Source organism: Heloderma suspectum, chromosome 3 (assembly GCF_057233095.1).
Source record: "Heloderma suspectum isolate Gila_16-S chromosome 3, 16-S_ref, whole genome shotgun sequence".
Taxonomy (NCBI): domain Eukaryota; kingdom Metazoa; phylum Chordata; class Lepidosauria; order Squamata; family Helodermatidae; genus Heloderma; species Heloderma suspectum.
Genome location: NC_139460.1, coordinates 291099965 through 291172053, shown reverse-complemented (window position 1 = coordinate 291172053; position 72089 = coordinate 291099965). Strand labels below are relative to the sequence as shown.

Sequence of the window (72089 nt, the reverse complement as noted above, 5' to 3'; positions counted from 1 at the left end):
CCGTCACGCAGCACTCGGGTCTCGAACTGCTGTCCTGCCGACCTTCCAGTCTGCAGTTCAGCGTCTTAACCACCAGAGTGCAGCCTAAAACCTAACAAAACTCTAGCACAATACAAGCTTAGTCCTTGTAAATAAAAGCCAGGTGTTCTTACCTGGAAAGTCTCAGAAGAGAATTCTCCAGTTGAGTAGCAGCCACCAAGAATATCTTCTTATGTTACTCTATGTTTTTAATTTGGTGCACAGAGGGCAAATCTAGGTGACGATGAAGGAACATTTGTTGTTGTTCAGTTGTTCAGTCGTGTCTGACTCTTCATGACCCCATGGACCATAGCACGCCAGGCCTTCCTGTCCTGCGCTCTCTCCCGGAGCGTGCTCAAGTTCATATTCATTGCATCGGTGATGCTATCTAGCCATCTCATCCTCTGCTGTCCCCTTCTCCTTTTGCCTTCAGTCTTTCCCAGCATCAGGGTCTTTTCCAGAGAGTTTTCTCTTCACATTAGGTGGCCGAAATATTTCAGCTTCAGCTTCAGTATCTGTCCTTTCCATGAGCACTCAGGGTTGATTTCCTTTAGGATTGACTGATTTGACCTCCTTGCAGTCCAGGGGACTCGTAAGAATCTTCTCCAGCACCACAGTTCGAAAGCATCAATTCTTCGGCGCTCAGCCTTCCTTATAGTCCAGCTCTCACAGCCATACATTACTACTGGGAAAACCATAGCTTTGATTAGACGGACCTTTGTCGGCAAGGTGATGTCTCTGCTTCTTACTATGCTGTCTAGGTTTGCCATAGCTTTCCTCCCAAGGAGCAGGTGGTTTCTGAGGTATGCTGGGTCTGAGTTGTTAAGGTACATGGCTAATGCAAGTTTCTTTCAAAGTAAGACAGAGCGCATGCAACTCTGTACTGGATTTTGTTGCATTCATCATATTTTTGGGGAAAATTTACTGTTTTGGCCCTGATGACTGGTTGATTGAAAGGGAAACCTAGTATGAACAGTAAATGTATAACTTTGTTCTTCACGTGCACCCAGGAAGCAGCAGGTCAAGGGGGGCAGTGGCAAAGAGGGCCGATGTCAGAACCTGGGCTGACATGAGTATGCTGGCGTTGCTCATTGCAGTATTAATTTTAAAAACATTTTATAATCAGGTGTTGGGCAGCTGGGCATGCACATAGTTGCTGATGTTCATTGTATTATTTTTACTTTAAAAACAGATTATCCTTTTCTACAAAAAATAGTGCTTATTTCCAAGTAAATGTGTTTCGTATCAGGGCAGCAGAAGCAAACTCCATTTTATTCCTTTAATCATGTCAGCTCAGAGCAGTCTTCCCCAACCTGGTGCCTGCTAAATGTTTTGGACTCCAACTCCCATCAGCCCCAGGTTAGGTGGGAGTTGTAGTCCAATATATCTGGAGGGCACCAAGTTCTAGAAGGATACCATGGTCGATGGTATCTTAGTGGTTTTTGATACTATCGACCGTGGTATCCTTCTAGATTGTTTATCTGGATTGGGCTTGGGAGGCACAGTTTTAAAGTGGTTCTGGTCCTTTCTGAGGAGTGGTCTCAGAAGGCGGTGTTGCGGGACTTCAGTTCCACCCCATGACCACTAGCCTGTGGGGTGCCGCGAAGTTCTATCTTGTCCCCCATGCTTTTTAACATCTACATGAAACTGCTGGGGGAAGTCATCAGGAGGTATGGACTGAAATGTCATCAGTATCTGGATGATAGTCAGCTCTACCTATCGTTTCCGTCTACACGTCCCAGGGAGGCTGTGGAACTCTTGAACCAATGTCTGGAGGCTGTTTTGGGATGGATGAGGGTAAACAAGCTGAAACTTAATCCAGACAAGATGGAGGTACTGTGGGTTGGGAAACTAACACTTCGGATGAAAGTTTACAACTGATCTTAGGTGGGGTTGCACTCCCCCTGAAAGACCAAGTGCACAGTCTGGGAGTCCTCCTGGACTCTGAGCTAACTGGGGAAGCCCAGGTGGCTGCAGTATCCAGGAGTGCTTTTTTCCAGCTTAGGCTGGTACGCCAACTGTGGCCCTATCTGGAGAGGACGGACCTTGCCTCAGTTATCCACACACTAGTCATGTCTAGGCTGGACTACTATAATGCACTATACATGGGGCTGCCTTTGAAGATGATTCAGAACCTCCAGCTTGTGCAGAATGCAGCTGCACCAGTATTGGTGGGGCGAGGAGTTTCGATCACATAATACCTACACTGCGCCAGCTGCACTGGTTACTGGTGTGTTTTTGAGCCCAATTCAGAGTGCTGGTTTCTACCTTTAAAGCCGTAAATGGTTTGGGACCAACTTACTTGAAGGACCGCCTTCACCCATATCAGCCTGCCCACACTTTAAGATCAGAAAGAGAGGTCCTTCTCATTTGCCCACTCATGAGAGCAGCCAGGTGGGTGAACACACATGGCAGGGCCTTCTCTGCAGATGCCCCACTCCTTTGGAACAAGCTGCCATCAGAAGTCCACCATGCTCCATCATTGCAGACTTTTAAGAAGGCCTTGAAAACATATTATTTTACCTTGACCTTTTCTTGATCTGACTGCTGTTGATGCTGTCGCTGCTGTTAACGTTGTTGCTGGTTTCATTATTTGCTTTTATTGTTTTTATGCTTTTATCACTTTTAATATTTTAACTGTTTGCATGTATTTTATTGCTGTAAGCCACCTTGGGAGGGCTTCTGCCCTGAGAGGTGGCCAAGAAATACTTTAAATAAATAAAAAGTTGAGAGAAGACTCCTCTAAGCCAAACACAGCCCATCAATCATGTATAGCAGCTCAGCAGGACTAAATCATTATCTTCCCCATTTTTGCTGCTTGCCTGGGAGTTGTCCAAAACATCTGGAGGGCACCAGCTTGAAGAGGAATGGCCCAGAGTTTATAAGAGTTGGCAAATGGGTTTTTTTAAAGGAGGGGATCTTTGTCTCTGTGTGTGTGTGTGTGTGTGTGTGTGTGAGTGAGAGAGAGAGAGAGAGAGAGAGAGAGAGAGAGAGAGAATGCACTTTTGTGCTAACATATCTAGAATACAGAAGCAGGATGTAAAGTGTTCTGCTCTAAAATGAGTCCTGGCTCTTTGCTAAGCAAATACAGGGACATAGAGTAGTCAATTTAGCAGGCAAATAGTCAAGCACAGTTTTACTAAGTACAGAGGGGTCTTTCCAGAGCAAGGTCTGAGGCTAGGAGATCAATCAAGTTAAAGCAGAGTCAGGCAGAAACCCAAAGGTCAGTAGCACAGAGGTCTACATGCACAGCAAGGTCAGGGAAAAAACAGGATATAGAGACTACAGCTAAAATTCAAACATTAATTCCAGCAGCTCTCAAGTTACAAGTGAGAGCTGATATAACTAGAGCTACTACAGCCCCACCCAGTGCTCAGCTGCATCATGTTAGAGGCTTGTCAGATGTCGTCCTCATGAGGAGAGCCCGACTCATGAGTGCCTCTTCTGTAAGGGAGCACTCCTTCACATGGCCACCATCCTATCACGGATCTTAAGGCACCAGTGTTCTCAGGGGCTAGGTTGTGGCCCAGCATCCCCCTCTGCCCCAGAAGCTGAGCTCTCTGCCTCTCCAGGAAGCAGATTCAAAAGCATCACCCCAAGAGTCCTGGACCATCTTGAGTAGTGCCAGAGTCTTCTGAGGGGCCAACTGGCTCTGAAGGGTCTGGCTGCTCCTCTGAAGATGACTCCGCTGGCAGCATGACACCTGGGACCATGACATAAAGCATGGAATGGCAGTGGGGAGCGGGAGGGGAAGAGAAATGTTGGTTGTGTGCTTCCAAGTAATGCATATGGTTGTCTAAAGAGGTAGGGGGTATAAGACCCTTAAGTCTGGGGTCTAAAATAACCTAGCTGTACCACTGGCTGAGTTTAAGAGCTGCTAGCAGTACTAACTAGCTAGCTAGTACTAACTAGTGCTAGCAGTAAGAACAGAAGAAGTGCTAGGCTCAAATTTGACTACACGTCCTGCCTCTTAACCCCAGCAACCAGTGACTGTGATGATTTGGGAGTGAAGAGAAGACACTGCACATGCTCAGAGACAATGATTCTAGGGTTGCAGGCTTTTTTCATAGTAGGGCAACTGTGCCTTGTCCAACTGCATGACAGATCAAAATTCAGCAAGTGAAGCCTTCCGCAGCACTTCGTCTGTTATTTTGGGGAAAGCATCACCTGCATGTCCTGTAGCAATTAAAAGCACATGGGGGTGGGGGCAGGAAGGCTGGCAACCATAATCAACACTTTCATCTAGCCGACCTGAACACACGCACACAAAATAATCACAGGAAAGGCAACTCAGATCCTCCAGTCCTAGCAATGGATTCCAAGGCCCAATATTCCCATCATCTAGGGTGGCCACTTAAGCACCTCCAAAAGAGAGGAAATGCATCACCCAAAAAGAGGACAGAAGAGGATGCTAATTTGCATGACATTTGCATGTGCAAAGTGATATGTATAGGCACGATTTAGAAATAATAGCTATAATTTAAATAGAAACACAAGATGTCTCACCATAGTGGAGAAAGCTGTCTAGGTGACCTGTGTACCTGCTCAGTCTGCTGTTTCCAGGTGCTAACTGTTGATGGGCTAGTCTTCAAGGCCCATGCTGCTCTTCCTCCTTAGAGTTTTTCAACTTTAAACCAGACTTGGACTGGACACTGCTTCAAATAGAGGACACCTTCAAACAGAGGTCTGCCAGCTCGCCAAAATAGAGGACTGTCCTCTGTAATGTTGTATACCTGGCCACCATATAACATCTTATGTGCTGAAATTATTTTTCCAATGATCTGCCTGAATAAAACTAGCAAAGGGATATGTTAGGTTCCCCTGACCACAGTGGGCTCTGGGAGTTGGAAAGAGCCATGGCTCAAATTTAAATCTTGGGTTATAAGATCCGGCACCCGCTAATGAAGTACAACCTTTCGATGTGTCATACTTGGCTGTTCCTATACCTTGAATTGTATTGTGCACACAACTGGTGTTTGGTAACCCCCAAATTAATGTCAATTAATTATTATGGAAGACACTTTCATCTATCTCCACAAAGTTGCTGAAATGTATGGCAACTCTATGCAGAGTTATTTTGCTTTTAAATATCTCTGTACGTTTAGGAATCTTGTCTCCTAGTAGCCACAATTCTGGAGTCATCTATAATTGTTGGAGGAAGCCGTTCAGTCATTCTGGAGACATACTGTACTGATCTGGCTATATGCTAAATGGCATACTTTCCATGTATCTAGTGATGGGAACTGGACTCAGCCCAGTTGTTTATACAAGGATGAAACTGTCTCCATATAGTTTGGAAGAAATACTTTGTTTGCAAGTCTGAAATGGACAGCTTTGTGTTACAATGCTTTGGAGAGGAATGGTCAGCCTCTGTGTTTTTGCGGGCTACTCCTTAAGTGCTATTCCAGGGCTGAAGAACCCCTTTCAGCCTAATGGCTGAATCCCATTTTGGAGAAGCTCTTGGGGTGGTGGTGGTACATTCCAGTGGTGGGTGAGTCTGAAGGCAAAAGAGGCAGTGCTAAAGCCAAAAGTGGTGGAGCCAGGAATACCAAAAATGCCAGCATATTTTAGCTTAAAGCTGTTACTGCCAGTAACAATGACGACGACGACTATTATGCCAGCATATCTTAGTTTAAAGTTCTTACTGCAAGTAACTATGGTGATGTTGATGCTACGGATTGAAGACCTAGCAACACTAGCAATGTTTGAAAGAGTGGGATATAGGTGCTACTTGCAAATGGACTTATATTTGCATATTTGGACTTATATTTGCATATTTGGTCTGCTTTTACTGAAATTGAAATATAATCCATTCCTTTTTTTTTTCTTTTCTATTTTTAGATTGTAATATTTGGAACTGGGGCCTTTAAAGCATGTAATTATACTTGTGAATTTCTTTTTTTGTTTTTGTTTTGTTTTGTTAAAACTCACAATAAAAAAAATTGTCATTATTATTTATTAAATTTCTATACCACTCCATAGCTGAAGCTCTCTGGGCAATTTACAGAAATTAAAACATTAAAATACAATATACAAAGTTTAAAATCCATTTACATAAAACACACAGACAATATACACAAAGACAACATATAACTAAAAACAACTCATCCTTAGGAGAGACACCTCAGCCTTTTTCAGTGGGGGGAAAACTGCACAAAAGCCGGGAAATGAAATGAGTGCCGGTCAGGGGAAAGGGTGTGGCCATTTGGGGAACTCCAGAGGGCCAGATTGGGACCACAGGGGGTCTGGACTTGGCTGTGGGCCTGAGGATCTTCACCCCTGCAATTAACACACGAATCATAGCTCCTGCCCCACCGCGTGTGCTCCATTCTCTGAGTAGAATAGGACTGCAACTATGCTCATTGGATGGTAGGCTCACAACTAGGGCCTCGCACTCGTGTGCATTTGACATTATTATTTATTCATTCATTCAGGGCATTTCATTATAAAAGACCCAAAGTGGGGTATAAGCAATAAAAACACAGTGAAATAATACACTGACAAAAAAACATCATCAAACACGGGGAAACAGTAACAGATAAATGATACTTTACAATGCAGCAAAAGAAAAGAGAGGAAAATTTAATCAAAAGTGTGAGTAAACAAATAGGTCTTTAGCTGGTGCTGAAAGCTTGTAAGACTTGGCACCATCCATATATGGGCGGGGGGTGGGGGAGTTCCACAGTTGCAGTACCAGTACTGAGAATGGCCTCTCTCGGGTTGCCAGATATCAAACTTCAGGGAAATGCGGCACCGTCAATAGGGCGTCCCCTTTTCATCTTAATATCCGGGCAGGTACATTAGCCAATAATGGCCCAACTCAACTTTATGGAGATCTTGCTGGACTATTTAGATTAACAGCGATGAGTCTGGTCCTCACATAATCCCCATATGAATTGTGGGTGCCAGGGTTGCTGATTCAGCATGTCCGTTACTAACTGACTTCATCTGAATGTGCTCATTCATAGCGATACAGCTGAATTTTGTAATTAGTTGGCTCATTGGTTGAAACCCGTCTCTTTGTAATGCTCACTTTTGTAGTGAGTCTGGCTAGATGTATTAGAAATTAGTTATTAAGTTTGGAATTGATTGGAAGCTTTGGAGCATGTGCAATAAAGTAGCACATAGATTCCCACCATAAATTTTCAGTTGTCCTACCACCTAGACCCCCCTGAAAAACTGATTTGAAGCAGTCTTATTAATTGCGTTCCTTGCCACACTCACCACAGCTCTTGCTCTGAGGAGGAGGAGGGTCCATCATACCAGCAATTGGTGATGGCGAGTAAACATCACATGATGTCATGCAGGCAGGCCATGTGAAAATAACCAATCAGAAAAGAGGCACATAATGTGGTGGCACATGATGTCATGCCACACTGTGGGATTCTAAACTACAGTTCCCAAGATACATCTTCATATTGGATATGCACAAAAACCCGTATACAGGGAACAAAATTTCATATTAAAGGTGAACTCTTGTCTAAGATCACATGGACAAATTTATTACTTTCCGAATAAATAACGAATTAACTCAGGAGTTTTGCCACTCACTTTTCATAGCCATAGGTAGTTTTGAGAGATTGAGGCTTTCCCACAAGATGTTTATTCATAGTCAGAGCATCAGTTTGAGGTGATAATGCCCTCTGCTGGTGTAATATCAAACATATGAAATAGTAGAATTTTGGTTGAGTGCATAAATAAGCCAAGGCTATGGTGTGGGCATCCTCAGGTTGGGGTACTAAGAGGGTGGAAAATCATCCAAAGGGTGGAATAGTCCTTTGAGGAAAGGGTTAGATGGGTTGCGGATGGGTTAAATTCCTTATAGACAGAATGTTTTGGAATACAAGTTCATTTATTGTACTCTGGGAACTTATGTTGAAGGGCGATTAACAAATGGACAAACTAAATAAATAAAAAAAAACTAATGTGCTGGTCCTGATCCATAAAGTCTTCTATGGTCTGGGATTGGGGCATCTAAAGGACGGCCTGCTCCCATATGGACCTGCCCAACTGTTCGGTTTTCACCACAGGCCCAGCTCTGGATGCCTCCACCTTTTGAGAAGTAATGTGTTACGAAGTAGCTCTCTTTTGAGTGAACAGTACTGACTCCATTTTGAGACATAGCCAAAAAGCCAGGTGGCTTCATCCCTAGCCTCAGCAAAGGTGGGAGAAAGGCACAGGAATGGGGTTGAGAGCAAGACTAGATCAGGCAATTCAGTTTCTGATAGACTGCTTAAAATGCATTCCCCAAAGGCAAAGGTGGGGGTAAAAATGCAGTAAAACATGAATGCGCTGGATAGCAAGAGTGATATTTCATAAGTTACCTAGTCAGCTACCTGCAATATGCTCCCATTGTTGAACTCCAGCCTTGACACCTGTCTTTAAGACAGTCATTATACATGTAAAGTCATCTTTTGTTAAAAGAGTAAGAGATAATAAGTAGGACTTTTGTTTCCTGCAAGTACAGCCATCATCCCCAAGCACCCCCTGTTGTTATACAGGATGGAAGGCCAACTCAGTCTTTGTCCCATTTCAAGTAGCACCATTTCCAGGGCCTATAAGCAATATCTGGCTCATCAGAGTTGTGATGTCACTGCCTTTCTCTGAACTGTATAAGAAGCCTCAGGTTGGGGCAGTCCCGAGTCCCCCTCTTCCCAGAGGTGTGGGGCCATGCTGCTGAAATTATTAGGTTCCTCACCCCTACGGGGGTATGATGCCACACTGCTGCAGAAATCACTCATGGTCTCTCCTCCCAGAGGAAAGCCACCATGCTGAAATCACTAAGCTCCTTGCTTGATAGAGAAAGGTGCCAACAGTGGGTGCTTTGCCTCCCTAGTCAAGGCTCTCTGCTTTCCTTCCTCTTCACCAGAAACCAGGAATTGCAACATGCACTAGTTCCTGTCTGCAGGAAAGGGCTTTAGCTCAAGGAAAGGCATATATTGCTTTTGGAAGTTCTTAGTACAAATCGTAGCCTCCACCCCTGCTTTCCCTTCTCTCTCTCTCTCTCTCTCTCCCCCCTCCTCTGTGTGTGTGTGTATGTGTGTGTGTGTAGGCTTCAGGCCTCAGGAAGAATCCTTCCCACAGTCTTGAAAGCCACTTTTTGGCCTGGAGTTCAGCTTCACTAAGAATGCAGCTAATTTTCCCACCAATGCATAACTTGGTGAAGGCTGGAGCATCCCCAATTGGTCTTAAGTGTTAAATCCATTTGCTCAGCTAATTCCCTCAAGACCAGCTTGCGTATTTGAATCTTTGTAAACCGCAATAAATGTGCCATTGTGGCATTATCCTCTCCAGCAGTGTCTGAGTGTAAATCTCTTTGGATGGGAATCACCTTCTTAGCCATAGACACTGTACTGCCAGGGTCTAAAGATTCCATATAAGTGGGTGTGTGAGTCTCATTAGAATGTGTGCCAGTTTGTACATGGGTCTAACAAAAGCACATCACGTAAGAAATGGCTACCATAACCTCCCCATAACCATTCATTCCGCACCTATTATGAGCACATTTCAAACTCAAGTAAAACCTTTGTTGTTTTCCTGCGCTTTAAGTGGGCGTTATTATGACTGACCCTGCTGCTGTTTTAATCTGCTGATGACTTTGATATATTATATTTTAATATTGATTATTTAGAAACGTTGTAAGCCTTCTTGTGACATATTACTGAAGGCAAGATACAAATATTTCAAATGAACAAAGGAATTCTCAATTTCTGTCTTCTAAAGTTTTAAATGAAGAAGATTCTACAACAGGCCTGCACAATTTATGTCCTGCCAACCTGAATGTAGCTTACTAGCCAGAGATTGTAGCTTGCTGATCTATTCCACAATTCCCCTGTTTTGCAGGCCAGCCAGGCAGCAAAAATAGGAGATGTATCTGTTCCTTGGTGGACCATTCTACACAGCTGGTAAGCCATGTTTAGCTTGTCATGCATCAGGGCTGGCACAAGACCTCGTGCTACCTGAGGCTGAAGGATACACTGACACCCTCTCTTTTCTGTCCCCCTGCCAGCAACTGCTACTGCCCCTACCCTGCCTTTCCCCTCCACCAAGTATCGCTGTTGCCATCTGCCTCCCTCTCAGTGCCTTGCTCTGAGAGGTCCTTCCTCTTCACCCGAGACCAGGAATTGCAACATGGGATTAAATGAAGCATTACTTTAAAGGGGTAGCTAGCAGCTATATTTGTTTTTCCATACTCAAAAATACATGCAATCCAGATTGGGACCCTAGCGGGGGCAGGGGGTATAACTGTCCCAGGTTTGGGGAAAAGGTAGAATAACAACAACAACAACTGCTTAAAACATTTGCCTCCCCCACTGTGATTCTGATTCAGATTGTCCCCCTGCCCCCTTAGGCTGTAGTTTCCATTTCCACAAAAGAATCCATCCGTTTGCATCATTGTCTGTCAATGTAAATTGCAGGCACAGAGGGCCCAATCTGAATTGGGACCACCATGAAGGGCAAAACGTTATGGTCATCCTATCTTTCATGCTAGGGTCCCAATTTGGATTAGCTTCCCCACACTTACTTTTTGAGAAAGGGAACAAAATTGGCATAGCTGCTAGCTAGGTTAACATGTAGTTTAACCTACAGAGAGTTGAGTTTTAAGCAGGAACTTGAGAGGTGAAATATCTGTGAGGCATGGGGCTGGATGCTTCTTGTCTCAAGTACACATGCATGTAAATATATGCACATGTACATTAAGGCACTACACAGTGCAGAACTAGCCATTTCACATGTTGGCTCTTTTTTGAATGGTTGATAATAGACTGCAGGATGATTGTGCTTTTCCCAGCGTATAATTAGCCTAACGATTAGAACAAACACCTTTTAAACTGAAATAGGCTATTGCAGAGTAAATGAATATCTTATATAGCACATGGCTGGCCCTACCATTAGGCAGAGTGAGTTGATTACATCATGTGGTAGATGCTGGAGTGAGGGCAGCAGTGTAGTAGTGGCGGGTTGCACTGGGACGTCGCTCCGGCACTTTTTCTGAAGCCAGCACCCAGCCAGGTCGCAGTCTGTTAGGGAAGGAGGAGGGAGCAGAGGGAGTGTGGGTGGCTGCCTCTTGCCTGCTGGCCAGACAAAGGGAGTGAGCGAGTGAGCCTGAGGGAGCTCTGCAGCCTCCTCTTGCCCCCCTTCTCCTCCTCAGCTCTTGGCTTCTCCACCTGTCCCTGTTCCATGCCTGCACGCCCGGCACTGCCCTCCGTCTCCTGCAACACTGGCCACCCATTCAGGGCTGCTGCTGGCCATGGCAGCAGCAGGAGTGTGTGTGTGTGTGTGTGTGTGCTGCCACCATTATTTACTTATGGGGCAGGGCAGGTGGCTGGTTTGTGCCGGTTTTTAGGATTTATCACACAATCCTATGCATGCTTACTCAGAAGTTAGTCCCACTATGTTCAATTGCCAATTGGGCTTTGTCCCAGGTAAGTGTGTGTAGGACTGCAGCCGTAGCTGCCTTCCCAAGATCTCTGTAAATTTAATTCAAAATAAAGGCCCACTGGATTGCACTGTTAATTCTTGAACAGTAATTTCTACAGTAGGGGCTGCAGTGGCTTAGTGGTTAAGATACTGAACTGCAGACTGGAAGGTCCGCAGGTCAGCAGTTCGAGACCCGAGTGCTGCGTGATGGAGTGAGCTCCCGTCTTCAGTCCCAGCTTCTGCCAACCTAGCAGTTCAAAAGCAAGAAATTGCAAGTAGATAACTAGGTACCGCCTCGGCGGGAAAGGTAACAGCGTTCCGTGCACCTCGGTGTTCAGTCATGCTGGCCACATGACCACGGAAGCGTCTTCGGACAGTGCTGGCTCTTCGGCTTAGAAACGGGGATGAGCACCGCACCCTAGAGTCGGACACGACTGGTTAGGGACACCTTTACCTTTTACCTTTTTAATTTCTACAGTAAGCAGAACTGCCAAATTGAACCTGCTCTGTCAGCTACACTTTTTGGCACAAGGTTGGCATGTATCTGGGCAAACAAACCCTGGTCGAGGGAAGGGAAACAGAAAAAAAAACAGTTGGGGGGAGAGGAGAAAGAAGGTAGGGGTGTGTCTGTGTGTTTCAATCCAGCTAGGTGTGTGGATGTTTCTGTAGCAGGATGGGAGAGATATAATGAAGGAGCTTAGGAAAGGCTAATGGGTAATGTTGGGGCATTGAGGGAGTGTGCAAAGGGGCTGTTTAAATGAGAAGGGATCTGTCCATGAGGACTGAGAGGTTGAAGCTTCAATAGAGTGTCATATTTTGCAAACCTAAAATGTTTGTGTTTGAGTGAGTGAGTGAGTGAGTGAGTGAAAAAGATTAACACCCCTGCATTTTTTCTCAGACGTCCAATTGAAATACCGCTGCCTTACTCTCAGCTGCACTGTTTTTGGATCCCAGCTGAAAGCTGTATATCTTACAAGGTTGTACAATCTTAGAAGGGGCGTGGCTGTGACTGTCACAAAGGGAGCCTGTGCATCTGAATTTGCCACTACCCTACTGGGTGAGGGCAGTGCCATGTTAGAAGACAGAGTGGGGTGTGTCTGGCCTGTGCCCCTAAGCTAGTCTACTGCCCCCCAGCATCATCCCATTACCACTGTTGAAGTAAGATTCAAATGTCACTCCAGTTGGCTTCGTACATGGAATGGAGGAAGACTATTGTCTCCTTCACCACAGGCAGCAAAATGATACAGCAAATTCACCTTGATAACAGCAGAAGGAATCCAGCCTTCAGCAATATGCACTTCAGCGGTAATCCTTAGCTTGGGAGGTTACAAATGTGTCCTTATAATGTTGGAGGATATATAAATATGGTAAGATATAGACCCGGCCCTACCATTAGACAGAGTTAAGTGCCTGCCTTAGGCAGCACACAGACACACAGGAAGCTGCCTTATACTGAGTCAGGCCATTGGTTCATTTAGCCCAATATTGTTGAAACAGATTGGCAGCAGCTCTCCAGGGTTTGAGGCAGGACCCTTTCCTAGTTTTACCTGGACATGCTGGGGATTGCACTTGCAACCTTCTGCATGCAAAGCAAGTGCTGTGCCACTGAAATACAGAGGTGGCAGGGGGAAGCAGTGAGGTAGATGTTGGAAGACAAGAGTTGTACCTGCTATGTGGCATTCCCTGTGCCCTCTAAGCTAGCCTGCTGCCATCAGGTGCACTGTCCTGTTGGTGGTGTTCAAGTAAGTTACAGCCGTAAGTCCAGTCAGTTTTTGTATATGGAACATGGGCAGTGGTTGTGGTTGCTATCTTGTTCTTCACCTCTGGTAGCAAAATGTCTTGGGTTGGCCGTGGTAAGATATTTGCTTGCTCTACATTGTTATGAGATATAAAATAGATAAGGGGATGCCTTTTATTCAGCTAGTTTCACTAGGTATAAGAGTTTATAAACTTCCTAATTTCATGCAAAAAACTTCAGATGGACTGGAAAGGATGCTAATTCTCAGCAAGGTCATTTGCTGATTTCCAGTGTTTTCTGATGAAGCTAGTGAACTCTGCAACCTCACCTACCAACTTTGCATTCCTGATTTCTTAGAATCTACATGGAAATGCTTTATTTATTCAAGAAATGTATGTTGCCCTTCAGTAGAAATATTCTCAGAGTGGCTTACATCAATCATGTAAACAATGAACAATAGACATAACAATGCATTTAAAACACCAATAAGCTTAAAATAGAAGATAGAACTATCAACTCTCACTATTAAAAGTTTAAAAGACCTGGGAGAATGAAGAGGTCTTTGCCTGTGTTTGAAAGACATTAACATAGGCACCAGGTGAGTCTCCCTGGGAAGAGAGTTCCAAAGATGTGGTGCCACAACTGAAAAGGCCCTCTGCCTGGTCACAACCCTCTTCACTTCACTTTAGGGAAACATCCTTTTAAAGCAGTTATCACATTGTACCACATCTTGTCCACAAGATGTCACTGCTGATTTAGTTCTAGGTTTTTGTGCAATGTGGAATGCTTTCCATAGAAGAGTAACAATCTACCCTGTAAGTTTAAGGCAGTTCAGTGAGAAATGATTTTTTTTCAGTCTTCAGAGTGTAAGCACTGTCATAAATTATTGTACAATTTTGCTTTCTGATTGTGCTGATCCCTGAAGGCCAAACTACATGCTATAGCAAACAAACTGCAGATTACACAGATCTATGGTGTGACCACATGTGGAATACTGTGTACAGTTTTGGATGTTGCACCTCAAAAGGATAGTGTGGAACTAGAAAAGGTGCAGAACTGGGCAGCCATAATGATTGAGGGCTGGGGTAACTCCCCTATGAGGAAAGGTTACAACATTTGGGGCTATTTCAGGCCTAGTGTCAGCAGCTGGCATTCTAGGGCAGTAACCGGGGCTCCACCAGGGCCCACTAGCAGTGATGCCTGCTCTGGGCCACCCACGCCACATGGCTGGGTCTGTGAGCCACCACTTAAATTTCCCAGAATGCCCTGGAATGTGTCAGGGTTGGAACTGAGCCCATAGAGCCCCAAAGCAGCTCTGATTCTGAGAAAGAGCTACAACTCATGGGGGAGGAGCCCGCTCATCTCTCAGAGGCGCAGCTGCAGGGAGAGGCCCCCCCTGCTTGCATTCCTGAGAGAGATAGTGACCCTGGCAGCGAAAGAGTGGGAGATTAGTTGTTGCTAGATGCAAGGCGCCGGCGCAGAGAGAGGTGCGAGTTAGAGGGCGCCGAGGTAGAGGGCACTGCTTCAGCCCAAGGAAAGGTTTGTTAGATAAAAAGTTCTTGCTTCTGGTTGAAAGAAAGGATGCCAGGCAGGCAGCAGTGGATCCAACACTATTTTATTGATCGTTTTGCAAAACGGGTGCAGAGCAGTCTGGACCCCGAAGCACGTGTGCAAAAACCTTTTATACCTTATTACTTCTATTGTTCTCGCCAGTAACCAATGAAACAGTCAGCACATCAGCTTACCAAGCCAATAGCCAATAAACAGCCAGTACACCAGCTTACCAAGCTGTTAGTCATGAGCGCGTCAGTATGGTTCCCTTCTTGCTCCGCCTACATTTTTCCCGCCACTCGGGCTTCTACGTAACTGAGGTGCCAACCGGTTATGGAGTCTCTTTGTCTAACAGGTATATATTGCTTTTGGAGGTTCTTAGTACAAATTGTAGCCTCCTCCCCCTTTCCCTTCTCTCTCTCTGTGTGAGTGTGTTTGTGTGTGTATGCTTCAAGCCTTAGGAAGACTCCTTCCCACAGTCTTGAAAACTATTTTTAGGCCTGGAACTTGGCTTCACCAAGAATGCAGCTGATTTCCCCACCAAAGCATTACTTGGTGAAGGCTGGAGCATCCCGAATTGGTCTAATTGTTAACAAATTCATTTGCTCAGCGAATTCCCCCCAAAACAGCTTGTGCATTTGAATCTTTGTAAACCTCAGTAAATGTGCCATTGTGGTGTTATCATTTCCAACAGTGTCTGAGTGTGGCTCTCTTTGGGTGGGAATCACCTTCTTAGTCACAGACGCTGCATTTGCCGGTGTCTAAAGATTCCTCATAAGTGGGTGCGTAGTTCTTGTTAGAATGGGTATGAGTTTATACACGGGTTTAACTAGAGCACATCATGGAAGGTGAGTTACCCTTTCCTCCCATGCTGCAGTCTCAGTGGAAATTATGCCCCCCAAAGCTGTTATCTGCATTTTGAATGAAGCTCCCATTGGGATCAGTGGAAGCTTTGCTTTTGATAGAAATAGCAGTTTGGGGTGGTGTTTTTGTTAGGGCTATAGCATGCAAGCATAGAGTTACACCCCTCCCCCCCATGCACCATGGTCCTGTCCCCCTCCCCCACAGCTGCTATTTCAAGTTATAAAAACATTTATGCATGTTAAAGCGATACATCACATATATTTTGGCCCTTAGTTGATTCTCATTTAGTTCCTCTATGTGCATGTTATGTAGAGCAACAGCTAAACCACATTCTGGCATTTAGGCAACTTTTGTTTATCTCTATGTAGAAAACTGCTGTCTCTCATCTGACTTCCATTAAAGAACCACAACAAAGAAACTTGTGATACCTTAGAGACTAAGAACTGTATTGTCATAAGCTTCTGTAGACTATAGCCTGCCACAGTGATGTAGGCTATAGTCCATGAAAGTTTATGCCAGAATAAACATATTAGGCTTTAAGGTGCCACAAGATTCTTTGTTGTTTTTCCTGTAATAGACTAGCATGGCTACCCCTCTAGAAATTAACCTCCATTTTGAGCTAGGCAGGAGGTATAGCTGGGTTATATTTCCTTTAATTGTTGTATTATTGTGAACTGCTGTGGAATCCATATTTTATGGAGGGCAGCATATAAATATTTTACATTAAACAAACATTTGTGTTTGTAACATAATACTTAAATCTTTCTGGTGCATCTGCAGAAATAGTTGAAGCTCCACATTTCCACTATCCCCCAAACTGGATGACATGTTCTTTCTTTCTCTAATGGCCCAATTGCTCTCTAGCAATTAGAAGATGTTGGTAAGAATAGAAGGTTAATTGCGGGATTAACTACTGGATTTCTAAAAGTCTGCTTCTGCTATCCTTGAAACTGGAAGAGGTTTAAGGGCACAATTCTATGCATGTTTTGACAGAAAAACGTCCTACAAATCCCAGCATTACCCAGTCATGCTGGGTGGGGAATGCTGGGAGTTGTAGGACTTTTTTCTGTCTAAACATGCCTAGAATTGTACCCTAAGTAACTTGCGGTCACCAGATCTGACACCACAGATTCTTAAATGGTTTCATATTAACACCCTGAGTCCTTTCTCTGTAAACATGGTGATTTATTACTTTCCATATCTCTGCAATACATCAGAAAGTGCTAGTCCAAATTATAATGTTTGGTTGAGAATATAATTGGCAATGAGATTGACTGCCAGCATAGTCTCCTGGCAAGTTGACTTAATCTCGGATTCAGGAAGGAGAAAGCCATATCTGCCCTTATCACGAAGCTCAAAGGTGAAGGAGTATGTAATACCCTGATTGTAAGCCCAGTCATCGGAACAACCAGAGGAAGGATCTGTAAAACATGGCAACAAAATTACAGAAAAACTGTTGATACAAGCTGTTGATGAAGGCTTATTGGTGAATATGGGATTCAAATCTTCTGTCAATTTGTAATGAATGTGAACAAGGAAGCAGAAGTTATGCCTGATTAAGACAGAGTAGAAAGGTGTGAGATCTTGTGTATATAGCATGTGGGTCACTGCCCAAGTATACAGAAAACATGGGAGGAATCATTAGAGAAAAAATGGTGAGTTATAATAAAAATGAAGATAAAATGTTTGTGTTTGTCTGAAAAGGTTGCTAGGCCTCCCTCCTGGGCAGTCCTAGATGAGGCTATAGCGGCAACTTAACTGTTTGTAAGAAGCAACATTTTTGCACAATGGGCAGTCCTAGATGAGGCTATAGCGGCAACTTAACTGTTTGTATGAAGCAACATTTTTGCACAATGGGATCGTGACACATTAGGCAGAAACAAGACTGACCCAACGTAGGTCAAATGGTGGCCTTTCTACATCGAGGTTATTACAAAATAGAGCCAACAGACTTTGGTCTGGTGGGGCTTCCCCGACTTTAACAGCTCCATGACAGGAAGAAACCCTGCAGGTGACTTTTTCCCCAGCACTACATCTGCATGCCACAGTTTTTCATTTACACGTGTAGTTAGGTAGCCCTGACACTACTGAACATATTTATTCTGAATTGATTGTATTTATAAAGGGATGCAAGGACATCTTTATCAACACATTTAAAATACTTACAGATTGTAGCTGCTGATGTCCCATACTTATACCTTTTACCATACAGGCTGCCTATTGCTTCAGTAGCTCTCTTTGCAAGTTCATTCTGATTTCAAACAAACAAAATCCCTTGGTGTTTTTCTTTTTAAGAGATCAACATGAAAGTGAGCATAACATATAAAATTATAAAAAGCTTTCTGCATTTCTCTTTATTTGGCTTTTTGCATTTCTCTTTATTTCTTATGTTTGCCTGCCTCATGCTCAGGCCTTCCTTCACCTTGCTAGGTGGGGCTGCCATTTTTCCAAATGTGGTTTCAAAAAAATGAATAGAAAAGCAGTGGTTTTCTCACAACCAACACAAACATCTATAACTTGCCAGAATCATGTGACTGTGCATATTTTAGTGTCTCTGAACTTTTAGCATCAGAAACATATAACATGATTCAGATCAGTTCTTTTGATGTTCAGAAGTTCTTACCCAGTTATAACAAACATCTTCCCTTGGGTTGCAATCCTAAAACCAATTACTAGGGAGCAAATCCCGTTGAACACACTGAATACACATAGGCTTGCACTGTTAAATAAATAATACATTCCTTAAGGCTGCAATCCTATACTCACTTCCCTGGGAGTAAGCCCCATTGAACTCAATGGCACTTATTTTTGAGTGTATGTATAGGATTGTACTGTAAGTTATCCTGTTATCCCCTGTAAACATCCTGCTGACATTTACTGTAGCTTTTTTCTTTTCTTTTCAGGATTACTTAAGCATAAAGGTGATAATGATCTTGAAAAATGCACAAGGAGGAATCCTGGCTGAGCTGGTCAGGTGGGTGCTGTTTGGAGCACTATCAGTTTGGGGTATCAGAGACCAAGGGCCTGTATCAAAATATTTATGCCATAAGGAACAAATCTAGACATCTTATAAAAGTTGTCGCATCTCCAAAATTTCAGTATAGTGGAAATCGTTGTGGATTCAGTCATATTTGGGATTGACCTCATGTGAAGCAGTCAGATGGGATATCTGAAGATTCAGGAAGGTAATCTTTACCAAGTAGTACCAGTTTCATCCATGTTTGTACCTTATGATGTAATTAATTGTCCCCATGACCCTTTTCATAAGGGTCAGAAAGTGGGTAACTCTACCCCCATGCTTCCAAAGTCAGATTGGACAGTCAGGAATTATGTACACTATTCCACAACAGATACTGCTTGTTTCATCGTGATGTAATTATTGAGCCCGGAACAGGGTTTTGGGAATCTGCCACTCCCTAAATGTCCCAGCAGTTGTTCATAAGACTGGAAGCTTTGGAGATGCTATAACTTTTGTAAGGTGCCCAGCTAGCCAAACAGTTTGAACATTATGTTGTAAGTATTTTGATAGAGGCTCTTGGACTATGAGGTGGCACAGATTTAAAAATGCTCCTATTATAAAATGAAACCGAAGAAAATGAATGGAAACGTCATAAACTAAAGTGCATTGTTTTGGGATGTTGATGTTGATAATGATGATGATGATTTTGGTGGAGCAAATCCAGGTATGGTGGAGTTCCAGGTATGGTGGTCCACCCACCGGCCCCCTCCTGGCTATGGTCTTACTCATGCTGATGCCTTCAGAACAGGGGTACACACCTCAGGCCTGGGAGCCAAATCTGGCCCATTTGGGGTCCTAATCCAGCCATCTGTGGTCCCCCAATTGGCCATGTTCCCTTCCCCTGACCCCACTCCATTTCCCCCAACCACTGATCGATTGATTTCCAGGGCTTTGTATGGGTTGAAGCACCTCTCCTAAAGATTAGTTTCCAGTACACTGTGCACATATGGCCTCTCAAAATTCTCCAGCCTATTTGTGGGCAGAGAAATTGGGCAGTGCGGGGGGTCAGTCTCACCAGATTTCTCCTCGGGGAGGAGAAATTCTCCAACAGTTTCTCTCATACAGGGTTCACTATTGGCAGGAGTTGAATCACAGGTTCTTTCTTTTTTCCGAAGGGTTTTTGGTTTATTGCACTACTCCTGCAAGTGGTAACAGCATCAACTATGTTGAGGCTTCCACTTTTCTGAGGCAGAATTTTGCATTTCTCTTGGTTTTGGAGCTTACCTAATCGCTGTGAGGTGGCCAAGGGTGCCGTGTGTATTTTCCCTCTCTATTACACCTCTTTCCATTGCTCTGCAGCCTCCCAGGCCACCTGCCATTCCTGAACTGGAAAAGCCCCATAGGAGGAATTGCCTCACGATGTCTTCCTCATGATGGCTTTAACCGAAGTGCGGGAAGCCGAGGAGACTACAGGCTGCCACAGAGATGACGGTACAATGAATCTCTGCACACCCCCTGGCCACGCTATAAGTAAATTAAGCTCCATGGTCACCTCACAAGTAAGGTAAGCACAAGTACCTCAAACCCAACCCATGAGAATTTCTCCAAAATTTCTTCCTCTTTGAATTTCTTTTTGAAAGCAATTTCTTTTCTATCAAATTGAATAAGAATGGTCAAAAAAATGTGGGAGAATTTTCCATCACAGTGCTACTTTCTGGCACTAAGAGCTTTATGCTAGATTCTGGCCCTTTTGCCTTTGTCCCTAACCTCTTTGGCTCTATACCCACCTACCACTGGAATGCAGCCCCTCCAAAATGCCGTTTTGGAGCTTCCCCCAAATGGAATTCGGCACTCAGGCTGAAAGGGATTCCACAAAGGGGGTTAGCAGTTGGGTATAAGGGGCCATCTCAGGATTCCTGAAATGAGATGTATTGCCTGAGCACCGTGTAGGTAGAACGGGCCATGCCTAAACTGTCATTCTATTTTGTGGGGTGTCATCTATGTACATACCATTTTGGATTTATATGATTTTTAAAAACAACAGAGCTGATATATAGATATTAGAAAAGAAGACATTTTCATTTTCACAATACCAGTTCATCGTGGTTAGGTGTCTTCTCATAAGTATAGCCATATGGGAACAACAGCATCTGAGAGTAGGAATGCATTGTCAGATAGGCCTTGATTGAAGAAATGTGGCTGCGGATGAATGCTGTAACTGCTTTAGTTTCTTGTTCAGACTCAGGTGAAGATCCACAATATACTTCCTCACACGGGTTTTTGGAAGCATCAAATGCTGTCAGTGAAACAAATACTTGCATTCAGTTAACTATATATTTCATTTGATCTGCACTAGCAAAGTGAACAGTGATGTAGATTTTCCAGAAGAAGTTGAATCAGAAAATGCTTCATTGCTCTAAAGTGATAGAGATCTAAGTTAGCATGGTTTTTGTTATGTATATTTAGTAAAAAAAAACAAAACAGGGATGACATTTTACTTTTATGTGCTGTACCAATGTCTGAAAAGGTTTTTTTCCCCAATAGCCCCAAGTAGGTGAACTGAAATATTTGGTTGGTTGGTGTGTGTGTGTGTGTGTGTGTGTGTAAAAATCAGTAAAGTGTACTTACAGTGCAATATTATACCTGTCTAGTTAGGAATTGTTTTTATTGGAATACTTGCAAATATTTTAAGACATTACAACTTAATAGCTTATTACATCATTGAGCTTTTTTTAAATGGATGCATTGTGCATATAAATGTTCATGCTTCTTAGAAATAATCACCTGCAAAACACTTAATTACAACTTTGAGTTTAGATCTGAGTAGTATTTATATCCATTCCGGATGCCCAATTTAACTTAAGAGTGTGCTCATTCAGTATGTTAGTAATTAGTTTTATGAACCAATGCATTTCTAAATATGGAACATTAACCTAGCTTCTCCATTATATAGTGACTTTCTTGTCACATTTCAAGCATCCTCTAGGTGCACAAGCCAAAACTTCCCCCTGATGACTGCTGTCTACCAGGAGAAGATAGGAAATCTCTCCCAGGTCACACCTTTTACCTCCACCTTCCTGGGTTAACTACCAATGGCCCCAATGGTGCAGCTAGGGCTGGAACATGGGCCCAAGTCCAGGGACCCAAAATGACTACCCATAAAGCAGTAGGTGATGAGGGCATCAGGGCAGCAGAAGGAAACTCTACTTTATTCCTGGAGTCATAATGGTGCTATGACTTAAGTAAGTTTAAAATGCAAAACTGCACATGCTCAGAGTATTTTTTTAAGGGATGGCAAACACTTTTGTTGTTGATATTGTTCTAACATACCAAGAATGTAGAGTGGTGGTTGGAGGGAGTGCTTCACAACTGAAATAATACAACATGGCCATCTAAAGCCCCCCCCCCCCCATAAGAACATTAAGTCCAAGGTCTAAAATTACCTAGCTGCGTCACTGTCTTCTAACCCTAATGTTTATCTTGAGCATTGTCAGAAAGCTTGCACATGTACACACACAGACATGTGTGGATGTGTCAGTACAGTGATGCGCACGACGATTACAAAGCCAGCTAGTAGATTTGTGGTTGCAGATATGTAACTCACTTCACTTCAGGAAAGCCCTATGAAAGCCAGTGGGATTTCTCTGCAGTAAGTAGACTGTGGCTTTGGAAAGTTTACTTACTGCCCCATGCAACATCAAAGTTCCTGTTGAGGTCGACACCAACACAGGCACTTTTGGATGTATTGGAACGATTCTTTCTCCAGAAGCGATCCTGCTTGACAAAATAATTGAGGGATGTCAAACTGACGTATGGATAAGTCTTTCTTCTTTTTCTTGTTTATACTAATTGTGAATGGAATAAATTGATTTTGATACAAGGCCCACATGGTTAAAACTGAGACCTTCATCTTTAAAACTGGTAAGACAATGTCATTAACATGAAAGTGGTGAGTGAACTTGTCTTTGACAGCCTAATTTTTTCACTGTAAATCCTGTCTACATAGCATAGATAGAGAGAATGTGGATAAAAACCATGTGCAAAACAAAAGCACCCTTCACTGGCATTCTCCCTGTAATGCATTTTTCAAAAGCATTAATCTAGCAAACAACACCTTGTACAGTCACTTCTTGCCTCATTATCACACTAGATCTGATACTTATCCATTGTTTATTTACATTTTTGTAAATAAAGTTAGGCTTCCCAAGGCCAGGATTGTTAAATCCCCCAAAAGATGAAGGGCTATCTCCTTACACCAAAGACTCAAGCCTACAGTGTCTGCATGAACTTAATATGTTGCCAATCTGATATCGCTTAATTCAATTTTCCCAAGTAACCTACATTACACTACCTTTTTTATGGTTAATGAAATTATGCAAGTGAAGTACTTTGAGCACTCAGAAATATGATACAAATACTATTATTATTCTCCATACTCAGTACCAATTACCGTATTTCTCAGAGACGAAGTTCCTACAAAACAAATATAAGAATATACAGACACATTTCTGCTGTAGTGTACTATACACTCAAAGCATTTCAGTATGAATGCAGTACAATAAACATCCTTCATATCGGAGGCTGTGTGAGGCAACAGTATAAAGATAATACAGAACATAACCCACCCATGACCCCAGTGGAGAATAGGGTTGCCAACTCTTACTGAAGTTATTCCTGAAGATTTCCTCTTCCTTCCTTTCTCTCTGTCTGTCTGTCTGTCTCCCCCCCCTCCATTTAACACAATACCAAATGTTTAAAATATCCAAGATTGATGTCAGTAATCTCTTGGAGATTAATGCTGATTCCTGGAGACTTCAGGCCAGTCCTGGATGGGTGGCAGCCCTAGTGCAGAACTGCACAAATTTATACCTAACATTCGTGTTTTTTTATCTATCAAAAAAGAATTAATATTAAACACTTCAGTTCCCTACACATCTATAGATCACTGGGTGACACATCTATAGATCACTGGGTGACCTTAATTTTGCTGCTAAAAGTTATGCACGGTACCTGAGTCCAACTCCAGATATAGCCGTCTATGTTGAATACGGGAAGGATGTAGAAGTTCATATTGTCCAGTATATTTGTCATATTCTCATCCTTTCCATAGGTTGTGGTGGCCTGATGATACAGTGGTGGATTTGGAAGTTAGTTTTACTTAAGAATTAAACTAATTTACAGTGCAATCCTATATAAGAAGTATATAGAGTAAGTATACTTCTCAGAAGTAAGTCCCTCTTTGCTCAATGATGCTTACTCCCAGGAATCAGCACAGAATAGCCCTCCCAGTTCACCATTCTTCATCATAACAGATCCTCTGTAGGATGTATTCTACATCCGAATCTTTATGGATCACTTTTCTAAAACAGATCTATAGGCAAAGTATCAACTTCACACTGATATCTCACTTGGTATCATGGGTTCCAAGCCCTCCCACAGAGCAGTAAAGCAACAGAGACTCACTTAGCAATCCACAAGCTCTTTATTCAGTTACTAAGACCTCTTCACTCTGGGCCTAATTAATCAATTAAAGCTTTTGTTAAGAGAACTACTGAAACAGGACAGTTACCTTTCAACTACTGAACAGATCTTTCACCATGCTTTTACAGATTTGTCACCATTTCTGACCTCCTCCCTTTAGGGAGGGCCCTCTCGATGCAACTTCTGATGTGCTGCCACTCTGGTGGAACACCTCCCACCTTCTCTCATCTCCACCCACTTAATTTGCTAGTGAGCTCTGGCACCTGTCAATGCCGGTCCTTCCTCCCCTTCCAACAGAGACCAGTTTACCATGGGGAGCAGGGAAGAAGGTCTCTGAGCCTAGTTCTCCTGGTTAGTAAGCCTATGGGAAGGTTCTTCACTGAGTCCTAGAGAATCTTGGAGAATTTCCTCCCCTGCTCCCTGTCCAGGCTAGGCTTCTTCTAGCTCCACCTCCAACTCTGAATCCAAGTCAGAAAACAAATCAGGGAGCCTGGGCCTGATCCTGATACTTGGCTAAACAGGATTGAGGTGATTCACAGTTGGTTAAATGGCAGAAAAGCGACTGTGGTATTTCCCCCCAAATTTATTTATTTATTTATTACATTTATATCCCACCTTTTTCCCATCATGGAACTCAAGGTGGCTACATGTGGTTCCCAGGTGGTCTCCCCTCCAAGCACTGATCAGACCTAGACCTGCTTAGCTTCAGCAAGTTGGCGGCCTGATGTGCTTTCAGACCATGACCTGGGATGCAATGGGTCTTCCACTGTGACATTATAAGCAAATTCATAAGATTGGGATTGACCCCTGTTGCTAGGTGTCACGCAGGAAAGGAAACTTTCTAAAATTCAGCCTCTAACTAATGGTAGAAAAAGTAATACTAAGTAGTACTAAAAAGAAGTTAACTAACCTCTTTCAGAAACCACTGGCAAAAGGCAGGTGAAATCCATTCTCGTGCATGAATTCCACAATCCATGAAGATGGCCTTTTCCATACTGCTTTGATTGCCAACCTGCTTTTGAAACATTTCCCAAAGTGAGGAACAATTTTTAAGGCGGTATGGCTATATCTATATCGTGTGTGTGTGTGTAGTTATAGTTATAGTTAGTTATAGTTATAGTTATAGTTATATAACTACTCCTTGCAGATGGGCCAACTCCATTCCGAGATTTTCACAGAAATAAAATGTCACATTTAAACAGCAGAAGTTGACACTGTGCAAACTCTAAACACTTACTATGGAGCAAGCCCAACAGAGTCTGTTAAATGTATTGATTTGATTTGAACCCTGCCTTTTTACCCAAGGTGACTTACAATTGTAGGAACTAAAAACTTAAAAATAAAATAAAAACTTCATTAAAATAATAATTAAACAAATACATTAAAAACAATTAAAACACAACAATAAGAATAAAAACAGCACCCAGCCTAGCAGACAAGTTTACATACCAAAGGCCTGCTTGAATAAAAAGTCTTTGCCTGCTGGCAGAAGGCCAGCAAAGAGAAAGAGAGAGAGAGCCAGGCTAGCCTCCCTTGGCAGGGAATTCCACCGGTAATGTACTTAGGAGTAAACATGAATAAGAATGGATATCGTCCTGAAATGAACTTTGTACCTTAAGGATGTACATGGGTCGATTTTCAAAGGTGTTTCCAATCTGGATGCGAGAAACCAGTGTTGGATTCTTTTTCACAATTCTGGCAGTCCATGCCGAAATCTGAATTAAACAATAAACTACAATTGCTGTCCTAGCAGAGGATAAAATGGCTGACAGATGATTTTCTGATTGCAACTGAAGTTTAGTTTAAAATCGTGATGGGAATAGCAAGTGGTCCCATTACTTCTAGCTGGCTAGGAATGATGGGAGTTATAGTCCAACACATTTGGAGGGCATCAGGTTGGGGAAAGCTGTTCTAGCACACCCTAAAAGACTGTACCTTCTGCAGCTTCCAGTCATTCATTTACGGTTGCTAAATTACCAGAAAAATTGCTTGGCCCGCTCTGGCGCCTTTATCAGCAGGCTGATCTGCAGAAATCAGCAGCTGGCACTTTTTACAGCATGGCAATAAGAATTGTCACCTGCTAATGTCTTCAGATCAAGCTGCTGTTAAAGGCAGAAGAGCAGAAGCCTGTAAAAACACTGGCAACCTTACCTCCCTTTGAAGAACAAGAGCCCATACACACACAAACTACATGTGTGTATGCTGTGTTCATGTGACTGGGAAAGCTGCCAAGAGAAGGGTCTGTTTGGTATGGCATTGGCATAGCCTGTAAGTCGGGCATGCAGAAGCTCAGAACCAGCGGCTAAATCCAGCCCACCTGGGGTCCCAGTCAGGCTCTCTAGGGTTCCCCCGATTTCCATGGCCTCTTTTCCCAGACCCATCCCCTTTCCCCCGGCCACCAATCTTCTGGTGGCTGATTCACTCTGCCTAATGGCAAATCAACCCTGTGCTACATACACCCTTCATACTTGACAGTGTTCAGATGTAACTTTCATGGAGGTACGCATACCCACATACAACACAAAATGAGTGAGAACTGGCCTAGTATTCCCTCTGTATTCCCTAGTATTCCCTAGTATACTAGTATTCCTAGTATTCCCTCTGTATCCAACCATAGATAGAGCTAGAGAGCACTTCCTTTTCAGCCCATTGAATGTATGCTGTACCTTGTGCCATTCATTATATTTTGTATAACTGTATCTGCCAGCAGCATTCCTCTCGTTGTCAAGTTGTTTTTCAATGTCTTCTTGAAGGTTTTGAAATAAAATTCTAGGTGATCCAAAACAACAACAAAAACATATTTGCTATAAGGAAATTCTCAGGTATGCACAGTGTACTTACAGATTTGAGTTTATTTTGTAGCACTTATCTTGCATTTATTAATGTATGAGGCTTGCAGAACATGAACCTCTTTTAATCTAAAAATCATTGGTTTCAATGGGATTTTAGCTGCAACTGACTTGAGCTGCATCAAGGCCACTGAGGACAGAAGACACATGGTTTATCTGAGATGAGCCATAAGGTCTTTCTAATTCCAGAACACAAACCAAATAAGAACATATGCAAGGGTCTTGGACTGTGATTCGGTAGCTAATGAAGTAAGAAGAGAAAATGTGCTGCATCATGTATAACTCAAAATGCACTATCCTGTGAAATGCATACTCAGAGGACATATTAAGACAACTACAGACTTATGTAACTTTTATGCCACTTTAACTGTCATGGCTGCTGCCAGAGAATACTAGGAATTGTAGTTTGGTGAAGGAGTAAGGATTTTCTTCCCCCTTCCTCCAACAACAGTCTCTGCAGTATCCAGGATCCCCTGAGAAGAGAGAATGAAAAGCAGTTGAAGTGTGCAGTGTGGATACGCCCTTAAAGTGTAATCTCCTGCCGCTCACTATCTACGGATGGCTAATAAATACCATTGACCATTGACTTCAGTGGGACTATTGCATGAATATCATAGGTGAAGGATAATCTTTTATTTATTTAATTTTATGTATTAAATGTCTCATAAAATACATTTCTCTAGGAACTGTTTAGTATAATTTAAAAGTAATAAAAACATAATAAAATCACAATAAAAACAGTAACACAGCATAAAATCAGTAGACATGTTGACACAGCATAAAATATAATACAGATGCAAAAAATAAGATCACCACCAGATACAAGAATTAAAACCACACGGCAGGGATTAAAATAGCGGATCTTAAACATTAGAAAGAGTGAAATACTTTAAAAGCTTGGGAGAACAGAAAAATCTCTACACCTCAAGTTTATTGTGCATTCACAATAATGAATAATAATAATAATAATAATGGTCCATTACATGACATCATTGTTGTCCAGTCATTATTCCACTATTTTCCCCCACCTATCTGGTGCTTTCCTCAAATGGAAAAAATGGGGTATTTTTCCAGATATGCGCAAATGGAGTGCCATGTCCTTCCCGTGTATTTCTCCCCTAGCGTGAATGAAGCACTGAGTGTGGTTGTTGCAGGCATGGTCATGATGTCGAAGGTGGTGACGAAGGTCTGATGGGCATTCAGCCTTCCTGTGCCTCAGCCATTTTGGCTCCTCGCCATTTTCAGCCTGCCTGTTCAAAACAGAGCGGCAGAGCGTGGTGGTGGGGCGGGGGGACAGCAGAGCAGAGGAGCAGCAGGGGGGCTGAGCAGCAGGGACCGGCCAAAAGCATGGAAGTGGGAGGCGGGGCCCAGGGAGGTTGCGGGGGGGCTGTCCGTGTGTCAGTCCCCATCCACCAGTAATGTGCAAGGGGAGGGAAAGGGGCAGGAGCCCAGGAGCAAGTATTGCTGAACCTGGAGCGTGTGTAATGCCTCTTCATGGAAACATAACGCTATGGGAACAGCCATCTACAGAGAAGGAAGCAAATGTAAAGGGAATCAGTTGTGATTCTGCATTTAAAATGGAAGTGGAAAGCCCCATTTTAAATGCAGGATTTTAGGTTGGTGTAGAAATCCTAGTGTGGGTCAGACAAGATTGCAATGTAGGCACCAGGTGAGCTTCCCTTGAAGATAATTCTAGAGCTGGGGGGCCACTGCCAAAAAAGCCCTCTCTGTTGTCGCCACCCTCTGACATCTTTTGTGTGGCAGCTCTGTAGGGTTCAGTGCTGACCACATTTGGCTCATGTAGCCATGCTGTGCCATACCTGGAAACGGATAATTGTACAAGCCAGGTGACTTGGTCTTTCACCAATGCTGCTCTAACTAGGAGAACAGTTTTAGCAGAACAGTTTCTAACTAGGAGTTTCAGCAGTTTCAACTATGAGTGTAGGTTCCTGCAATAAGGGATGGATCAGTTGCAACATGCTGGTAAAGAGACAGTTACAGAAATGTTGCAAAGGTCTTTACCTTTTATTTAAAAAGTCCCACTTGCAGTCTTGACACAATTTTCAAAGTGGCTAGCAACAGCCTGGAGAAATAGATAAGTATAACCTACTCATAATGCATGTCGTTCTGCTCCATGAGAGTCTCGACATGTTTGGTCTGATCAGCGCTGACATGGAAATCCACTTCCATCTGGCTGACTATATGCAATGCCGTGTCTGGATACCAAAAGTCGAGCTGTGCAGGAAGAAATGCAAAGCACTCATTACTGAAGTCAACATCAATGTGGAAATAGTGTCAAAAAGAAATGCTTTTGCTGGGCATCTTTTTGATACATATCTCTGTTCTGCTCTGTTTCTGAGAATAAAACTAACTCAGATTTGTGTGCATACTCTGAAGACTTAATTATCCATTCTTCTGGGATTTGGTTCTCTACTGTATCACCACTGGTGTAAGCTCAGACTGAATTTTTGAGAATACCTCCTTCCCCATGAGCAGATGGGAAAAGCAAAGCTTCTGTCTCATATGAAGGGATTAATAATGCAAATTCATTGGCCCAGTTCAGACCTGATGCTAAACCATAGTTTAGCAATATGTAAGGATGGACAGATGGTCTATTTCCAGGCCATGTCAGTTTCATATTTGTCATCCTGGTTCCTCATGACTCAGTGATTTTTTTTTAAAAGCACATGAACACCAAAATTTGCATTATTTTTTAACATACTTTCCCACAGAAAACATGCATTTGGTACACATTTTAACCTAAATACGTATTTTATCTCAGCAAAGGAGATCGTTACCTTGTCATGGTGCTGGAGCTTGAGCACCTCAATGACGCCATGAGCTAAACCGTGAAAGGGCACCCAAGATGGGAAGGTCATGGCAGAGAGGTCAGACTAAATACAATTCCTGGGGAAGGTAACGGCAACCCACCTAGGGATGGCGGAGAATTTCTCCCCGAAACTTCGGGGGGCCGAGCGCCAACGTGTTTGGCCCCCCGAACAAGTTTCAGGGAGAAATCCGCCGAACCCCCCCGCCCCCCGCACCCCCCCCGGGACGGGACTTACCTTCGCCGAATGTCCCTCCTGGCGGCGGGTCCGGCCGGCGGTTCGGCGGGTGTTCGAGTGGGGCGGGAGCGGCAGCCGGTCTTTTGACCGGCTGCCGCCACCGCCATTGCAATAAAAGCAAAAAAAAAAGAAACGCCCCCTGATATTTATTTATTTATTATTTATTTATTACATTTATATCCCGCCTTTTTTCCTCCAAGGAACTCAAGGCGGTGTACATCCTCCTCCTCCTCTCCATTTTATCCTCACAACAACAACCCTGTGGGGTGGGTTGGGCTGAGAGTCTGTGACTGGCCCAAAGTCACCCAGTGAGCTTCCATGGCTGAGTGGGGACTAGAACCCGGATGTCCCGACTCCCAGTCCAGCACTCTAGCCACTACACCACACTGGCTCTCCCACTACACCACACTGGCTATTTGCGTTGCCCTTATTTTCGCCGTAGTCTACGTAAACATTTACGTAGACTACAGCGACTAAATAAGGAACGCGAATGGCGGCTCCCTATGAGGGCCGCCATTAGCGTACGTGCTTTTTTTTTTTTTAAGTTACCCGTGATAGGCTACGTGACAATTAACATAGCCTATCACGGCTGACTTTGCAGATCTAGCCATGATAGGCTACGTTAATCGTCACGTAGCCTATCAGGGGGTGTTTTTTTTTTTTTAAAACTTTCGAGTTCGCGGCCGGGCGAGGCGGGAAGCCTCCCCCCCCGGCCTGAACTTCGCGGGGGGAGCAGCGAAGCGCCTCCCCCCCACCGCGAACATCCTTCGAGGACAGGTAAGGGACTTTCGTCCACCCCTAAACCCACCCCAGTATTCTTGCCATGAAAACTAAATGGATCAGTACAACCAGAGATATGTCGGTATACTATCAGAAGATGGGACTCCCAGGTCAGAAGATGGTCAAAATGCTACTGGGGAGGAACAGAGGATAAGTTCAACTAGCCCCAGATGTGATGACGCAGCTAGCTCAAAGCTGAAAGGACGGCTAGCTGCCGACGGTGCTGGTGGTGAACGACAAATCCGATGTTCTAAAGATCAACACACCATAGGAATCTGGAATGTAAGATCTATGAGCCAGGGCAAATTGGATGTGGTTATTGGAGAGATGTCAAGATTAAATATAGACATTTGGGGTGTCAGTGAACTGAAATGGACTGGAATGGGCGACTTCACATCAAATGACCACCAGATCTACTACTGTGGACGAGAGGACCACAGAAGAAATGGAGTAGCCTTCATAATTAATAATAAAGAGGCTAAAGCAGTGCTTGGATACAATCCAAAAAATGATAGAATGATCTCAATTCAAATTCAGGGTAAGCCATTTAACATCACAGTGATCCAAATATATGCCCCAACCACAGATGTTGAAGAAGCAGAAGTAGATCAGTTCTATGAGGATCTGCGGCACCTACTGGATAATACGCCAAAAAAAGATGTTATTTTCATTACAGGAGACTGGAATGCTAAGGTGGGTAGTCAAACGACACCTGGAATTACAGGCAAGTGTGGTCTGGGAGAACAAAATGAAGCGGGACATAGGCTGATAGAATTTTGCCAAGACAACTCACTGTGCATAACAAACACTCTCTTCCAACAACCTAAGAGATGACTTTATACATGGACTTCACCAGACGGTCGACATCGAAATCAGATTGACTACATCCTTTGTACCCAAAGGTGGTAGACTTCTATACAGTTGGTAAAAACAAGACCTGGAGCTGACTGTACTTCAGATCACGAACTTCTTATTGCACAATTTAGAATCAGACTAAAGAGAATAGGGAAGACCCACAGATCAGTTAGATATGAGCTCACTAATATTCCCTAATGAATATGCAGTGGAGGTGAAGAATAGATTTAAGGGACTAGATTTAGTAGATAGGATCCCGGAAGAACTATGGACAGAAGTTCACAACATTGTTCAGAAGGCGGCAACAAAAAACATCCCAAAGAAAAAGAAAACCAAGAAGGCAAGATGGCTGTCTGCTGAGACACTAGAAGCAGCCCAAGAAAGAAGGAAAGCAAAAGGCAACAGTGATAGGGGGAGATATGCCCAATTAAATGCAAAATTCCAGAGGTTAGCCAGAAGAGATAAGGAATTATTTTTAAACCAGCAATGTGCGGAAGTGGAAGAAGATAATAGAATAGGAAGGACAAGAGACTTCTTGCAGAAAATTAGAAACATCCGGAGGTAAATTCCAGGCAACAATGGGTATGATCAAAAACAAAGATGGCAAGGACCTAACAGAAGCAGAAGAGATCAAGAAAAGGTGGCAAGAATATACGGAAGTTTTGTATAGGAAGGATAATAATATTGGGGATAGATCTGACGGTGTGGTCAGTGAGTTAGAGCCAGACATCCTGAAGAGTGAGGTTGAATGGACCTTAAGAAGCATTGCTAATAACAAGGCAGCAGGAGACGACGGTATCCCAGCTGAACTGTTTAAAATCTTGCAAGATGATGCTGTCAAGGTGATGCATGCCATATGCCAGCAAATTTGGAAAACACAAGAATGGCCACCAGATTGGAAAAAATCAACTTATGTCCCCATACCAAAAAAGGGAAACACTAAAGAATGTTCAAACTATCGAACAGTGGCAATTATTTCACATGCCAGTAAGGTAATGCTCAAGATCTTGCAAGGTAGACTCCAGCAATTCATGGAACGAGAATTGCCAGATGTACAAGCTGGGTTTAGAAAAGGCAGAGGAACTAGAGACCAAATTGCCACTGGATAGTGGAGAAAGCCAGGGAGTTTCAGAAAAACATCTATTTCCGTTTTATTGACTATTCTAAAGCCTTTGACTGTGTGGATCATAACAAATTGTGGCAAGTTCTTGGTGGTATGGGGATACCAAGTCATCTTGTCTGGCTCCTGAGGAATCTGTATAATGACCAAGTAGCAATGGTAAGAACAGACCATGGAACAACGGACTGGTTCAAGATTGGGTAAGGAGTACGGCAGGGTTGTATACTCTCACTCTATCTATTCAACCTGTACACAGAACACATCATGCGACTTGCTGGGCTTGATGAATCCAAGGCTGGAGTTAAAATCGCTGGAAGAAACATTAACAATCTCCGATATGCAGATGATACCACTTTGATGGCTGAAAGCGAGGAGGAGCTGAGGAACCTTATGACGAAGGTGAAAGAAGAAAGTGCAAAAGCTGAGTTGCAGTTAAACCTACCCCCCCCCCCCAGATTATGGCAATCAGCTTGATTGATAACTGGCAAATAGAGGGAGAAAACGTGGAGGCAGTGACAGACTTTGTCTTTCTAGGCGCCAAGATTACTGCAGACTGCAGCCAGGACATCAGAAGACGTTTACTTCTTGGGAGGACAGCAATGACAAATCTTGATAAAATAGTGAAGAGCAGAGACATCACACTGACAACAAAGGTCCGCATAGTTAAAGCAATGGTATTCCCCGTAGTAACCTATGGCTGAGAGAGCTGGACCATAAGGAAGGCTGAGCAAAGGAACATAGATGCTTTTGATCTGTGGTGTTGGAGGAAAATTCTGAGAGTGCCTTGGACTGCCAGAAGATCAAACCAGTCCATAGCCCAGGAAATAAAGCCAGACTGCTCACTTGAGGGAATGATATTAAAGGCAAAACTGAAGTACTTTGGCCACATCATGAGAAGACAGGATACCCTGGAGAAGATGCTGATGCTAGGGAAAGTGGAAGGCAAAAAGAAGAGGGGCCGACCAAGGGCAAGATGGATGGGTGATATTCTGGAGGTGACGGACTCGACCTTGGGTGATCTAGGGGTGGCGACGGCCGATAGGAAGCTCTGGCGTGGGCTGATCCATGAAGTCACAAAGAGTCAGAAGCGACTGAATGAATAAACAAAAAACATATTTTATATGCATTTTGGTAAGGGTTTTTTTTTTTTAGCTGAGAACTGTATCAAAACATTAAGAAAAACACAAAAACTGAAGGATTACTGCTTTCTGGTCTGTGCATTAGTCCAATCAGGTTAGTTGGCATAGAAATGCAGACCAAACAAAACCCGCTAGCATCCCTAGCACCATGCTAATGGGCCTGAGAAAGCCGCGAGCTCACACACTCCCCCTTCCCTCCCCTGGGGAGATTATGAGGAGGTAGTCAGAAACATCCACTTCTGGGTTTAAACTAACTGCAGTTTGTTGTTCTATCTGACAAGGGCAAACTGTGATTGGTTTACATTATGGATTATTGAAACAAGCCAATTTCAAGCTGTGATTTCTGTTCCTGGCTTGTTCCAATATACCAGGGTTGGGAACCTTTTTCCTGTCAAGGTCCACATTACCTCAGTCAAAACCTGTCAGGGCCCACATTCCAGCAGTTGGCATGCCCAAAGTGGGTGGGACCAGACCCCCAAATGGGTAGAGTTACAGATGTGACTCTTGCCTTTGTTCAGTATGCGACTGGGGTGGGAGTGAGCGGGGGTGGGGAGAAACATTTCCTTCCTGGCATTTTCCTTCTCTAACTTGTAAAAAGTTCCTTCCATTGGCTTTGTAGTTTAGGAACAGAGCAGGAAGGAGTAAATCACCTGGAGTGAGGCTGGTGAGGGAGTGTGGCTTGAGGAGAGAGGGACATGGTCTGGGCACAGTCTGAAGGTCTAGACTGAGATGTTTGGCTTACATCTGGCTTACAGGCTGGAGGTTCCCCCTCCCTGCGATACCCTATAGTTTAAACCAACTGAAATTCCCAGTTGGGACAAAATGACAAACTGATTAATTTGAACCAAGACGTGGATGTGCATCAGAGAAGTGTGCGGGGGAGCACTTGAGCCTGAAACATGCACAGGCTTTTTAGTGGAGTGGTAAACTATGGTTTAGTACAGGGGTGTTGAATCTCTTTCAGTCTGAGGGCCAAACTCCATTTTGGAGAAGCTGTTGGGGGCCACATTCCAGTGGAGGGTGGCACCAAGGCCAAAACAGGAAGGGCCAAAAATATCGGTATATTGTAGCTTGTAGCTCTTCCTGCCAGGAACTAAGCCTTAGGAGAGGCGTTTCGACCTTTTTGAATGGGAAAAAATTGCACAAAAGCTGTGAAACCACCAAATGATGGGTGTTTGGGGAAAGGGGGTGGGACCAGGGGAAGAGTGTGGGCATCTGGGTAACCCCAGAGGGCTGCATTGGGACCTCAGGTGGGCTGGATTTGGCCCCTGGGCCTGAGCTTCTGCACTCCTGGTTTAGCAGTATGCTTGAATTGGGCCATTATTATGTTCCCACAGAAGAGGATGATCCCATCTTGTAGGCACATCACCGTAGAATGGCAGTGTCTAGAAAAGGCATAAGCAGAAGCTGAAAATGACTTTCTGCTTTTTTTGAAGAAAGACCCATTAAAATGCACTGATATGCCAGTTTGTGTTTTCTTGGAATGGAACCTGGTACTGAAAATGCAGGGCTGAGTCCTGCATTATACTAACAACTGTCAGTAGGGAAAGGATGGAGGAAAAATTTATGGGGCTGTAAGACCAGGCCGATTATGATTTCAAGGTTTTTTGTTCTTATTTGGTTCCCTTCTGGTAAAGTGTGTTTAAAGACTTTGAGTTACAAAGGAACATTGTTAAACACACAATAGAACAAGTCAAAAAAGCCCCATTAAAATGTCAGGCCTTTTCATGTATGTTTACATTTGCCTCGTAAACATTCTGTGGCCAGAGGTAAAATCAGGCTTTACTAGGCTAAGATGAGAGTAGTGAAAAGATCTAAAGCCAACTAACAGCAACTGTACTGCTATATATGTTGGACTGTTATATAAGTGTTGGCCATTTCTCCTCTCTGGTTTTCAAAGGTATTCTAGGCTCCACAGCCGGCCCTACCATTAGGCAGACTGAGGCAGTCACCTCAGGCAGCAGAGGCTGGGTGCTGTGGAGGGGGCAGTAGCAGCAGCCCCTTGGCCATTTCACTCTGTTGGGGGTGCCATCTTGTCCTTTGCCTTCGCCGGCAGCAAAATATCTTAGGCTGGTCCTGCTAGACTCTGAATCTGTTCTGAGCAATTCTTGTATGTATGCATGACAATATAATGCTTTCAGAGTGGATTTTGAACTCTCTGGGATTCTTAAATTAATGCCACCGTGAGAGATAGATAACTTTCCTACTAAGCCTTGTACAAGCGAGGAAGAGGGGAGAACCAAAGCCTGGTTCATTCCTTTTCATGCAAACACTGAATGTGTGTATGTGTAGGAGCAGAATTGTTCCACTTCAAACCTCCACATATTTAGCTGAAGGTGTGGACAGATCTTTATGCATGTTCAATTGTATGCTCGCAAGCTCTATTTGCCTGACTTATGATCCTGAATTTAGCAGGGTTCCTAACTGTGTGAACAGCATCTAGGATCATAGAGGTGTATGTGCAAAGGGCTATGCACAGTGGGTTTCTGTAATTCATTCTTATAATGAAGTCAAGTGCCTCTATCAGCAGGAGGCTGCCTTCCTCTCACCGCTGGTAACTAGAACTAGCCCTAACATTCCTAGGCTCCAGATCCAGAAGGACTGGTAGAATCCAGAATGGTTCAAAGGGGATGTCTTTTCTTAGACAACATATGTGCAGTTCTGGGGCATAATGCTATATATTGATAGATCCATTGTAATTTAAATCCTATGCACACTTGGCCTGGATGTAATTCCCACTGACTTCAGTGTGGCTTACTTTTGAGTAGACACATATAGGATCGCACTGTTAGCGTGGTTTAAACGTTATTTTCAAACAATTTCAAAGCTTTATGTAGAAATTATTTGTAACAACTCAGCAGCACACACTTCCTTTTAGATATCTTTATTTAAATGGAAGGCACTGAAAATGATTAACAAACTAATTCTAGTATGCTTGAAGAATTGTGCACATAAATATTTGTGCTTCCTAGGGATAGTCACCTGAAAAAATGTAATTACAACTTTGATTTGAGATTTGACAAGTATTTGTATCCATTCCAGTTGCCCCATTTGACTTGTATCATGTTGTTTATCTGTGTTTCTAGTTCGCTTGTTTTAAAAGATGCATTTGTAAATATAGCCCACTATCTGATGGGGCTGCGGTGCTCTGGTTCATTCTGTTGCACCAGTGAGACCCATCACTAGTGCAACGGGGAGTTAGCGCTTTGTAAAGGAACCCTGGAAACAAGCAGAAGTGAGCTCTGCTGACCTGTCCCGTTCTGAAAACAAGGGTTCCCACTCATTTTGGGTTCCTTTCAGAACGGCTAGCTCCCGGTTATGCTAGCAGTGGGTCTCAATGGCAGCATAGGACACTGCCCATGGAAAGTTTTCCATTCTGCACTAATTGCAAACATGGCCAGAAACTGTCTCTGAACAAGGGGTTTATTACATAGTTATATATGCTGTTGAATACATTGGTAGACTCAAAATTATTATAATATTTTGAGTAATTGTTAAGCATTAAAAAATGACCTTGATGATTCTTACAAGATATTTAGCAATCAGGCCCTAATCACAAGGGGGAAGGAAGCATCCAAGATGTTACAATGTCTCACCTGTATGATGCTTGCCAAGTCCTTCATGAAGCTCACTTGCTTTTCATTCTGAGGCTTCACACGAAACACCTTTGCACTTCAGAACATAAAATCAAGGAATGAATAGTGTATCAGGAGGACAGGCAAAAACACTTCCCTACCCTGTTTTTGTTTAAGAGAAAAAAGCTCTACCTGTCAAAACGCCGAGCAGACATGAGAACAATGGCTGTGGCAACCAAGCCCAAAGGCAACAGGGCCTTCATGTTTATTTTCCTCTGCACCAATTGACTTCTGTCATCTTAATTCTTCTGCTTGGTGATCAGCTGACATCCACAGGGGCATTCATTGGATGATATGAGGTTTCTGCTGTTATGCCTACAGTACAATTACAATGCCTATTAGTGTATATGATCAACAGCAGATGCTTCCTAAAAATTGGACTGTGATGTCTTCATACATGATTTGAAATATTGTGGATTCTACAGGATATATTTTAATTTCATTGGCCTAGATTTGGGCTAATTCTATTGCTTTTGGAAGAAGCCATACTGACTTTTAAGGATCTGCTCACTCAATACAGTCAAGAAGCAGTTGGCAGAAGCTAGTAGTGGGTGGGAGGGTGCTGTTGCACTCATGCCCTCCTTATGGGTTCCTGTGGGCAGCTGGTTGGCCATTGTGTGAACAGAATGCTGGACTAGATGGATCCTGGGTCTGACCCAGGATGGCTCATCTTATGTTCTTAGATCTGGATCTACTGGTAGATCTCTGGGTGATGATTTGCAGTATGTTGTCAGGAAGTCCCCGACTCACAATTGCTTAACAATAGAAGTGACAAAATGTCTGCTTCCCCAATTATACTAGTGAAATGAAGAAAGTTTGGGGTAACCAGGAGTGGATTTCTGTGTGGAATCTCCATTCAGTTCTGGTACTCAAAAAGAAATTATTGGGCTCAGAATTCTTTGATTCTAAGGGTGCAATCCTATGGTACCTGGGATAGTGCCAGGTTATTGAGTTAATTTAGAAATAATTATTAAAATTTAAATAGAAAGACAGTACATCTCACCATAGTGTGAAAGTCTGTGACCAGGTGACCTGTGTGATTGCTCATTCAGGTGCTGTTCAACTGCTAACTGTTGATGGGCAACAGTTCTTTTGGTTCTTTGGGCAGAATTCAATGGGGTACTTACGTCCCTGCTGGTTCTCCTGTACCCTGCTGATTCCATTATGCGAGTGGCCTTCACCACTTGTGCAACAGTGATTTAGCACTCCTGGGGCAACCTGAAATGAGTGGAGATGCTCATTTCTGGAAGGAGGAAGGTTGACGAAGCTCACATAAGGGAACTCTGCCAACCTGCCTCCTTCCAGAAACAAGCATTTGTACTTGTTTTGGGGCTTCCCCTTGGAAATGCTAAGTCTTCTTTGCATAAGCAGTGGGTCCCACTTACGCAATGCAATCAGCAGGACCCACTGCTTGCAGAAGGGAATCAGAGGGCAGAAAAGAATTGGTGGGGGATAAGTGCCTCGTTGGATTCTGCCCAAGATCTTTAAGCCAGAATTGGACTGGGCAGCCCTTCAAAGAGAGGATGGTCCTTTGGCAGCCTTTCAAATAGAGGACTGTCCTCTGTAAAAGAGGACGCATGACCACCCTAGTTCAGCAAACTGAAGGAAGTATAATATTTTCATCTTTATCTTCCGCATGTTCAGAGCCCTTGAGATAAACCATGGAGCCAAGATAAGTCAGTATTCAGGAGCTCCTCTGTGCCTAATTCCTTCCCCCCTTTCCTGAGTCTTGGGATGACTCCCAAGCCCTTGATTGCACCCATTTGTTTGGTCCTCTATAGTTTCTGCCTCTGGATTGCAATTCCACATGAGAAAGTAATCAATTCTCCTTTGTTGTTCCCCTTTTCCTTTAATGTGGGAAGCCTGAGTCCAGGCATAGCACCAGGCATAGCAAGGACTATGACCCCATGCTGCTATTTTTATATTTTTAAATATATGTTTAGGATCAGTTTTTTCTTCATTCTAATTTATTTTATCATACATATGCACATAAAGTTACAACATTCCCTGTCTGGTACTTCATTTTTAGCAGATGTTAACAGCCACTTATCAACATATTTTCTAATTGACATTTTCCCTGGGACATCTCTGATCACCGTAGAAGATATCCTCTCTAAGGACTCCATCATAACTGGCCTACTAGCGGGTGGATAGTAATTAGACACAGGAAGCATCCACAGACCTTCCACCCCATTCTCCATAATGAAATGAGTTTTCCCTAACCTGGTGCCCTCCAGATGTTTTGGACTATACCTCCAAATGAAGGTCCTTGGTGGGGATGGGGAAGAAGCTTTCCCCTCCCCACCTCAGATGGCAGCGGGGGATTGGAGGAGAGTATCACAAGATAACCTCAATATGCAGGGAGGCTGGTATGGGAGCAGATGTTCCTTCAGGTACGTGAGTCCTAAGCTGTGTAGATCATTAAAGACAAGCATTAGCACTTTGAATTGTGCTTGGAAACAGACTGGAAGCCAGTGAAATTCTTTCAATATTGTCAAACTATGTTTCCACTGACCAGTCCCAGTCAACAGCCTGGTGGCTGTATTTGGACTCACTGGAATTTCCCAACAGTCTTCAAGGGCAGCCCCACATATAATACATTACAGTAGTCAATCAGAGATGTCACCAGAGCAGGAATAACTCTGACCAGGCCGCAGCTGGTCCACCAGTCTCACCTGATGAAAGACACTCCTTGCTGCAGAAGCTAACTGGACCTTCAGTAACAAAGCTGGATCCAGGAGTACCCCAGGTCTATGAACGTGGACCTTTAGGGTGAATGCAACCACACCCAGAACAAGTTGAACTGGTAACAGTCTGAACGCCACTTCTCTGAACAGATGAACAGAGCCCACAGAGCCTCCACCTCATCACTATTGAGTTTCAGTTTATAGATCTCTCATCCAGCCCATTACTGATTCGAGGTACAGGTTCAGCATTTCCACTGCCTCACCTGAGTCTGATGAAAAAGACACATAGGACTGGCTGTCATCAACATACAGATGGCACCTCAGTCCAGATCCCTGAATAATCCCTCATGGCAGTTTTATGTACTTCTTAAAGAGCACGAGGGACAAGACAGAACCCTGTGGAACTCCATAGGATAAATGTCATGGGGCCAAGCAATAGTCTACCACCATCACCTTCTGGAATTGGTCTTCCAGGCAGAAGTGGAATCACCATGTTACCATGCCTCCAAATCCCAACCCAGAGAGCCTATCCAGAAGGATATTATGCTTGAAAGCATCATAAGCCGCTGAGAGATCCAGGAGAATTAGCAGGGTCACTCTCCCCTTGTCCTTATCCTTGCATAGGTCATACATCAAGGCAACCAAGGTAATTTAAGTATGAAGTCTAAAAACAGATTGATATGGGTCCAAATAATCAGTCTGATCCAATAGCACTTGGATTTGTGCGGCCACCACCTTCTCTGGCAGTAACTGGCATTAGCCACCAGCCAAGAATTGTTATAAGCCTTGGGGTTGATCTAAAGGTTTAAAACAAGTTAATGTAATTAATTAATCAGTCAACCAGCTAAGCACTGTAGCCCTTACCACAGTTATGCTATGAGATGAAGATGATGTCTGAATTCATCCTACGAGAATGAGGATAGTGTTAAGTAGTGTTGGAATCTCTTGTATAGTTAGTTATCTGTCTTGATCTTCTATCTTTCCAGTGTCTTCTGGTTTTCTTCAGTCGTCCAACATGGATACAACCCTTTCAGTTGAACATCCTGTGAAGTTGGGCCCTTTTTATAGATGTGAGCAGATGCCCTGTAGTCTTGTCTCTGCTGTTTCTCCTCTTTAGGTATCTTCACAGAAAACACAGTTGAAACAGTCTCTCAAGAAGGCAAGATAAAAATGTGAGGAACTGTGCTGTCCTAGAAACCTCATGCTATATTCTAAATTGGCCCCATCCCAGTCTGAAATGTGTGAAATCCCATTAGGAAACCAATCACTTCTGAATGTTTCTGATTGTTTTATATCTGTTCAGAAAGAATGTGAAAAAGCCATTTTCCTTTAAATTTGTACACATATGCATGGATGTCATAGCAACCAAAGAATACTTTACTGACATTCTATATGTACAGCCATTGCTCATCCTCTAACAGCTCCAACAGCTCACTGAGTACAGAGGGCTGTGGACTAAGGAGTTACTTACCAAGAGCATGTAACCACTTGGTAAGCTTGTGACTTATCCTGCCCAAAATTATACCACACTTCAACAGTTGATCAGAAACCTTGGGCAAGCTCAAATTCTCCTCATCATTTAGCAGAAAAGATACAAAATGACCTGCTTGTGTGTGGTGGATCTTTCTTGAGAGGAAGGGCTCTGGTTGTGGAAGATCCCTCCACATGATTTTTGGGATCCCTCCCCCACATCACAGCTCTCCCCATTCAGTAGGATCTCCTAACTTTCTGAGCTGGTTTGCATGACATGAGGGTGGTTAGTAATCCACAGTGGCTTGTTAACCACCCTGCACATGCCGGTCGCATGCATGGTCTGTTGTAGGGCTGTAGGGTGTTCTTTTAAGCACCTCAACAAGCTCAGATGTTTGGATGACATGAGAAGCCGGTGATGGGCAGCTTGAACTGGCAACTTGGTGCCTGTGTGCACTGCAACCCACCATGGTTTAAATAAGCCACAGTGGGCTGTGGTGATCATGTGAACCAGGTCTCTGTGTAGCATTTGCAGGGAGCTGAAAGGGCTTCCGTGAGAAGGAGGGGGCAACCAAGTCTGCTTCTACCAGGACAATTGATCCAGCTTAAATCTGTATCCAACCCCAGGTAGTTATATGCACACTATAGTAAGCTACTAATGTCACTTGATAAATAGTAACTGGCATCCACCAAGCTTTCTCCCTGCTTGACATTCTTTGTACTAATTGCACAGTATCTGCAAGAGCTTACAAAACCCCTCAAAAGACATGTTGAAGATGACAAGATTGTCTGAAGTTCATCTAGAGCCAAGGCGGCAGTCGTAGTCGTGGGAATTAAACCATATATGGTTTAGCATTGTGTATTCTGTTTTGTTCTGGATGTAATGTTGTTTGTTAATGGTTATGTATTGTTGTATTAGCTGTAATCGGTTCATTTTTAGTTAGACCTGTTAGTGTTAGACTTCGTAGCTGTCTTATTATATTCACCAGTTCCCTTTGGAAGTGAGTTTGGGGAGAAAACATCACCACCCCACTTGTGGATGGGGAGGTGTGTGATGGTGAGCTGTTTTTCAGCATCCACTTCCCTACAGCTGCAAGCATTCTTGGCTAGGGCAGTTAGTTCCCATGAATGATGCATGTATTGTCTGGGCTCCAAATCCATAAAATGGGAAGCCTTTTGATGTTTCCAGTCTTGTTAGAGGTAGTTAAAACTATTCCCCTTTAAATTGGCATTTTCCAAGCTTTCTCTGCCTAACTTAAAAGGTCCTCCAGCTGCAGCCTGTCCCAAAGCAGAGGCAGACCTCACAGAAACAGACTTATACTAAGTCAATCCACTGGTACATTAACTCAGGACTGTCTATTAGGGATGGGTAAGTCTGTTAGTTTCCTTTTCTCCCGCATTCTTATATTTTAAATTTCAAGTTCTTTCTCTTCTGAATATGAATTTTGAGCTTTTCTACATGAGGTTGTTAATCACTGTCTCTATGTTTGGTTTTGTTGCAGTATTGAGATCCAAGCTCTACACAAGGAGCATTTCCTTTCCTGCTTTTCCACTATATAATCTCAAGGTGGTGCTGTGCTATAGCAGAATAGCCCAAATACACAAGTAGTTCTTTTGCTTTCAGAAATAATACCCCATTTTCCCCACTCTAAAAACCCCTGGGAAAGTGCTCTTAAAAAAAGAAGCGAAACTGGAGGATCACAGCACTGTCTAAAGAACCTGTAAACAACCATGAGTAAGGAATCACAAGTGTACAATAAATGCCTCTGTAGAAAATGCCTCTGTGAATTTTGGTAAATTGTTATCAAACCAAACAGAAAGGAAATTCTCACCCATCTGTCCTAGCCAAACTCAATAGGTAGAGCTATTCTGAGCATGGAGAGGACATTGTACCTTCCTGCCATACAGCTCTTAAAGATGAGCCCATCAGAAGAGGTGGCAACCTTAATTAAGCACTAACATGGTTGAATGCAGAGGGATTCAAATCCAGACCTTTAAGAGCAAAGCATTCAAAGCTCTGGAACCAGAGGGATGAATCTGTCAGTTTTGGTTTCACCCACTATTTTTAACCTCGTCCTTTTTGTCCCAGATAGGGAGAACTTTGAGATGTTTGGTAAATTCTTATCAAAACTGAACTGAAACAAAACTCTTATCAGGACAGCTAGACTGGTGGGGACGAGGGAGAGGGCCTTTTCTGTGGTGGCCCCCACTCTGTGGAACTCCCTCCCTAGGGAACTCCGCCATGCCCCCTCTTTAATGAGCTTCCGTTGTGCATTAAAAATGTGGTTGTTCAGGCAGGCATTTGGGGTGGGTTAGGGTATTTTAGAAAATGTTTTTATTGTAGAATTTTATTGTTTTAAACTCTTTTATTGTATGCTGTACATCGCCCAGAGTGGCTGGGTGACCAGACAGATGGGCGATTAATAAATTTAATAATAAATAATAAATAAATAAAATAAATTATCCATACCTACTACCTATGCTGACTATGATTGGCAGTGGTTCTCCAGGATTTCAGACAGGAATCTTTCCCAGCCTTACGTGGAGATCCCAGGCCTTGAACTTTGGACCTTTTTCATGCTAAGCATGTGCTCTGCTACTTAGCTATGGCCCTTCCTCAGGTAGGATGACTGGATGCAATAGAAAACAGAACCCTCTACCTATAATGAATGTGTAGAAGGGAGAATTTCAGCAGCACCAGTTTTTTTTATCGTCTGGAAAGCACTGTAACATGTCAAGTTGCACCTACCAATATTCCCTTTCAATAACTACTATTAATTTGGTGCTGTTTCAAAAGCACTTAATTCACTTCATGGACATGGTCTCAGTAACCTTTACAATAATCCTGAATGGTGGTCCACCATTATTACCCCCATATTACAGACTGGGAGTGAGGGAGACCAAGAAATAATGACTGGGTTTACACAACACACTAACCCACATTCATTGGTTGAGTGTGGGTTGTTGTTAAACCATGGGTTAGCGTGTTGTCTGAACCCAGGACATTTTCTGCAGGGTGGCTTGTTAACTATGCAGTGTGGCTTACTTTTCCTCAAACAAGCCACCTTGAGAGCCCATGGTTTGTTACTGGGTTGTTCAAGGTGGTTAACAAGCCACACTCCATGGTTAGCAAGCTACCGTGCAGAAAATGTCCTGGGTTCAGACAACATGCTAACCCACGTTTCAACAAACAACCCACACTCAACCACTGAGTGTGGGTTAGCATGTTGTGTGAACAGCTCCAGGGACTTGCCTAAGGCCACATAGTAAGTTCACAGCTGAGCTAAAAAGAGCTAAACTCTTGCTGTTAACCACTATGTTACACCAGGCATGTTGCCTTGCAAAAACATAACACAAGAAGAAGAGAAGATGGCTCAGACCAAGGACTGATCTAATGCAGAATTCTGTTCCTACAGTGGCCAACCAAATGCCTATGGAAAGGCCACAAGCTCATGGGTGCAAAAGCACCCTTGCCATAGTAAGGACAGGCACGGCATGCAGGGGATGGAAACTCTCTGCAAAGGTAGAAATGATTGATACAGCAGTAATAGTCACCTAATCCATAGAATACCACTCAGACCACTTTTTGAAGTGGTTATAGCTGTTAACTATATCAATGATGATAAGGTTATTTTTCAACAATAGTTGAATTGTCCATGCAGCAGAGCAGAGCATACCATACCAGTTCAATTTAGGGTGATTCTGTTCAGAATACGTAAGAAGCCTTTAGCTTGATGCTTTGCACCAAGCTATTAAGAGAAATGTTTTATTAAGAGAAATGTTGCTAAGTGATCAATATAAAATGGCAGAGTACATTGTTGTTTTTTAAAAAAATGAAACTGAAAAGCACTGTAACCAGGAACAAAGAAAACACATGATACTTTCATCAAAACTTATTTCTGCTAACTATTTGAAGTAGATTAAAATAGGACCATGGGTTTGTTTTCTACACAAGATAGCAATTTTTTCTTCTTCTACTTACTCCAAATTAGATCCAATTCACTTTACTGGATTGCAGATGAAATAGAATTGGCTTAATTCATGATATAGTTCAGCCAATGCTGTGGTAGCCTTATATACCCAGGTTGTGGATTTATTCTCTTGGATCAGTGGCAGTGCATTAAATATGTGTTGAGCTGCATCTGGACAGACTGTGAACTAATTACAACTTCAGGAATAAATTGTGATTGGGTGCTTCCAGACGAGGCTTTTATTGTGCCTTGTTCATGGAATTTTGTGGGGTGTGTGCTGTCCAGACGACATCGATTTGTAACCTTCCTGTGTTTTCCAACTGATTCTGTCTTTTGTTCTTACTACAAAAGATCAGTTTAGGGAGAAAAGATGGAATAGTTGCACAGTGTCTTTTGACTGTTAGTGCTAGAAGCCGTCTGTCTGAAAGCACACAGGAATGGGGCCAACAAAGGCCATTTGGGGCAGATTCATTGAAGCTGATCTCAGACTATCTTGGAGACTTTAAGACAGGATCACAAGGCCACCATGCACATACGTACGTCAAGCTGTGTGAGAGCCATTTCCTCATGGTGTTATCCCATGCAACTGCAATGTGAGCATGAATATGGTAATCAATCGGGTGGGACCAGTTGCTTGGGACTTCCCCACCTGATTGGCACCCTTCTGGGAAGGATGTTGCAAACTGAGTGGGAAAGAACTACATGATCAGCTCTGAGTACACAGTTGTGTGGTATTCATACACATACATCACAGCTGCATGAGATAGCATCACACAAAAGTAGCTCTGATGGAGTTCAGTGTGTGTGCGTCCAGGACTGCAGTGAAAAAAGAGAATGGGAAATCTATGTCCAGGAACATCAATATAGGCTGGAAAATTAAATTTGGAACAGACAGCAGTTTCAGGAAAGGTTCACACGGGGCATGGGAAGAAGAACGAGAAGAAAGGCACAGAGAGTGCTCAGACACAACGTTTTTGCTGTTTCATTTTACAGGGACAGCTAGGAAGTTACAACCAGGCAGGCCAGGCTGACCAAATGATAACCATACTCCAAGATACGTCACTTGTGAATATTGTTGACGTGGGAGAGAAAATAGAAGAGAGTCAATCTTAAATCAAATGCACATTGTAGCCAATAATGTAGGTTCTACATTTGAATTTCAGCCATGGCAAATGCGTAACTCAACTGTAGTATCAACTCTGAAGGTTGTCTTGGGTGATTTTTTCACACAACGCTGATGGTGCTTTTTGCCGCATTGGTGATTATAAACCCTACAAGGATTTTGCATCTTCAGCATTGGTAATTGTAAACCTTATGACATCCACCTGGATTTTGATTTTAACATGCCTCCCTATTCTTTCTATTTCACATTAATAAGATTCACACAGGCAAACAAAGCATGCAGAAGAGACTTGGAGTTGCTTTTACAGTCTGATTCTAAAAATGCTTACTTGGCCTTGGGCTGCAATTTTATGCACACTTATTTGGGAGCAAGGGCCAAGCTACATGTAACTTTGAAGATGTAGCTAGTCACGTCTTTCTCTCTCTCTTTCTTTCTTTCTTTCTTTCTCTCTCTCTCTCTCTCTCTCTCTCTCTCTCTCTCTCAAGTAAACATAGGGAGTCTGATACATATAATTTTCATTGCCCAGAATGATCCATTTGTTTTAATGGATCACTTTTTGGCAATTAAAATTAAAGGCATTCTGAGGACTAATCCAGATTAGGACTGCAGTGTGTGTGTACGTGGCGGAAAGGGTTAACCCCCCACTCTTCCATGCTAGGATCCTGATCCAGATAGGGAGGCCCTGCACTTACTTTAGAGTAATAGCTGCTAGCTGAGTCTTTAAAGTAACATGTGGTTTGGGTCTGAGTCCCACTAAATTCTGGGACTTACTTCTGAATAAGCCTGCAGCCTTGTAGAAAGGTCAGAAGGCAGTCTGTCTTGACAGAAAAGAATCAAGCCACTGACAAAAAGCAACTGGGGTGGGGGGATCCATAACGCACTAGTTCAAAGAAAAAGAGGGGAAATGGTAGGCACAGAGGGAAGAGGATTCCTTTTGTGGGCAAATGTGAACATGCCTTCATGGAACCGGGGTAAGGATACAATTGGCGATGTGTTTCACAGCCAGCATTGTCTCCTTACAGGTTGGTCTTATCTTTGATTCGGGGAGAAGAAACCCATATTTGCCACGGTCACGAAGTTCAAAGCCAAACACATACTTAATGCCTTCATTGTAAACCCAGTCTATAGAGGAACCGGAACAAGGATCTGAAAAACAGGATACCAAAGGTAGTATTAAAGGCAACTTGGGCACAAAGGACATGATGAAGCAGGAAGGTCTGCTCTAATAGGTTGGGCTAGGAGGTAGATAATCAGCTGCCCCACATGGGAAGGGGCCGTGGCTCAGTGGCAGAACAGTTGCTTTGCATGCAGAAGGTCCCACTGTGATTTCCCACTGCTGCTTCTGTCTTCTTTCTCACCACAAAAAAAATTGGGAGGTGTTGCACAACTCATTATGACTCCATTAGACTAGGGGCCGATCTACACTTACAGGTTTTTTTCGCTTCCAATGAGGTTTCACTGCCCGCCTTTCACACTACGCAGTACCAACCTCGAATTGGAACCGGAATTTCCCACTTCTGCTCTCCCGCTTTCAATACCCTGATATCCCAGTATTTCCCCTTAATGTGCTCTGATTTTCCACCTTTGCTACCATATCCGGTCATAGTCCCCTCCCCCGCCTGTCCATATATGGCGGTGTTTGTATTTCCCTCCTGTCCAATCACAGCTCTCGATGGCCCCATGTCTTCTTCTGGCTCCTGATTGCATAGCTTCCTCAGCAGCCCCCATTTCCTCAGCAACAAGCAAAGGGCTGGATGTGCACGCGCTTGTCTGATCTTGGAAGCTAAGTGGGTCAGCCCTGCTCAGTAGTTGGATGGGTGACCGCCTGGGAATCAGGCTTCCTGCACTGAGCAGGGGGTTGTTCTATCCCTTCAAATGAGACTAAGTTTTACCCCCTCCTATCCCCCACTTCCGATTTTTTTTTTAACTAAGGCATTATCTTCGAAGAATCGTGGCTTCTCCGCGATTTTTTTTTTCTAATTCAGGCATGATCTTCGAAGATTTGAAAATTTTGAAGGTTTGAAGCTTCAGATCTTCCAGGGTTTCTGGAAGTGATAGAAACATTGTGCTAGCAGAATGACACTACTGAATGCAAGTCTCTATCTCTCTGTCTCTGTCTCTGTCTCTCTCTCTCTCTCTGTATTTGTTGTACTTAGTTGTTTCAGTGCTAGGAGACATGGATACAGGTTCTTAGAAAGTTCCCAATGCTCTTGGAATTTATCCACTTTGATTTTATAGCTCATCTAGATATCACTTTTCCAACTGCCAGCTGAGGTCCACTTCTCTACTGGAACATTTACAAACAAATGCCATGTGATGCAGTAGCATCACATAACAAACTCCCCTCCTCCATGTCAATGGCAGCTACTGGTAGTGTTGGGGAAGCATGTTGCATGTTACAAGGCCATGTGTTGTGGTATTTCTTTGTAGAGGTTACACTGAACAGGTGGAAGCTCATCACACAGGAGCAGTTGGGGTAGGGAAAAGGTAACATCTAAATTGTCTCACAGACAGGAAGCAATGATCTGGTTTTGGGATGCTGAAATACAGTCAGTTTTCAAAAATGGACATCACTGTTGTTATCAAGTAAAGTTTTGAGGTGAGTTTGAATGTTGCTGCTCAGAATTAATTAATTAAATAAATTGAGGGATTCCGAAGCAAGCAAAACGTCTTTAATTAAGACTACCAAGTGAAATTTAATTTATGGGCAAAGCATTCCTATTTACCCACGGGGAGGGATCTCTAGCAGAGCCTTCACCACAGCTAAAACCTGCTGGCTCACAGGGGCTAGGGTGGGAGGTGGAGGGTTGTTGCTGGGTTTTGAGCCAGATATCAGGAATGATTCTGAGCATGTGGAGATAGTTAGCAGCTCAGACTCAGAATGGGAACAGCCAGAACCAAGGGAGGTTTCCTCCTTAGTGAGCTCAGATATGGATAAACAGTCTTCTCAGGAACTTGGCACACAGATAGCTCAACCTGAAGGCCCCCCCTTTCCTCCCCCATGAAAACTCAGGTCTTGGAGGAGGAGGAGAGTGCAGGGTGTGACTTGAAGGATGCTAGAGTCTGGCGCAGAATGAAGTGGGAAAAGTTAGAGGCGGAGCTCAGATGTTCCACCCAGTTGGCTATGCATGATAGCCTACGTAGGAGGGTACAACTGTAAGGGAGGGGCATCCCCCCCTAAGTTATTCTGGCTGGCAAGTTCTTGTTTCAAACTGCCAGCAACGTCTCTGATTCCCACTTGGCTCCTCTATTGATATTTGTAATTGTGTGGAGAAGCTGTTTTCCTTTGTAGTCTGAGAGTCTCCAATGATTAGCATTTGTAAAGATCCTGGTTGTTAACTAATAAAGTAGTGAGTCTGAAGCCTGATATCTTAGCATGTGTTGATTGTGAAGGGAGAGAACCAAGAGACCTGACACCAACGTTGTTTCATTTTGAGCTTTTTCCTCCCAATGAAACCAATGGGAGGAAATTCACTATGCCAGCTCCAGGACCTATTTGGGGACATGTCAGGAGAATGAGGAGGCATAGGATCAGCCCTGGAAACCCACCACCACACTGAGGAGGCCTCCACCTGCAGAACTACTTCTCTGACATTGCTCCCTTAGTTATCTGTTACAAGATTACAAAATACAATATCCCAAAGCAAAATTTCAAAGCAGATGTGCAGACTCCTCCTTGCACAAGCCATCAAAGCAATTTTGAGGAAAGCCAGAAGACATTTTGCTCTGACTAGTACTTACAAATCGTAGAGGCAATTACTCCATATATATACTGTGTATTATAGAGACTAGACAAGGCAGCCACTGCTTCCTTCGCCACTTCATTCTGTATTTAAAAGAAATAAATATTTTGATTAATACTCCCCCTTCTCTTTCCTTTCCCAATGAACTCAACTCCATATGAGCTCAGTCACATCTCAATCACTGTCAAATATTTTCATAGGAACGTAAGAAGCTGCCATATACCAGATGAGACAATGGGTTGTATCCAATGTTAGTCCTAGTTAGAGTAGACTCAATGAAATGAATGGGACATAAGTTAGACTAACATTGGATACAACCCTATTGTTCATCTAGCCCAGGCTGAGGTCCTTTTCCTCACCCGCTATCAGATCCTTTCGTTTTGTCCCAGGCTAATCCAATTAAGATTTTTGTTGATTGAAAAATACTTGTGTAATCCTAAATTTGAACCCTGGTCCAGAGATAATTATGCACAACAGGATGTTGCCCATGACCAGAAGCACAAGGCAGTAGATTAGGATTCCCTTTGCCATTCCCAATGAAAGAAAGGAGGGAATGAACGTCCCTATACTAACTGTGTAGCATGGACAGGGATTGCATTGGGTAACTTGTGCTGCCAATGGAGAAGCAACGTGATACCTGTGTGCATTTCATATGCATCATTGCTCCTGATCCAGCAAGGACCGTGTGTACAGGTAGGCCAGATTCTGAATGTGGCTCTCCCTTTAAGGATAACTGTGTCTAAGTAAGTACTTAAGTAAATTCTTAACTGAAAAGCTCTCCACGGCTTTGGAACCAAATACCCAAAGAAATGCCTACTTCCATAATTATGTTACGTATTTATTTGATGTAAGGTATTTATATATGCCCAATTCATAACACTTATCCTTGTTGTTGTTGTTCAGTCGTTCAGTCGTGTCCGACTCTTCGTGACCCCATGGACCATAGCACACCAGGCTTTCCTGTCCTGCGCTCTCTCCCGGAGTGTGCTCAAGTTCATATTCATTGCATCGGTGATGCTATCTAGCCATCTCATCCTCTGCCGTCCCCTTCTCTTTTTGCCTTCAGTCTTTCCCAGCATCAGGGTCTTTTCCAGAGAGTTTTCTCTTCGCATTAGGTGGCCAAAATATTGGAGCTTCAGCTTCAGGATCTGTCCTTCCAATGAGCACTCAGGGTTGATTTCCTTTAGGATTGACTGATTTGACCTCCTTGCAGTCCAGGGGACTCGTAAGAGTCTTTGCCAGCACCACGGTTAGAAAGCATCAATTCTTCGGCGCTCAGCCTTCCTTATAGTCCAGCTCTCACAGCCATACATTACTACTGCGAAAACCATAGCTTTGATTAGACGGACCTTTGTTGGCAAGGTGATGTCTCTGCTTCTTACTATGCTGTCTAGGTTTGCCATAGCTTTCCTCCCAAGGAGCAAGCGTCTTTTAATTTCATGGCTACAGTCACCGTCTGCGGTGATCCTGGAGCCCAAGAAAGTAAAATCTGTCACTGCTTCCATTTCTTCCCCTTCTATATGCCAGGAAGTGATAGGGCCAGATGCCATGATCTTCGTTTTTTTAATGTTGAGTTTCAAACCAGCTTTTGCACTCTCCTCTTTCACCCTCAACAAGAGGCTCTTTAGATCCTCTTCACTTTCTGCCATTAGGGTGGTATCGTCTGCATATCGGAGGTTGTTGATAATTCTCCCAGCAATCTTAATTCCGACCTCTGATTCATCCAACCCGGCATTTCTCATGATGTACTCTGCATATAAGTTAAATAAGCAGGGTGACAATATGCAGCCTTGTCGTACTCCTTTCCCAATTTTGAACCACTCGGTTGTTCCATGTCTGGTTCTTACTGTTGCTTCTTGACCCTTGTACAGGTTTCTCAGGAGACAGGTAAGGTGGTCTGGTACTCCCATCTCTTTAAGAATTTGCCACAGTTTGTTGTGATCCACACAATCAAAGGCTTTAGCGTAGTAAATGAAGCAGAAATAGACGTTTTTCTGGAATTCTCTTGCTTTCTCCATGATGCAGCGAATGTTGGCGATTTGATCTCTAGTTCCTCTGCCTCTTCGAAACCCAGCCTGTACTTCCGGTAGTTCTCGGTTCGCATACTGCTGAAGCCTAGCTTGTAGGATTTTGAGCATCACCTTGCTGGCATGTGAAATGAGCGCAATTGTGCGGTAGTTTGAACACTCTTTGGCGTTGCCCTTCTTTGGAATGGGAATGTAAACTGACCTTTTCCAGTCTTGTGGCCATTGTTGAGTGTTCCAAATTTGTTGGCATATTGAATGCAGCACTTTAACAGCATCATCTTTTAGGATTTTAAATAGCTCAGCTGGAATACTGTCATCTCCGCTAGCTTTGTTGTTAGAAATGCTTCCTAAGGCCCACTTGACTTCACTCTCTAGGATGTCTGGCTCAAGTTCAGTGACCGCACTATCATGGCTATCAGGGACATTAAGATCTTTCCTGTATAGTTCTTCTGTGTATTCTTGCCACCTCTTCTTAATCTCATCTGCTTCTGTTAGGTCCCTGCCTTCTTTGTCCTTTATCATGCCCATCTTTGCACAAAACGTTCCCTTGAGATCTCCAATTTTCTTGAAGAGATCTCTAGTCTTTCCCATTCTATTGTTTTCCTCGATTTCTTTGCATTGTTCATTTAAGAAGGCCTTCTTGTCTCTCCTTGCTATTCTCTGGAACTCTGCATTCAGTTGGATATATCTTCCCCTTTCTCCCTTGCTTTTCGCTTCCCTTCTTTCCTCAGCGACTTGTAAAGCCTCATCAGACAGCCACTTTGCTTTCTTGCATTTCTTTTTCTTTGGGATGGATTTCGTTGCTGCCTCCTGAACAATGTTACGGACCTCTGTCCATAGTTCCTCAGGCACTCTGTCTATCAGGTCTAATCCCTGAAATCTATTCCTCACCTCCACTGTATATTCATAAGGGATATGATTTAGGTCATACCTGAATGGTTTAGTGGTTTTCCCTACGTTCTTCAGTTTAAGCCGAAATTTTGCAAGAAGCAGCTCATGATCTGAGCCACAGTCAGCTCCAGGTCTTGTTTTTACTGACTGTATAGAGCTTCTCCATCTTTGGCTGCAAAGGACATAATCAATCTGATTTCGATATTGACCATCTGGTGATGTCCATGTGTAGAGTCGCCTCTTGTGCTGTTGGAAAAGAGTGTTTGCTATGATCAGCGTGTTCTCTTGGCAAAACTCTATTAGCCTTTGTCCTGCTTCATTTTGTACACCAAGGCCATCCTTGCCTGTTATCCCGGTGATTTCTTGACTTCCTGCTTTAGCATTCCAATCCCCTATGATGAAGAGGACATCTTTTTTTGGTGTTACTTCTAGAAGGAGTTGTAGGTCTTCATAGAACCGATCAACCTCAGCTTCTTCGGCATCAGTGGTTGGGGCATAGACTTGAATTACTGTGATGTTGAATGGTTTGCCTTGGATTCGTAGTGAGATCATTCTATCGTTTTTAAGATTGTACCCCAGTACTGCTTTTCCCACCCTTTTGTTGACTATGAGTGCTACTCCATTTCTTCTAAAGGATTCTTGCCCACAATAGTAGATATGATGATCACCTGAATTAAATTCGCCCATGCCTGTCCATTTTAGTTCGCTGATTCCCAAGATGTCGATGTTCAATCTTGCCATCTCATGTTTGACCACCTCCAACTTACCTTGATTCATTGATCTGACATTCCAGGTTCCTAAACAATATTGTTCTTTACAGCATCGGATTTTCTTTTCACCACCAGACACATCCACAGCTGAGTGTCCTTTTGGCTTTGGCCCAGCCGCTTCACTCTTTCTGGTGCTACTTGGAAATACCCTCTGCTCTTCCCCAGTAGTATATTAGACACCTTCCGACCTGAGGGTCTCATCTTCCGGTGTCATATCTTTTAGCCTTGTGATACGTTCCATGGGGTTTTCTTGGCAAGGATACTGGAGTGGGTTGCCATTTCCTTCTCCAGTGGACCACATTTTGTCAGAACTCTCTGCCATGACCTGTCCGTCTTGGGTGGCCCTGCATGGCATAGCTTATGGCTTCACTGAGTTACGCAAGTCTCCCACCAGAGGTGCAGATATTGGTTACAAGGGTGAGAGCTTTGTTGGAAGTGGCACCCCGTTATGGAATGCCTCCCCAAAAAGATTCACCTAGCACCAACTTTTCTATCATTTAAGTGCCGGGCAAAAACTTTTCAGTGTATCCAGACCTTTTAGTAATTCAATGGACCATGTTTTAGTCTGTTTCAAAGCTTTATCTGCTGTTTTCTGGTTTTTGTTTTTGTGGTTGTGGTATTTGTTTTATGTTCTACACTGCTCTGAAAACTGATATGATGAAGGGAGATATAAATAAATTTCTAAATAATTTCTTCATTTCTAAATAAATGAAGAAATTAATGCTAATTAGCTCAGGTATTTTGTAATGAGCATGGTGACAACTGATAACTTTTTGCTAGGGATGTTGGAGAAATCCGCCACGGACTCCAGTGAAGCCAGATTCTTTGGAATCCGCCCCCTCGGAGTCCATGGCAGAATGGCCTCCCCCCCTGTAACCCACTGAAATCCACCCCCTGGGATGGACCTACCTGGTGGCAGAGGTGGAGGCGGTGGTTCCAGCTTGTCTTCCGGCTGCTGCAGGGCTGTTGCGGCCGCAAATGGCAGCCGTCATAGCGGCCGCCATTTGCATGCCTGCATTAGGCCATGATAGGCTAAGTAAATACTTATGTAGCCTATCACGGCAAAGAGCAGGGGCGCAAATGGCGGCCGCTACACCACCGCTGCCCTTTGCCGTGATAGGCTACGTAAGTATTTACATAGCCAATCACGGCAAAAGGCAGGGATGCAAATGGCATAGCAACTGCCATTTGCGTCCCTGCCTTTTGCCATGATGGGCTACGTAAATACTTACGTAGCCTATCATGGCCTAATGCAAGGATGCAAATGGCAGCTGCTATGATGGCTGCCGCAGCGGCCTTGCTGCGGCCTTGCCGCAGAGCAGAGCTGGCTGGTGAGGATTCCGGGGGGAGGGACGGATCGCCTCCCCCCCACCGCCGAAGCCCTGGAACGGAACAAGGTAAGGGATTCGTACATCCCTACTTTTTGCCTTGGTGAAAGAAGCATTGTCTTGTTCTCCCAGATATGGAGAACTAAGCCTTATGATCAGACTCGTCACACTTCTGATACTTGCTTCCCACTGTAGAGATAGGATAGCTGTAGAACCTTTACACTCTGAGCAAATCAGCTTGACTATTTTGTAATCCATTGATGGCCATTACAAGTTGGTGATATATATTTCCAAAGTGTTTGGATTGTGCTCACTTATTATGCTGCCACCCTGTTCTAATACTAGTTAAATTAATCATACTCTCCTGTAAGCTAACTGATGCACTTTTGACTGGGGTGTGCTACTTTCACAAGGAGGTTGTGTTTCATCCCAGTGAGAACAGATGCTTTTGTTATGCGTTTTTGAGGCTTATTTGCATTTGATTGCTTCCCTTTTTATAGGCTCTGGCCAATAGGGCATTTCTGTTCTTATAGCCAAACAATTGTGTCCCATTCCCTCCCCCACCCCAATTGTACCTTCTGTTTTCTGCTACATATGAACTCTGTGGGCCAATCCAAAGTCATTCCATGTTGTGGATCAGAAATGTACAATATGGTTATTCCCATCATTCTGTTTTGTTCTGTTTTAGAATGTGAGCTTCTGATCATCACTGGGATATCTCAGTGCCTCAGGCTATTTAAGGAAGTCATTTCTTAGTCTGGGCTTTCCATACTTTCATACTATCTCACCAGACAACTCTAATGGAAAATGATACTTGTTGGCATCTGGTTGTATTGGGTATGAGAGCTAATTCAAAATTGTTTCTATAAAGAAAAGCATCCCATTTTACATGTGAGAAGTGAGATGATTGCCAAAGTACAGCCTATTTTAAAAGTGTGTATGCACTTTGTGTTAGAATGCACTTTGCTGTGAAGCTGGAGCAATGGCTTTTACTATACTTTCTTCCAGGGGTCTTCCAGGGGTCGGTATCATCAGGCACCTGCTAGGGCCCATGCCTCAGCATGAGCTGCTCCTGGCCCTGCTCTTCTCCCTCCTTGCTCTTTCTTCCAGTTCACCTGCCCTCCCACAGTGAGCAAGCAATGAGAGGAGTGAGGAGAAGGAGCAGTAACCTCCATATGCCTGGTCTTCTCCTTATGGGAGGTGGTGTGAATTGGACTAAGAGAGAGAGGCAAGCGAATGGGCAGTGGCAAGAGTGGCAAAGAGGAAGACGTGGGCACACTCCTCCTGAGAAGACCTTGCCTAAGGGCCCCTCAAACCCTGAACTTGGCACTGGTTTCTTCCAAACCAAATTCTACATCTGGGGTAGGCAAGCCACAGCCAACATGGCCAACAGCCATGGGAGTTATAGTCCAAAACATCTGGAGGGCACTGAGTTGCCTGCCCCTGCTCTACATTTTATTTCGGTGTTGGCCACAGGGACACAAATCAAAGGATGGAGCTAGGAGGCATTGGGACCTTTCAAATGTCAGATGTATTTTAATGGTCAGCAGTTTTGTAGGAAAACAATGTAATTGCAGCAGCAGCAGCAGCATAATACTAATACTAATACTAAAATGAGCACAAACTTAGGTTCCTGCATCTCCCCCTTTATGTGTAAGACACAAGGGGGCAGCATTGGTGTATCTATATTTCCATTATAAAACTTCTACAAAATTAGGAAAGCTGGTTTTCCTATGCAGAGCTCTTTCCTGTATGATGCTAGCAGGGGTTAAACTAGCTCTAGGGAACAAAATAACTACTAAGGATCGCTAGGACATTTGGAAGACAAAAAACTAATCTCTGACAATAGTGGCTCATATATCCCTTTTCTCAGTAAGGGCACATATACCCTTGTAAAAATTTCAGTAGCCTGGGTCAAGCTGACCTGTGTTGCAGTTGAATATGACGGGGGCTGTAACTAAGCCCCAAACAGGCTCAAGCTGGGACTTTGCCTCTTGGGTCTGAATGTGCACTGGATTTATGCTAAAGGTAGACTCAGATATTTGCATCCAACCTCCCTTAGTGGATGTCACCTGCTTCTCTGTTGCTTCCTAATGCACCTCAGCCATGCTGTGTTGCCCTGCTTCTGCTTGTCAATGCCCCACCATATTTGTGTTCATGCAATGGCTTTCCGGGTGATAGAAACATGACAGCAATGTTTAGCCTCCGTGAGTTTTCTGAGGATACTATTCCTGTTTTTTTTTTTTTTTAATATTGCTGGTGCTGGTTAATTTTTCAGAGTAGAAACAAGAAAATTTTCCACTGATTGGGGTGGGGGCACGGTGGGGGGAGATGTGAACAAGAATTTTCATAGAAAGCTTGCATTTCTTTTTGGTAACATTCCTAAGACAGAGGGAAAGTGATATATAGTAGAAAATGCTCCAGGGAAACAACAGCAGTTTGTTTTCAATCCCAACTTTCCCATCAGGAAATAAGAATTTTAATCACTTCTAGTTTACTGCAGAATTAAATTTAGCTCATCAGTGCCATGCATATAATACAAGAAAGATACATGGCCTTTTTGCTTTTGTTGTTTTTAAAGAAGATCTTCCAACATTCTGCAACAAGCAGAAAAATACACAAGTGTTGTTAACCCTTTGAAAATTAGAAAACGGAATACTGAGGTATAACATTTTCTTTTCATTTGTGCTAAATTGTCACTGAAATGGGTTAGATCCAAAGATGGCTCTCCATTCATGACCAGCACCACTGTTGATTTGCAGAAGATCCTTCAATCCAATAGTAGCTCTGGGAAATGGAAGTGAGGAGGTGATTTCAGGGATACCCCTTCCCCTTGCATCCTGCCATGTTGCCTCCCAGCCTGTTCTGGAATGTGCCCCAACCCTCTGGAGCAGATTTTCAGGGGTAGAGGTGGAAGACCCTGCTGGATCAAAGGCCCTTCCACTAATGGAAGGGGATCATTGGACCCAACTCAATAATTCTTATTATAGACCAGGGGTGGGCATCCATGGGTTGGTGGGGCGCCTTGCTCCCTGGATCTTAGCAGCGGTCACATCCCTGCCCCTACTTGCCCTGCCACTGCTGCACAACCAAAATTCAATGGTGTGGCAGCAGGGGAGAAAAGGCCTCTTTAAAAGGAGAAGTGGTGGTTTGCCAAATTTGGTGGTGGAGCAGCAGCTGCAAAAGGGCTTATTTTACTTGAAAATATCCCCTTTTTGCTGCTGCCACCACTTCACCACTGAACATCAGCAACCTATCGCCAATTTTCCTTTTAAAAGATGCTTCCCCCCCCGTTGACGCACTACCAAAATTCAGCCACACAGCGGCAGTGGCACAAGCGCAGCCTCAAAATGGCCAGGGATGCTGCATATGGCCTGCAGACCACGTGTTGTCCACCCCTGTTATGGACCCATGAACACAGATCCCTTGTTCTACATACCAGTTGATCGTGATTTGGTGCTTCTGTGTCTGTATAGGCATAAGGAAACAGCAACATCTGAGAGTAGGAGTGGAAGCTTATGTATCCTTTGATGGAGGCAAGATGGTCATGAATGAAACTTGCAACTGCTTTTGTTTCTGGCTCCGACTCTGCAGAGGGACCACAGTATATTTCCTCGCAAGGGTCGTGTGAGTTATGTTCGATTTCAGCTGCAAGAAAAGGTTTTCAGGTGTGATATTTCTGGAAACAAGGTTGTATTTCTTACCAATTCTGGGACATAGGATGGGCTCTCACAAGCTGTTTTCATGTAATGATGGCTATGAATCCAGGATAAACTAGGAACAACTTTTATATTTGGAATCGGGGGCGGGGCACCATTTGGTTTTCCACTTAAGGTGACAAAAAGTCTTGGGCCTGCACTGGAGGTTGGATGTGCATTGCAAGCCCACCTAATCCCATTTCAAAACTCTCTTCACGTACACTCTTTTGCAGTAACCCTCAGATGCCATTTTTCTAGAGAAAGTGAATTGACTTCTGTCGAATTATTCTGGAAGAAATTATTCAGAGATTGCATCTTTGTCTCTGGAAAAAGACACACCAGGATGTCACATGAGCTGTGCCACCCAAGGGGTGTTGCTCAGTGGTGGATGGTGACTCCAGTTCTGGAGGGGTAGTGCTTCCATTCTGGGTTTTAGTCACCACCAGTCCAAACTCTGAAAGTGCTATCCAAGGTGCTGAACCTTTTCCTTATCTCCCAAATGGGTTCAGCACCTTCGATAGCACCCTTAGCGTTTTGGCTGGTTGTAACTAAAACCCTGAATGGAATCACCGCCCCTCCGGAACCGGAGTCACTGCTGACATTTGGCCATAGGCCAGGGTGTTTGAATCTGAGGCCTGTGGTCCAAATCACACCCCTTCCCCTGGCCCCACTCCCTCTCCCCGACCATGCAAAATTTCCCTAATTCTGCATGATTCCCCTGCTCCCCATTCTAAAAGATTGGAACGCCTCTCCTAAGGCTTAGTTACTGGCAGTAAGAAATTCGAGCTAAAATATGCAGGCATTTTTGGTGTCTTGGCCCCACCCCTTTTGCCATTGATTGACTGACTGATTGATTTCCTGCCCTATATCATTAGGATCTCAGGGCAGCATACAGGTAAAATCAATTTAGGCAGTATAAAACAATGAATAATTGAAACAGCTAAAAACATATTAAACCATTAAGGAAGCTAATACCTATTTAAAATCTGAAACAATAAAACAGTTAAAACAGTGTGATACTTTAGGAAGTGCATTTAACCCTCAAAGGCTTTGATAAAAAGCCATGTTTTAACTTGGCGCCGAAATGAAACCAATGTCTGCGCCAACTGGGCCCCCAAGGGGAGGGGTTCCACAACTGGGGTGCCATAGCAGAAAAAGCCCTTTGGCCCACCCACCACCAGAATAGGACCCCCAAAAATTTCTCTGAAATTGAATTCAACACTCCTGCCATGGGCTATAATGTAGTTTCTGTTGCTACTAGGCATATTATACTTACTGTCCCAAGAGACTTTGAAATTCCTGTTCAGATCAGTGCCAATACAATCACTGTTGGTGTTATTGGCACGATTCTTCCTCCACATGCGATCCTGCAGGGCAAAATGACTGAGATCTATCTGTTTTTGACATATTTTTTGCTTCATGTTAATTCCAAAAAGCTTAGAAGATAAGACCCTTATTCACATGCCGGCAAACTTTGTACAACTAATGTACAGTGGGGGCAGAAAGGTTGGCCCCCCAAACCATGCCTCTGGGTGTGGTTTGCTTCCACATACCTTGCCCATGGGCCTACCTTACCATCACCTGTTGGGCATAACATACATGTGACATGTATGCACATAAGTCTGATGACTTTTACTTCTTATCCCCTGGTTTCGCCATGTAACAATTGTGGGTTGCTGGACTTACATGCATTGGTGCTATGTGTGCATAAATTGCTAACACAATACACCCAAAATATAGAGGTGAGGTTGTCCAGGACAGGTACAATCCCATTGCCCCAGTACTGACATTTGAGTAGCCCAAAGTTATGCTGACATTTGAGTAAGGCTAATGAGCACCTTTATGGACAAACTAGATTATTGTGGAATGAAATGCACCATAATCCAGCTTGGCTCTTCTTATGTTCTTATGTGATATATAAATGGAACAAGCAAATGAAAATAAATAAATAAATAAATAAATACATACATACATACATACATACCACTTCTTTAGCCATCTCTGTGCCATTTTCTCCCTCTCCTCTTGCACCACAATCATTGTAGCACAGCTGATTGCCTAAAGAAAAGGGAGTGTAGAGGCGGAGGGAAGGCAAATGGTACAGATATTGGGGAAACAGGAAAGCATCCATACCATTGAAGGGTGTGCACAGGAGTTGTGACTGAATGCACTCAAGACCCTACATCAAAATAGGAGCGTTGGACAAATATAGACACTTGTTCAGGGGCAGTTTCAATATATTATCTCAAAGCTCTTTGGATAGTGCTCATGTTGGAGACACATACACTCATATTTGTATTCCCCTAAAAATACTATATTCAACCTTCTATAAAGATTATGTTCTACACCACCTGCCATTCTCCATTGAGACTTTCTGGAGTCACCTTAATTCCTTATAGAAAAACTAGCTTTGACTAGAGAGGAAAGAAATGTGGACTGTACTTTAGTCCATGTCCAGACGTAACCATCAATGTTGTACACAGGAAGGACGTAGAAGTTCAAATTATCCAACAACTTTGTCATGACCCAAGAGACAAATATATTGTATACAATTTAGTTTTCAACTAGATGAGAAGTTTGGAAGTGTTACAAAATGTAGTTCTTAAAGAAGATTTTAATACTGCCCTTCGCCCAAAGGTCTCAGGATGGTTTACAATAATTAAAACAGAAAAAGCAAACAATAATAACACTTATTATTTTTTTTTTTTAAAGCTGAAGAGACTGTTAAAAAAACTTCAGATTCAAACACACACACCTGGAAAAAAGAACCCCTTTTTCCTGGCACCTAAATGACAGCAAAATTGTCTGTCATTTAGGTGCCAGGAACTGCTGGGCCTGCTGCCGCCGCTGCCGCCGCTGCCACCACCACCAGGCCTTCCCTGGAGACTTCTGCCTGGCAGACCGCCAGTCCCTGCAGGACCAGGCCCCCAGGTACCAAGCCAGCTGTGCTCCTTCCACCTGCCCCTTCCTGGAGGGGCTACATAAGCTGGCTGGCTGAGGTGGCCTGGGAGAGCCAGGGCCTGCAGGAGAGGCCACCACCATCACCGGGGAAGAGGCGCGCCTGCTGCTGCTGGGCCTGCGGCAGTGGCGGCGGGTGCTGCTGCTGCCGCCGCCGCCGCCGCCGCCACCACCACCACCACCTGGCCTTCCCTGTGGACTCCAGCCTGGCATTATTTTTAAGGGGATTTTTAATTGTTTTGTGTGTGTGTGTGTGTGTTTTCTTTTTCCTGGGGGATTTTGTTGTGGTTTTAGGGGTGGGTTGCCTGCCTGATAGGCGGGAGCGAGGGGGCATGTGTCCACCTGATGGAGGCAGTGGGGGGAGTGTTGGGGGCCAGAAGATACCGAGGCTGGGCGGCAGGCGTTGGCGGAGCGCTAGGGGCAGGCCATGCCAGGTAAGGGGAACAAAGGAGAGATGTGTAGTATCTGTCCCCTGCTCCGGGCCTGTCCAGAGCCAAAGGATGGCTGGGGGAGGCGTGACCCCATCTTCTGGCCTTCGTTTGCTGCTCTGCAATGCCAGGTCTGTTACCCAGAAAACCTCCCTCATCCATGACATGATCCTGGATGAGGGTGCAGACCTGGCATGTATTACGGAGACCTGGCTGGCCGAGGCTGCTGCTCCAGCCCTTGCAGCCATGTGTCCAGCTGGATTTTCGTATGCACAGCAGCCGAGGGCTGGGGATCGGGGAGGGGGAGTGGCTGTTATCTACCGAGAGTCCTTGGTCTTCACCAGACCCCCTCTCCAGGAGACCAAGGTTGCTGAGTGCATGTACTGGAGGTTGGGCCCGAAGGGCAGTCTGGGGATTCTGCTCATGTACCGTCCACCCCGCTGCATGACTGACTCCCTGGCCGAGGTGCTTGGGGTGGTCTCTGATGTGCGTGTACAGCCCCCTAACTTATTGGTGTTGGGGGACTTCAACGTACATTCGGAGGCCATCCTCACAGGAGCACCTTGGGACTTCATGGAGACCTTGGCCTCCTGGGAGCTGCACCATATTGTAACTGGGCCCACCCATGTAGCCGGTCATGCACTAGACCTTGTGTTTGTTTCTGGAGAAGTGGGGAGTGATCTGGAAGTCGGGGGTATATCCACCACCCCCTTGTCATGGTCAGATCACTATCTGGTGACGTTGGACTTCTTGGTTCCACAACCCCTCCGCAGGGGTGGAGGACCCATTAAAATGGTCCGCCCCAGGCGTCTTATGGATCCAAATGGATTCCTGAATGCGCTTGGGGATTCTCTGGGGCATGCCAACGGCCACTTGGTCGAGACCCTGGTGGGTGGCTGGAATGCCGCAATCACTGGGGCATTAGATCAGGTGGCTCCGAAATGCCCTCTCCCCCTGAACAGGGCTTGGACTGCACCAAGGTTCAATCTGCGGTTACGAGCTCTGAAACAGGAGGTGAGACGGCTAGAGCGCCGGTGGCGGAAGTCTCGCTCCAAAGACGATCAGACACGGGCTAGAGCTGTACCTTCAGCCTATCACATGGCGTAAAAAGGAATATTATGCTGCTTCCATCGTGTCTGCAGAGTGCTGTCCCAGGAGGCTGTTCCAAGTGGTCCGGAGCCTGGTCGGTCCTGTGGCTCCGGAACCACCGGAGCATTCTAAGGCCTCCTGTGAGGCCTTGGCAAGGCACTTTGCAGATAAAATGGATCAGATTAGGTGTGTTACTCTGCATGCTGTGGATACAGTTAGTGAGCAAGAGGCGGCCTGTGGCAAACCGGTTTTGTGGGATCGGTTCCAGCTTCTTCCTCCTGATGAAGTGGACAAGGTGCTTTCATCGGTATGGCCGACCACCTGCTTACTTGATCCTTGCCCATCTTGGCTCATTATGAGCTGCAGAGAGAGACTGGGTGAGGGGATCAAGGCGGTGGTGAACGCCTCCCTTGAGGAGGGAGTGATGCCATCAGCCCTCAAGGAGGCAGTGATAAGACTGCTCTTAAAGAAGCCCTCCTTGGATCCTCAAGTTTTGAACAACTTTCGCCCAGTCTCAAATCTGCCATTTTTGGGCAAGGTGATTGAGCGGGTGGTGGTGGTGCAGTTGAAGGCACACTTGGAAGAAACTGATTATCTAGACCCATTTCAGTCGGGCTTCAGGCCTGGGCATGGGACAGAAACGGCCTTGGTCGCCTTGGTAGATGATATGAGGAGGGCTCTGGATAGGGGTGAATGCGCCTTCCTTGTTCTCCTCGACCTCTCAGTGGCTTTCGATACCATTGACCACGGTATCCTCCTGGACCGCCTGGAGGAGTTGGGCATTGGGGACACCATATTGCAGTGGTTCTGGTCCTTCCTCTCCGGCAGGTACCAGAGGGTAGCACTGGGAGAGGAGGTTTTGGACCTGTGGCCACTTACTTGTGGGGTGCCACAGGGTTCCATCCTCTCCCCAATGCTATTTAACATCTATGTGAAGCCGCTGGAGGCTATCATCAGGAGGTTTGGGGTGCAGTGTCATCAATATGCGGATGACACGCAGCTCTACCTCTCGTTTAAATCTTCACCAAGGTTGGCCGTAGAATCCCTGTCCAAATGTCTGGAGATGGTGAGTGGCTGGATGGGGAGGAATAGGCTGAAGCTGAACCCTGACAAGACCGAGGTACTTTTGGTGGGAGACAAGAGGAGGCTGGGGGATGTTGACCTGGTGTTGAATGGGGTACGGCTACCCTTGAAAGACCAGGTCTGCAGCCTGGGGGTCATTTTGGACTCCCAGCTGTCCATGGAGGCTCAGGTGTCAGCTGTGAGCCCGACAGCGCTGTATCAACTCCATCTGATACGGTGGCTGCGCCCCTTCCTTCCCGACCATCTGCTCCCATCGGTAGTACATGCCCTGGTCTCTTCTCATTTAGACTACTGTAATGCGCTCTACGTGGGGTTACCCTTGAAGACGGTTCGGAAACTGCAGCTGGTACAGAACGCGGCGGCTCGCCTGATTAAAGGCAGCCGCCGGCGAGATCACATCACTCCAGTGCTGAAGGAGTTGCAGTGGTTACCAGTTGTTTTCCGGGCCAAATTCAAGGTGTTGGTTTTGACCTTTAAAACCCTATATGGTTCCGGCCCAGCCTATCTTAAGGAGCGCCTCCAGCAGCACCAGACAGGCCGCTTAACAAGATCAGCCTCGGATGGCCTTCTCTCTGTCCCATCAGCCAGGACAGCTAGACTGGTGGGGACGAGGGAGAGGGCCTTTTCTGTGGTGGCCCCCACTCTGTGGAACTCCCTCCCTAGGGAACTCGGTCATGCCCCCTCTTTAATGAGCTTCCGTCATGCATTAAAAACGTTGTTGTTCAGGCAGGCAATTGGGGTGGGTTAGGGTATTTTGGAAAATGTTTTTATTGTAGAATTTTATTGTTTTAAACTGTTTTTATTGTATGTTGTACATCGCCCAGAGTGCATTTTTATTGTATATTGTACATCGCCCATTTTAAACATTCTTATCATATTCTCTATGCACAATGCCCTCTGGAAATATCATGTGGCCCTTTGGAGGTATCATGGCTTGGAGGCTTGCAGGGAACAGATAACTCCAGTTAAACCAGTAATTCATTGCCCCAGATCAGGAAACACATCACCATATAAAGGACAAAAGAGGACAAAATATTTGCGTAAAAGTTGGACATGCTACTTTATATGTATAGATCCAAATTTAGAAAGAACTACTATAATGTAAATAAATATTCAATACATCTGACTATAGTGGGGAACACTGTGACCAGGTGACCTGTGTGATTGCTCAGTCTGTTGATCTCACTTCAAGGCTCCTGATCTCATTTCTTACAGTTCTTTATCTTTAAACTGAAATTGGACTGGACAGTCCTTCAAACAGAGGATGTTTGCAAATATAGGACACTTCTTTGTAAAGTAGAACACAGCCACCTTAGTAATAGACCTAGGATACCCATGGACATTATAACACAACTATTTGCCGTTCTTAGAGAGCAGGCATAAATAACTCCTCTAGCAACTTTCTCCTGTCATTTTTAAGTCTAGATCAGCGTATCCTGGCTGCAGCCATCTCAGCTTCAAAACGTGATTGTTTCTTAAGCTGCTTTCCCATTATATCTCATTAAGAATTCTAAATGCACAATTATAAAAAGCGCTTGAGTCAGACCAAGAGTCAGACCTTAAGAAGGTACATGGGACGCTCCTCATAGGTTTTTCCAATCTGGATCCGGGAGACCAGCTCGGGGTAATTTTTAGCCATTCTTTCAGTCCATGCAACAATCTAATGGGACAGTGTAATAATGATATTCCTGAGTAAAATATTAACAGGATGAAATATGATATGAGTATTATTTCTATTACCTATGTAGCTTAAGAAAAAAAACCCCTTAGTATATGGTACCTTTTCCCAGTCATTGTATCTTGTGTAGCTGTGCTTGTCATGGAAATGTCTCCGTCTGTCAAACTGGTTTTCAATCTCTTCTTGTAGGTTATGGAATAAAATTCTGTGGCGGGAAAAAGAGCATCAGCACATTTAGAACCTACATGTAGCCTTGCTCACCCCAATATTCTTTTATTCCATCACTCCGGCTTAACCCCTTAGCCTTAATTCCAAATACATAGACATACATACATACATCTAAATGTAGTTTCTCACATTCATCTCATGTTATACTCCCTGCTTCTCCCTCTATTATCCCCCTATTGAAATTTAGATTGTAAACCCACTGGGGCAGGGCTGTTTCTTTTTTTCCTGATATAACTCAAGCTCCATGCACAGTAAAGAAGCAATAGAACTAACTTGCTAACTAACAAAATAACCACTTAATCAAAGAAATAAATATGGCTCATTTATGAATTACAAATGATAACAGAACGTAGGGAAACAAGGATGTCACTGAACCCATCAATTCTCATACAAACCCGTATTGGAGGACTTCTGTTTCAGCCCATCGCAATTGAGCTGTGGGGTGCCATGAGGTTCCATCTCATCTCCCATGCTTTTTAGCATCTGTATGAATTCACTGGGTGAGGTAAACTGGGGATTTGGACTGAGGAGTCATCAGTAAGCATATGACACACAGCTCTATTTCTTGTGGAACTCAGGCCATTTATGCTATAGATATTCATTCAACTTCCCAGCTTTCACTGCTTTGCACCCATTGGATATGAGATATGTTCAGAAGCAATCAATGACTAGGTTCAAACAACACACTAACCCACACTCAGTGGTTGAATTTAGCTTGTTGTTGAACCTTGGGTTGTTCGTTGAAATGTGGGTTAGCATGTTGTCTGAACCCAGGATATTTTCCACAGGGTATCTGAACCCAGGATATTTTGTACTTGTTAACCATGTAGTGTGGCTTTCTTTTCTTGAACAAGCCACTTTGAGAACCCATGGTTTATTGTTGGGTTGTTCAGGGTGGTTAACAAGCCACCCTGCGGAAAATGTTCAGACAATATGTTAATCCATGGTTCAACAACAACCCACAGTCAACCACTTAATGTGGGTTAGTGTGTTGTGTGAACCCAGTCTGAGTATGGGTTAGCTTGTTGTGTGAACAGCCCCAGTGGCAGAACTTGCACTGATTTCTGTGTCTCTGGATTTCATCCAGTTTTAAGTTTCATAAAACCCAGCAGTCAACCAGTAAGTTGAATTAATCCTTAAAAATGTATATTTGGAAAAGTAGAAGGATATCACGGATTAAAGTGGAAAGGTATCATGGATTAAAAACCAAGGCATATAAGATCTGTCTGTTTATAAAGAGTACAGAAGATAAAAATGAAAATCTGACCTTAGACAAACATAATAAAAAAGTCCCAGCCTTTCATTTAATACAACAGCTAATAGCACTTTATCAAGTATGCCTGGGACAACTATAGCAATCTAATGGAAACTGGATTTCAAATGCATTTACTGTGCAAACCTATTCATGTCTACTCAGAAGTAAGTACCATTGACTTCAATGGGGCTTGCTGCCAGATAAGTGTGTATAGGATATGTAATATGTACATGTAATAAGCTAGTAAGTAATAGTTTATTACTGTCACAAGACCAGCAAAATGTAATAAGATGGTATGGAATATGTATGGTACTTTATATAAATGCTTTGATTTGCTTAAACAATGTGTCATTTCTGTTAAATTGTTCTTAATTTACTAGAGAGCTCTCTCCTAAAGAATATACTATGTGATTCTATTTAATTCTGTTTCAATTAAATTCATGCCTTTAATTAAATGGTTGCTCCTTTCTCACTAAGCAAGATCATTATTATACACATAATCTATAATCCTCATGAATCTGCATTAAAAGCTTATACTCATATTGTATCTTGTTCTGCTCCAGCATTGACTGGACAAAGCTTGTTCGATCCGAATTGACTCGGAAATCCACATCTCTTCCAACAACAACATGATGAACTGAATGAGGATGCCAGAAGTCAGGCTGTGCAGAAAAATGTGGAGAGTTTGTCATTAAATAGATTGGGAGATTCTGGAACGACTGGAGAGAAAACATTCTTTCCATTCTCTCTCAGATGTATTGTTTCTATGCCTGCCTGTGCATAAAAGTGTAGGGAATGAATGAATATATTAAGAAACATGGTGCTTTTGTAAGAAAAATTAATGGTAATGGAAAAATTGTGGCTGTTAGATGACTATTCAATGGCTAAAAAGTACAGTCAGGTGGGTAGGAAAGGAGATTCCTTCCTGTACGTTTTTTTTTTTCAAATTCTAAATTAAGTGCATGTTGCATATACTTTTTTGCACATTTGCCAGATGTAAAAATATTCCCATATTTTTCCCTCTTATTAACATTGTATTTATTGAATTTTAAAATATTACATTCTACTTCTATTCAAGGATCTCCTATATGTTCATCTCAGATTCTTCTCTGTAAATGTTAATGTCAAATATTCACTAAATATTTGAACATTGACCCACCAGTGAATATTTGATACCTCTATTTGATATCCAATGATATATAATTTCAATATTTTACAGTATTTTAATGACTGATGTGCAATGGCATATAGTATTGGATAGCTGACCTGCAATTCTATTTATTTCGTATTTTACAACTGTATGCTTATGAGATTTAATATTTGACAACCACCATCAAAACAAGCCAGAGATCCCAATGAGTCTACTCATCATAGTTTGAATTCTGAGATAAAATTTCACAATGCAAAATTACACATTCAAAAAGATTTGGTGAATTTTGAGTATTTGTTTCAGCTACAATAGATTTCTTTGCACATCAGCACACATGTAAGATCTTGTAAGCTAAGATACTGAGGACATCTTGTCTTCATTTGTTTCCATATCCTGCAATGATGCTGCATAGTACTTGTATATTTGAAATGAAAAGCTATTGCAAAAACCTGTGGGGGAAAATATCAAAAATAAGAACTATAGTAGGTAGACGTGGTGGAAAGATCTCACCTGTACTGAAGAGGCCAGGTCCTTTAGGAAGTTCACTTGGCTTTCATTCTGAGGTCTCACCCGAAACACTTTCTCACTTCAATAAAAGTGAAATATAATTAAACAGGAATAATCATATCATTAAACTAAGTCATATACTGTCCTTTGCCTTCCATCTATCTTCAGTTTTTTGAGGCTAGGGATTTTGAGATATGTGGTTACACAGCCCGCTTTCATATCAGTGTGGCTTACACAAGATTCTGCCAGATGGTGTGTGCTCTAATAGTTGTACCCAGTGGATCTACACTAAATGAAAAAGAGGGTTGTGCTAACATTTTTCTTGCAGATATTTACCACAATGAGAAACTTCTACCTGTCAAAGCGACGAGTGAGGACAACAGCCTGAGGTATCACCAGGATCCCTAAAAACAAAATAATGCATTTCATGATTCTGCTTTGGCCATAAACCCCGATCCTTACCCCATATATATCCCTTTTTCATAGCACCACAAGCAACCAGGTGACTTCCTCTGGTGTTTTCATTGGATGGCGTCTTTATGGTTTTTTTTTTTAAAACCCTCTTTTTTGTTATAATTTTAGTTTTAAAGTAAACTCAGCATTGCAAAATTTGAGCAATAAAGATAACAGAAAAAGGAAAAAGAAACCCACAGGGACTCAAACGTCTGACAGATGCCATTGCTAGAATGTCATGTGAAAGATTAATTTTTTTGGGGGGTGAGATGAACGGGTCCCTAAGTACTTGAACACATACAATCCTGAACTATTTCACACTGATTCCAGTGGCATTTACTCACAAGTTAGAAAATGGGCTGGCTCAAGGCATTTTGCTGCTGCGGGTGAAGGACAAGATGGAGCCCCACACCATTCCACATAGAGAAGCAGACTGGACTGTCTGTTGAATCTTACTGCAATACTGGCACCTGGACACTGCTCTCTACTACACCTGAGGCAGCAGGCTAGTTTATCAGGCTTCGAGCAGACAAGGGAGGCTGTTGACCCATGTGCCCCTAGTTTGTTGCTGCCTGAGGCAGCTGCTTCACTCTATCTAATGGTAGGGCTGGCCCTATGGATTTTAAATGCATGGAGCTGCAACTTTAAATAAGTAATCAAAACAAGTCATAATCAGGCTACTGCATGTAAGAACTATTCTTTCAGTAAATAGGCATGGCATGAATAGAAATCTTTAAGGTTTTGGTGTTGTCATTTCAAAATCAGTGTTAGGTTACCTCTAACTGATGCTAACACTCACAATAACTATGGCCCTGTTCTCCTTCTCATCTCCCTCTGTACAGCCTGCTGGAATAGCTGCTAGTGATAAGAGGTGCAGGAAGAGGAGGCTCCGTCTATGTCCCCCACATGCTTCTTGCCATCTTTCCCTGTAGCTGGGCTCTATATGTGGCGGTGGGAATGACTTCCTGTTTCAGTGGAGGGATCACAGCAGGCTGTGTTCTGTTTCAATATTCTTACTACAGCCCTACTCACAGTGCTGTAATGACACTCTAGAGTAAGGCCCTTCTACCACATGGTCACTGTCTTCCATGCATGCTTTGGTAACTAACTCTACTCCTTTGGAAATATCTCCTTGATGGGGGCATTACAAAACTCAAAACCATGGGTGCTTCCAGATAGACAGGTCTTAGTGCTACAAGTCAGAAGACATGGTGCAGCCTTTAACAATAGAAGAAGTTGTGAATGCACCACCACCAGTCCAATCCCAAGCCAACTCACACTGAATAACAACCTTGTTCTAGCTAGGTTTGTGGAAATTTAACTAGCTGCACTTATGGAATGGCTTGTGTAATGGATGAGAAGTTGTGTTATGACCGTCTCTTGCCCAAATTAGGACCTCCAACTGACATAATATAACCCAGCCTTCCCCAATTTGGTAACCTCCAAGTAGTCTGGATGACAAATCCCAGCATTGCCGACTGTTGGCCATGTTACTTGGGCTGATGGGAGTTGAAGTCCAAAAAATCTGGAGGGCAACACGTTGGGGAAGGCTGATTTATTCATACTCAGACTTGAGTGCTTCAGAAATGCAAAGTAGAGTGCTTAAAAACTTTTATCCAGCAGTTTTTAGCATGGTTTCACAATTACTGGGATATTCTCTTTGCTGCATGCTTCATGTTTTGATCCTGAATTCTTATGCCTTTCCTTTAAACATAATATCTTACAGTTGGATTTCACATCTCAGGAACATCTGGAATAGATAAGACTGGGCAAAGGAAGGAGTGATCAGCAGTCCAGGAAATCTAGATGAGATCATGGATCTCAAGGGATTTGACAGGGCATTTGTACAATTTCATACAACTTGCCTTAGGCCAATCCAGAATCATTGGCCATGATCCAGTGGAACTCTAATGCAAGTGGAAGTCTCCGGTTTTCAATGATTCTTCCCTTTAGCTACAGCCTCGTATGCCATACCCCATGCTGTTCTGGAGGGTCCGAATTCAGTATGCCTCTTTATGTCAGTTACTAGGGAACACAAATAGGAGTATGTTATTGAACTGATAGCCTGTTGTGGGAT

The 72089-nt window shown here is 43.7% G+C and overlaps 1 protein-coding gene across 7 annotated transcripts; it reads right to left on the bottom strand.

Annotated features, from left to right (window-relative positions):
* Window positions 1-16680: 16680 nt before the first annotated feature.
* Window positions 16681-69994, bottom strand: LOC146351408 (mast cell carboxypeptidase A-like). Of its 7 annotated transcripts, XM_084847245.1 has the most exons (13): window positions 44103-47687; window positions 41027-41283; window positions 37608-37790; window positions 37437-37512; window positions 28992-29116; window positions 26699-26801; window positions 25646-25747; window positions 24943-25047; window positions 23562-23672; window positions 22235-22325; window positions 20645-20847; window positions 17759-17843; window positions 16681-17013 (listed from the first exon to the last, which is right to left on the bottom strand). In XM_084847245.1, exons 3-13 carry the CDS (start codon window positions 37676-37678, stop codon window positions 16826-16828), a joined length of 1260 nt encoding a protein of 419 aa, XP_084703371.1. In that variant the 5' UTR covers window positions 37679-37790; window positions 41027-41283; window positions 44103-47687; the 3' UTR covers window positions 16681-16825. The 7 variants fall into 7 exon arrangements, 4 of the variants coding, with proteins under 4 accessions (XP_084703371.1, XP_084703373.1, XP_084703372.1 ...); XM_084847247.1 differs by having other exon boundaries at window positions 24943-25044; window positions 41027-47687; XM_084847246.1 differs by lacking the exon at window positions 41027-41283 and having other exon boundaries at window positions 45315-47687.
* Window positions 69995-72089: the final 2095 nt, after the last annotated feature.

Coding starts and splice junctions, on each gene's coding strand:
- LOC146351408 (XM_084847245.1), bottom strand. CDS start 37,678: ATGAAGGCCCTGTTGCCTTTGGGCTTGGTTGCCACAGCCATTGTTCTC. Junction 29,117..37,436: donor ACTTGGCAAGCATCATACAG/GTGAGACATTGT, acceptor CTTCCTGCACAG/CTCGACTTTTGGTATCCAGA. Junction 23,673..24,942: donor GCCAGTGGTTTCTGAAAGAG/GTTAGTTAACTT, acceptor CTGTATCATCAG/GCCACCACAACCTATGGAAA.